Source organism: Hevea brasiliensis, unplaced genomic scaffold (assembly GCF_030052815.1).
Source record: "Hevea brasiliensis isolate MT/VB/25A 57/8 unplaced genomic scaffold, ASM3005281v1 Scaf395, whole genome shotgun sequence".
Taxonomy (NCBI): domain Eukaryota; kingdom Viridiplantae; phylum Streptophyta; class Magnoliopsida; order Malpighiales; family Euphorbiaceae; genus Hevea; species Hevea brasiliensis.
In genome coordinates this window covers 2,285-73,038 of record NW_026614912.1, presented here as the reverse complement: position 1 = coordinate 73,038, position 70,754 = coordinate 2,285, and the positions used below count along the sequence as shown (strand labels likewise).

The window sequence follows — 70,754 nt, the reverse complement described above, 5'->3', positions numbered from 1 at the left end:
CAGTGGTAGAATGAATTAGAAGATGATTCTCCAGTTAGAGGTACCAGGTCACTCTCAGACATCTATCAAAGATGCAATGTGGCAATATGTGAACCTGCTTGTCATAAAGAAGCTCTCAAAGACCCGAAGTGGAGGAAAGCAGTGGAGGAGGAGATGTCAATGATTTAGAAAAATAAAACTTGGGAATTTATTGAAAGGCCACAAGATAGAAAAATCATTGGTGTGAAATGGGTGTTCAGAACAAAGCTAAATGCAGATAGCTCCATCAACAAGTACAAGGCCAGGCTCGTAGTTAAAGGGAATGCACAAATTTATGGTGTTGATTATTCTGATACTTTTGCTCCTGTTGCCAGATTAGACACAATCAGATTATTGCTAGCAATAGCAGCACAAAAGGGCTAGAAAGTATTCCAATTAGATGTCAAATAAGCTTTTTTAAATGGGCGTACTACGGGAAGAAATATATGTGGAGCAGCCAAAGGGTTTTGTGAAGCAAGGTGAAGAAGATAAAGTCTACCTACTCAAAAACGCTCTTTATGGCCTAAAACAAGCCCAAAGAGCTTGGTATAGCAGGATAGATGAGCGTTTGTTAAGCCTTGACTTTGTTAAAAGCTTATCTGAGTCCACTCTTTATGTGAAACATAAGTGCAATGACTTTCTCATAGTATCCCTCTATGTTGATGATTTTTTGGTAACAGGAAATAATATGAGCCTAGTTGAGGAGTTCAAACAAGAAATGATGCAGGTTTTTGAAATGACAGATCTTGGTCTTGTGACCTATTTTCTTGGGATGGAAATTAAACAAGGCCAAAATGAAGTATTCATTTTCCAGAAGAAGTATGCAAAGGAAATACTAAAGAAATTTCACATGGAGGAGTGCAAAGCGATAAGCACATCGATGAATCAAAAGGAGAAGCTGAGTAAGGAAGATGGTACTGATAAAGTTGATGAAGGATACTTTAGAAGTCTGATTGGTTGCTTGATGTATCTTGCTGCAACAAGGCCAAACATTTTATTTGCTATAAGTCTCTTATCTCAATTTATGCATTGTGCCAGTGAAATGCATTTAAGAGCAGCAAAAAGAATTTTAAGATATATTAAGGGGATTGTTGATTATGGTGTCAAGTTTGAGAAGTGTCAAAACTTCAAGTTGTGTGGATTCTCTAATAGAATGGCTGGATCTATTGATAACTAGAATAGCACTTCAGGATATTGTTTCAGCCTAGGTTCTGGAATTTTCTCTTGGTGTTCAAAGAAGCAGGAGATTGTAGCACAATCCATTGCAAAAGCAGAATTTATAGCAGCAACAGCAACAGTAAATCAAGCTTTATGGCTGAAAAATTTTTTTTGTGATTTGCATATGAAGCAGAAGGATAACACTGAGATTTTTGTTGACAATCAGGCAACAATTACTATTTCAAACAATCCGGTGTTTCATCGGAAAACTAAACATTTCAATGTCAAGCTCTATTTCTTGAGGGAAGTGCAACAAAATGGAGAAGTGACTCTAATTTACTGCAAGTCTAAAGACCAATTGGAAGATTTATTTACAAAACCACTTCCAACCAGCAAGTTCGAGCTCCTAAAGCAGAAGATTGGAATTTGCAGGTCCTAAAGCAAGGAGGAGTGCTGGATATTTGCCTTAGGACCACAAATATCTTTGATAGATTTTTTTTATTAATTTAATGAAGTTGTTCCAGTCAGAGTAATCCTAGTTTTTAGGTAGCCATTAATTGATTTTTTAGTTGTATATCATGGACCAGTGGCTTTATTTTCGGCCCATGATTTTCTTCAGTTTATTAGTGGCATCATTCTCGGTCCATAATTTTCTTGAGCCAGTTTTTTTAAACTATTTAAATGTAAGGGTATTGAATGAATAAATTAACTTTTCCTTTTCCCGCATTTTTATACTCTGTGCAATTCCTATTACATCTATTTGCATCCCTCAAACCAACAAAGCGTGGGTCTAGCACACCAGTAATATTGTTTCGAGAAAAGTCAAGCTCATAAACCTGAGTGAGATTGGCAAGAGAAAGAGGCAGAGTGCCGTTAAGAGAGTTGGTGGAAAGGTCAAGGAATTGCAGTTTGGAAAGTAACCCAATGTTGGACTGAATTGTGCCTGTGAGTTGGTTTACTTAAAGATCAAGACGAAGAAGATTTGGGAAGGAAGAGAAATCTAAGAATTGGAGAGTACCTGTCAAGCCTGTGTATGCAAGATTTATTTCAGTAACACTTCCTGCATCATTGCACATTATTCCTAGCCATTCGCAATGATTTGTGTTACTGGAATCGGCATCTTCCGAGGAAAGTACCCATGACTGGAGAATTGACTGATTTCCCAGGCTTTCTTTCCACTTGAGGAGGGCCAGAGCCTCTGCTGTTAAAGCGAAGCTTGCTTTACAGGAAGATAATAACACTATCCAAGAAACCAAAAGCGCATATGAGATACAGTTCCCTTGGTTGGCCGTAGCTGAGAAGGTTCTCGTTTCCCGCTGGCTAGTTGCTGGACATTTGTCTTATATTCACACGCATGGCTTACTTTTTGTTACTAATTACCTCCAGCAAATACTAGCATCTGATCTTGGTGGGCAACATCAGCTTGAAATTTATTGCCTTCGAAACTATAGTTTCTATCAAATTTGTGGACCAAAACTATGTCCGCATTCACATAATGCTCAGGCATTCATTGAACCATTATCCTGTAGGCAAAAAGAATATGGAGATACTGTTCATTGCCAAATTACCGACTAACTCTGTCAAATTGGGTTGTGGCTGCTTTTTATTGATAAATAATTGTATTAAGGATGCCTCTTGGATTAAGCATTGTCTTAGCAAGATTTGATAGTAGCATCCATCAATATGGGCACGTGTTGACGCAATATAAGGTCCGAGTCCAATGAAATATTAATTAAATGTTTCAAGTCCCTTGATGGTGGATGTCAGATTCACCATTTAGAAGAAGGTATGAGGTTGGCGTTGAAGGATTGGTGGATAGTAATGTCCACATAAATGTATTTAGAGTAATCATTTGCTTTAATTTTCTCAATAAATATAATTACCTGTTTGAAATCTCACACAACTATATGTGTGTGTATTAGTGGAACCTGAAAGATTAAATGGTGCACAAGCTGTGATTGAAGTCAAGCTTTTAGGCTAAGGTATGTGCCCATTATTAGAAAAGTCAAGTTTTTAGGCTAGTGCCCATTATTAGAAAAGTCAAGTTTTTAGGCTAGTGCCCTTAGATACCCAAAATGAATATCATTGAAAGGCAATTAAACAGCCAAAAAGTGTCATTATGTCTTATTCAAGGATCTGGGCTGCATTTTGTGAAGGAAAAGAAAGGTCGCTATTACTTTTGGCAGATACATCTCCATCACTAACCTATGAGTAATAGCATGCTTCTAATTATTTTTTTCTATTTTCAAATCTATCCTCATTTCATTGTAGACTTTCTAGAGGTAATTAAACAATTCAAAATATCATATGTCTTATTCATGGCTGCCAGATAACATCTTCTATTTCTATTCAATATCTCATACATTTTTTTAACAGCAGATGACAAAATGCAGCCTATGTATCTATCTTCTTCAAATGAACAGGAAATTGATCCACAAGCCAAGAACCTGGCGGAACTATTATGGCAATTTTCTTGCTCTTATTTTTTGTATAAGATCTCCATCAAATGTGATGGTGCTTACAGATGATAATAATTTAGTCATTGACCACTAAATCTCTATCAAATATGATGGTGCTTACGGATGATAATAATATAGTCATTGACCACTAAGAGATCAGTAGTGTCCATCCCAAGGAATATCTGATCGCGGATGTTCCCTCCTAACTTTAAGCTCCATTGGCTGTATCCTGCTCTCTCCATCTGAAAGATCAGTGCATGCATTAGAAAAAGTTTTTATGTAATTTCAAATGGTCTGTGCCAGGAAAGTGCAATTTCAGATCATTTTAACCATTCCATTTTGCAACAAAGAAACATAGTTTAAGCGATCTGTAAAATGTTCTTGGATTACCAGGGTACTGTGCACGTATTTTAATCCAGCGAAAGCTCTTACAGACCACTATATCAATGGATTTTAAATCCATATAGTTGAGCACTATTTGAAGTTTTATGTGAATATATATAAGAATTTATGAAGAAGTATGACAAACTTACGATTCAAAAAATGCAGGAAGGAAAACTGTCCCAGTTCCCTTGTTGCTGCCTGTGAAATTAAAAGAATTAAGACAGAAAATAGAAGCATCCAGGCAACTAGGAACTTTTTCAAGGCCATATTTATCTTGTTATTTAGCATACAGTACCATGTCTAGAACTCCAAATATATATAGTTGTATGTGAGCACATAATGCAGCTTCCTTCATTTTTCCTGATAATTCAGTGTGGCCTTCAGTCTAAAGAATAGACAGGCAGCGATGCCGACAGCAATGTTTTACAAGCCATATATTATAGAAGGCAGCTAAAAAGAGACAGTTCTCGACTTTGAATTGAAATCAGGCAAACCTGTCAAAGATGTGTTCAATCAACCATTTTTGCCGTGGAATGATACAAAGAATGGTTTCATCTCATAGAAGATGTTTTATTCATTTTATTTATAAAAAAAAAAAAAAAAAAAAAAAAAAAAAAAAAAGAACTGAAGAGAAAAAGAAGAGTGTTACAACCGGTACCTATAATCTCGTTCCAAGTCTCCACTTTCACCTAATCAATTGAACCAGTCCTGGCAAGACTTTGGCTCCTTACATTTACCTTTACCAACATTAATAAGCACCAAATCTTGGAGGGTTAAGTTTGAACCAAATTCAGCATTGGATAATGACAGTTCTAAATTTTGTATGAAAACATGAACCCAAAATTATCAATGTGAGTGAATGGATATGTGCATGTTCGTCAAATTTTTTTAGGGACTTGGAAAGACGATTTCTGAATTAAATAATCTATTTACCTATAATCTCTACCAAGTCTCCACCTTCACCTAATCGATTGAGCCAGTCCAGACAAGACTTTGGCTCTTTGCCTTTACCTTTCAAAGCATTAATTAGCACCGTATCCTGGAGGGTTAAGTTGGAATCAAAATCAGCATTGGAGAATAGCACTTCGGCATTTTGCGTGAAGATATGAACTCAAATTATCAATCTGACTGAATGGAAAAGTAATTGAATATGGTTTCGCAAGAATGAATCTGTGGAATTGGATTAATATTTGCATTTTTCTTGTCTAAATCTATTAAATACGTAAACCCAATCTAAATAAGAATTTCATATTTCTTTCCTTTGAATAATTCCGTTCCAATCTTTGAATCTTCCTATCCTCGCACCAGCTATTAATGTAATTGTACCACACCAGCTATTAATTAAGAAATTGGACTTAATTAACTTAGATCTAGAAATAGAATAAGAATTAAGAGGATTTACAGATTAATTAAAGAACTTAATGGGTCTTAATTAACTCTAACTCCACGAAAGTAGGATTAGATTGATTAAGGCATTCTTTGTCCCACTCGAAATGGTATTCAAAGGATTTAAGAATTAATCTCCTTAAAACCCGTAAGTTCCACAAGATTGGATAACAAATTTAAAAATCCCAAAATAGCCTGAATATGAAATCCCGAACTCCGGAATCGCCTTTTTATCATTGTTAATTTCTAATTGAATTTAATTGCTTACCATTTTAAATCTTGCCATATTTCAATTTGTTTATTTTGATTTGGTGCAAATTTAGTTAAATCATTATATTGTTGAATAGATCATTAATTTTACACATATAGAATTCATACTTCAATATCCATCAATTTATTGCTTTAATTTCAAAAATAGTTTGAATTAATCAACTTTTTATATCAAAAATTCAATCATTAACACAACTCCTCGTGGGAACGATATCTTTTCTATATTACTTGTACGACCCGTGCACTTGCGGTAGGGACACATCAAACCTCAACAAAGAAGCAAATACCATATGCTGCAGACCCTTTTTGCTGAAAATTTTATTTCTCTACATAAGCCAAAAAGGGGTCCTGCACAGGTTATACAATGAAAATAAACCAATCTTGGGAGAGTTAATGGATAAAATATCATATTAAGAGTTACTCCCCAGCAGTGCAACAACCTTCATCCATTGAAATACATCTACAAAGGACAAGATTCAACAATGTCAAAAATTGAATTTGGGGAGATTTAAGATAAAAATAAAAGTAATGCAAATAAAAGTAAATCAACAAAAGCAAAATAAAAGAACTTGGGATGCCTCCCAAGAGTGCTAATTTATAGTCCTTAGCTGGACTCTTCATGCATCTCACTAAAAGGAGGTGAGGGATCAGAGAGCTTGTAACAGTTTTCTCCTTTTATTGGGTCTCCAATTATGTAATGTTTCAATCTATGCCCATTGACCTTAAAATTCCCAGATTTTTCACTCCAAATTTTAATTGCTCCATAAGGGAAAACCTTAGAAACTCTATATGGACCAGTCCACCTTGATTTGAGTTTTCCAGGGAACAATTTCAATCTTGAGTTGAACAACAAAACTGATTCACCTTCTTTAAATTCCTTTTTCCTAAAATGCTTATCATGCCAAACTTTAGTTCTTTCTTTATAAATACGGGCACTTTCATAGGCATCCATCCTCAATTCTTCAAGCTCATTAAGTTGCAATAGCCTCTTCTCACCAGCTTGCTTGAGATCAAAATTCAAGGTCTGAATGGCCCAATATGCTTTATGCTCTAGCTCCACAGGTAAATGACAAGACTTACCATACACCAACCTAAAGGGAGTAGTTCCTATAGGGGTTTTGTAAGCAGTCCTATATGCCCATAAAGCATCATCTAGTTTGACAGACCAGTCTTTTCGAGAATTGCTCACTGTTTTCTCCAAGATATGTTTGAGTTCTCTGTTAGAAATTTCAACTTATCCTGAAGTTTTAGGATGGTATGGGGTAGCTATCTTGTGCACTACACCATACTTCCTCATTAAGCTCTCAAATTGCTTATTACAAAAATGTGAACCCCCATCACTAATTACAGCCCTTGGAGCTCCAAATCTACTCAAGACAAATTTCTTTAAGAATTTCACTACCACCTTAGCATCATTAGTTGGAGTTGCAATAGCTTCTACCCACTTTGACACATAGTCAACTCCAACTAGAATGTATTTATTACCATATGAAGGAGGAAATGGGCCCATAAAATCTATTCCCCAGACATCGAATAATTCCACTTCAAGAATATCATTTAGGGGCATTTGATCTCTTTTTGACAGATTTCCACTCCTTTGACATTTATCGCATTCTAACAAAAATTTCCTCACATCTTTAAAAAGATTTGGCCAAAAGAAGCCAGCCTGCAGAATTTTACTAGCTGTTTTAGAGATTCCAAAATGTCCTCCATAATCAAAAGCATGATAATGATGCATAACACTCTGTGTCTCCTCATCAGGAATACATCTTCTTATTAAACCATCACAACATCTCCTAAAGAGTAAAGGATCATCCCATCTATAAAATTTTGCCTCATGCAAAAACTTTTTCTTTTGTTGCCATGTCATTCCTAGAGGTAAAACTCCACAAGATAGATAATTCACCAAGTCTGCATACCCAGGTAGTTTAGCAACAAGAGAGAAAAGTTGTTCATCCAAGAAAAACTCATCAATAGGGACTTCATCTATTTCTTCATCATCCAATTTCAACCTACTAAGATTATCCGCAATTACATTTTCAGCTCCCTTCTTATCTCTAATCTCCAAATCAAACTCTTGTAGCATCAGAATCCACCCAATGAGCCTAGGTTTAGCCTCCTTTTTACGGAGTAAATACCTGATAGCAGCATGATCTGAAAATATAACCACCTTTGAGTTAATAATATAAGGTCTGAACTTTTCCAATGCAAAGACAATTGCTAAGAATTCCTTTTCAGTTGTTGCATAATTTGTTTGAGCCTCATCCAGTGTTCTACTAGCATAAAAAATAGCATAAGCCCTTTTGTCTTTTCTTTGACCAAGAACAGCTCCAATTGCATAGTTGCTAGCATCACACATAATTTCAAAAGGTAGGCTCCAATCAGGCGGTTGCATGATTGGTGCAGTGATAAGAGCTTGCTTCAACCTACAAAAGGCATCCAAACACTCTTGGTCAAATACAAATGGTATGTCATGACTTAACAAATTAGACAAAGGTTTGGCTATTTTAGAAAAATCCTTGATAAAGTGTCTGTAAAACCCGGCATGCCCTAGAAAACTTCGAATTCCTTTGACATTGGTAGGAGGAGCCATCTTCTCTATCACTTCAATCTTGGCTTTATCAACCTCTATTCCTCTATTAGACACCAAATGTCTAAGCACTATCCCTTCCTGAACCATGAAATGACACTTTTCCCAGTTTAACACAAGGTCGATTCGCACATCGCAAAACTTTAGGAAGGTTAGCCAAGCATATGTCAAATGAAGATCCATAAACAGAAAAGTCATCCATAAAAACCTCCATTATATCTTAAATGAAATCTGAGAAGATTGCCATCATGCACCTTTGAAAAGTGGCTTGTGCATTACACAACCCAAATGGCATCCTTCTATAGGCAAAGGTTCCATATGGACAAGTAAAAGTGGTTTTCTCTTGATCATTTGGATGGATAGGGATTTAAAAAAATCCTGAATACCCATATAAATAGCAAAAATAAGAATGCCTAGCCAGTCTTTCTAACATTTGATCAATGAAGGGAAGTGGAAAATGATCTTTTCTAGTGGCAATATTTAATTTTCTGTAATCTATGCACATTCGCAAACTAGTCACTATTCTGGTGGGAATTAATTCGTTATTTTCATTTTTTACCACTGTCATTCCACCCTTTTTTGGGACAACATGTTCTGGACTCACCCAAGTACTGTCTGAGATAGGATATATGATCCCTGTATCAAGCAACTTTAAAATTTCCTTTTTAACAACTTCTTTCATATTTGGGTTCAACCTCCTCTGATGTTCAATAGATGGCTTACAATTTTCTTCCAAAATAATTCTGTGCATGCAAAAGTGTGGACTTATTCCCTTAATGTCATCTATGGTATATCCTAAAACTTTCCTAAATTGCCTCAACACTCTTAACAACTTATCAACCTCTAAAGTACTCAAGTTTGCATTTACAATTACTGGATAAGTGTTATTGGTGCCAAGAAATTCATACCTGAGCTGAGAAGGAAGTTGCTTAAGTTCTACGTTAGGTGCATTTTCTTCCTTGAATGATGGTTGCTTAGATTCGACTATTTCCTTTTGTGTGAGTTGAAAAACTGGAGCAGAAATGAATGGTGGACTACCCTCTAAATGTTGAGCATATGCAGCCACATGAGGGTTGTCATAGTCTATGCTTCCTCCATGAACCAAGCAATTTTCAAGTGGATCTTCCGGATATCTCTTTCTGAAGTGTTCTTCAACCAGCTCATCAATGATATCAATTCTCAAACAAGTATCAGCTTCAGAATGATGCTTCTTCATAGTGTTATTAATATTGAAAACCAATTGATCTTCACCAACTCTAAGAGTCAATTTTTCTCCCTTAACATCAATCAATGCTCCTGCTGTAGCTAGAAAGGGTCTTCCCAAGATAATTGGGATATTAGAATCCTCTTCCATGTCCAAGATGACAAAGTCAACAGGTATATAGAACTTCCCAACCTTCAGAGGCACATTCTCCAAAATCCCTTCAGGATACTTAATTGATCTGTCAGCTAACTGAAGAGAAATGTGGGTTGGCTTAAGATCTCCCATATTGAGCTTCTCATAAATGGAGAGGGGCATAAGGCTAACACTAGCCCCTAAATCACATAAAGCTTTTGTAGAACATGATTCCCCAATGTGGCATGGAATTGAAAAACTCCCTGGATCCTTGAGCTTTGGAGGAAGTTTCCTTTGGAGGATAGCACTGCATTCTTCTGTCAAAGCTACAGTTTCATGGTCTTCAAGTTTCCTCTTGTTTGAGAGAATTTCTTTTAAGAATTTTGCATAAGAGGGCATTTGTGAAAGAGCATCAATAAAAGGCACATTTATGTATAGCTTCTTCAAAACCTCTAAGAACTTTCCAAATTGCTTATCAAGCTTGGCTTTTTGAAATCTTTGTGGAAAGGGAAGTTGTGGTTTGTAAGGCTCTGGAGGTATATACTTCTTTTCCTTCTCTTCAATTTTCTCTTTACATTTTTCTGCACTTTCTTTCTCACTTTCTTGTTTTTCACTCTCATTAATTTCTTTCTCATTTTCTCTCTTCTCACTATTTTCACTTTTCTCATTTTTTTCACTCTTCTCATTATTTACAACCTTCCCACTTCTTAAAGTAATAGCTTGACACTGCTCTCTTGGGTTTTCCGGTTGACTTGGAAGTTTTCCAAAAGACTTGGTACCTGAGGAAGATGCTTGTTGTGCAATCTGATTTTTCAACATTCTGTTATGTGTTTGCATCTGTTCTAGCCTTGCTTTCATCTCTCTCATCTCTTCATCATGCTTAGTTTGGTTAGCAAGAATCTGTTGTAATAAAGCTTCTGTGGTGAAACTTTGTTCTTGCTGTTTTGGTGGAGGATTCATATTTCTCTGCTGAAAATTAGGCGATGGTTGCCTATTTTGCTGATATGGAATTCCTTGTTGCTGTTGTGGCTGAAGATTCTGATTTGGAACTTGACTTTGCTGATTTCCCATGAAAAGTTGGGATGATTCCTCCAAGTTGGATTATAAGTTTGAGAGTAAGGATTCCCCATTTGTTTGTTTCCATAATTACCAACATATGCAGCTTGCTCTCCATAGTCTACTCCACAGCTGGTAGTTCCTTCTGCATAAGCAACTTGTTGTGAACTTCCAGATGATGATGATGAACTAACCAACATAATTAAATCTTCCATCTTCTTAGCCAAAACATTTGTAAGTGCATCAAACTTTACATTAATCATGTTGAATGGATCAAGGTCATACATTCCAGCAGCTTGCCTCTTTTGAGTTGGAGCTGGTCCTCTTGGACTACTCCAAAGATGAGTATTCTTTGCAATTTTCTCCAATAGCTCATAAGCTTCATCTTCATGCTTCATAATAAATTCTCCTCCTGTTTGAGCATCAATTATCCCTCTAATTGTAGGAGTAACATTGGTGTAAAAATTCTGGTTTATCATCCATTTTGGAATGGCATGATGTGGGCATTGTCTCTCTAATTCCTTCCATCTCATCCATGATTCATAGAGAGTTTCATCTTCTCTTGGTCTGAAAGCTGTCATTTGATTCCTCAATACTTGAGTTTTTCCAGGTGGAAAATATTGTGCAAGAAATGCATCAGTGAGTTGCTCCCAATTTGTAATGGAGTTGAGAGGTAAAGAATCAAGCCAATCCAATGCTCTATCCTTCAAAGAGAATGGGAATAGCTTCAATCTTGCTGCATCATCAGATACTCCAGGTTGTTTTTGCATATCACAAATCATAGCAAATTTCTTTAGATGTGTGTGTGGATTTTCAGAAGGATGTCCCCCAAATTGTGAATTTTGAATCATTTGAAGGACTCCAAAATCCATCTTGTAACTATTTGCATTAATTCTTGGCCTTGCTATACTCTCTCTCAAGTCATCAAAACGAGGAAATGCATGATCCATCATACTTCCCCTAGGCACATTAGCATTTACAACCTCTTCACCTTGGGCTGCATTTTCATTGTTTCGATCATTTTCAGCATTACCACCACCAATTCTAATTCTTTCATCAACCATGTCTGCTTCAATTTCAGTTTCTCTCAAGGCTTCTTTCCTTTTTCTGGTTTCTTTCTTGTTGGCTCTACAAAATTTCTCAATTTCAAGATTAAACAATATGGATGTGTCACTTGTGCTTCTAGCTCTTCTCATAAAAGATTAAGAGTATCTAAAAAAAGAACAAACAAACACAAAATGAAAAGATAATAAAGATAAAACTATAAACAACTAAAATAATCAAGAATTCAATCTTAAACAAACAATTCCCCGGCAACGGCGCCAAAAACTTGATGTGGCCCAACCGCAAGTGCACGGGTCGTACAAGTAATATAGAAAAGATATCGTTCCCACGAGGAGTTGTGTTAATAATTGAATTTTTTATATAAAAATTCTGACTAATTTGAACTATTTTTGAAATTAAAGTAATAAATTGATAGATATTTAAGTGTGAATTCTATATGTGTAAAATTAATAATCTATTCAACAATGTAATGATTTAACTAAATTTGCATCAAATTAAAATAAACAAATTGAAATATGGCAAGATTTAAAATGACAAGTAATTAAATTCAATTAGAAATTAACAATGATAAAAAGGGCGATTCCGGAATTCGGGAGTTCATATTCAAGCTATTTTAGGATTTTTAAATTGGTTATCCAATCTTGTGGAACTTACGGGTTTTAAGGAGATTAATTCTTAAATCTTTTGAATACCCTTTCGAGTGGGACAAAGAGTGCCTTAATCAATCTAATCATACTTTAGTGGAGTTAAAATTAATCAAGACCCATTAAGTTCCTTAATTAATCTGTAAATCCTCTTAATCCTTAGTCTATTTCTAGATCTAAGTTAATTAAGTCTAATTTCTTGATTATCTATCACAAGGCTTTCTCCTTTCGGTGCTTCAACCATGGATTAAGAACAACACTTAATGAGATCCTACACTAAGCATGTCATTGAGCACACAAGAAATGAATAAAACTCATTAAAACCACAAAATATGGATTACCCATTCAAAATCCATAAAATATCTCAAATATTACATCCCAACTCCATAATCTAATGAAAACTACTCACTATCCATAATATTTACAAGAAATTCTGAGTTAATATGGAAATAAATCTTTAATCTAAGCTAAAAACTAGGAAACCCAATACAAGAAAGGTAGGAAATATGCAAGAAAGGAAAGAAAACTCTAAATCTGTCTAGAAAATGGAGAGGTGACGTTTTTGCTCCCCTTTTTTACTCTTCTGCTGCTGCTCCTTTTCTTTTCTTTTTCCTCTTTCTTTCTAAAATGAGATAAGGGCCTATTTATATCTTTTTCTTTGACAAGTAGCCCTAAAATGGTATGTTTGAGGTGTGTTTTTATGAGGGAATCTTCTGCCAGCTCATTATGAAGACTTTATGGAACTGCATAAGTGGACTACATAAGTTATGCAGTCCCTTATGCAGTTTTCGGCTAGTTCCTGGGCTCTCTGTGCGAAGCTGCTTGAGCAGGGTGCAAGACTGCATAAGTTATGCAGTTTTCTGTGAGGTTGCATAAGCAAGGCATGAATCTGCATAAGTTATGCAGTAACTTATGCAGATTTCGGCAGGTTTGGAAAATTGTTTCTTCTCCTTGTGCAGAACTGCACAACTTATGCGGCAAGTTATGCGCAATTTGGCCAATGCATACTTCAACTTTGAAACTTGTTTTTGACATCTTTAGCTGTAGAAATCACTCTTTAATGGCAAAATTTCTTTTTTAGTCCCTCAAAAATACCATTTTTCCTACAAAATAAAGTAAAATTACAAATTAATCCAAAAATTGGCAATCATGAAAAACTATCTAAATAACTAATAAAATTAGCTAAAAGTGACTAACAATCAAATAAAATGGCCACGAAATTAAACCTAAATGACTATGCAAAATGCATGTATCAAGAATAGACAGGCAGCGATGCCGACAGCAATGTTTTACAAGCCATATATTATAGAAGGCAACTAAAAAGAGACAGTTCTCGACTTTGAATTGAAATCAGGCAAACCTGTCAAAGATCTGTTCAATCAGCCATTGTTGCCGTGGAATGATACAAGGAATGGTTTCATCTCATAGAAGATGTTTTATTCATTTTATTTAAAAAAAAAATAAATAAAATAAAAAAAAAAAACTGAAGAGAAAAAGAAGAGCGTTACAACCGGTACCTATAATCTCGTTCCAAGTCTCCACTTTCACCTAATCAATTGAACCAGTCCTGGCAAGACTTTGGCTCCTTACATTTACCTTTACCAACATTAATTAGCACCAAATCTTGGAGGGTTAAGTTTGAACCAAATTCAGCATTGGATAATGACAGTTCTAAATTTTGTATGAAAACATGAACCCAAAATTATCAATGTGAGTGAATGGATATGTGCACGTTCGTCAAATTTTTTTGGGGACTTGGAAAGACGATTTCTGAATTAAATAATATATTTACCTATAATCTCTACCAAGTCTCCACCTTCACCTAATCGATTGAGACAGTCCAGGCAAGACTTTGGCTCTTTACGTTTACCTTTCAAAGCATTAATTAGCACCGTATCCTGGAGGTTAAGTTGGAATCAAAATCAGCATTGGAGAATAGCACTTTGGCATTTTGCGTGAAGATATGAACTCAAATTATCAATCTGACTGAATGGAAAAGTAATTGAATATGGTTTCGCAAGAATGAATCTGTGGAATTGTATTAATATTTGCATTTTTCTTGTCTAAATCTATTAAATATGTAAACCCAGTCTAAATAAGAATTTCATATTTCTTTCCTTTGAATAATTCCGTTCCAATCTTTGAATCTTCCTATCTTCGCACCAGCTATTAATGTAATTGTACCACACCTTTTATTACAATTTTTTTAAAAAGAAAGATCTAGTTTTCGTAGAGTACAACCATGGTGTTCAAGGAGTTGGCAACAGGGTTGATGTCTTCTGGTTGCCGACTGCACGAGAGGGCTTGTCAAATGCAGGTTAGGCTGCTGGCGTCCTTCAGGATGATGTTGGCTACCATGGAGACGTTGCTAAGTTATTGGGCAATTTCGCATTAATTTTTTTTATTAAAAATAGAGACACATAAACGTAGCACTTTAAGACAGGACTTGACATTTTGATAAAATCATAACAATTATTATCAAAACCTTTCATTTCATACAAGCGTTAAGTGCAAATCTAATTGCATTAGGGAGGATGACCGAGGCACTTTGCCAGCAGCGCTACAGCCCATGGTGGCCCGCAGTAATGGCGCTATGCTGATTCTTCCTTACTAGTAGTGTGCTTAATGACTTTTCGCATTTTTAGCTTGAACGTAACATATTCCTTAAACTCATGCCCTTTGATTTGATATTAATTATAAGGTTACCACTACCCTTTGCTTTTACAAATTTTATAGAAAAAATGCCATTAAACACTCATGCCCAAATAAATTTTATAAATATGTCATTAAATATTGCTATGTGTCATTTTTTTTATTAATATTAAATGATTTAGTTAATGGTAGACCCTGAATTTTTTTTTATTTTTTAGATAATGAAGTAACTTATTGTTAAGGATGTATGTTAGTGTTGTGCGGGGCTGCCCTTGGAGCTGAGTAGAGTAATGATGCAGGTGGTTGCTTTTCTTCCATGCTAGGAGAAAATAAACTGACTTATTTTTTAAAATAAAATAAATAAAATAAACATGACTACACTTCTCAAAAGGTTTTTATTGTAGTGTCCATTTTGGGATATTTATGTTTATTTTTAACAAATAAATATTATTGTATTAATAAACACTATAAAACAACATCTTATTGTTTAGAGTATAAAATAATAAAAAAAAATAACAAAAGCAGTTTTAATGATAACGAAAGCCCATTGGGCTCCAATAAGGCTCACATTACATTGAAAAGCCCAAGCAACTACTACCCTAGAATTATATTAAGACCAATAAGGCTCGGATCCTCAATGCATCCAAAACCAACTCAACCATCAATGCAAGTGGGGTAGGCATTAATTGGTTTAATTTGATTTAGTTTAAAAACATTAAAAATTAAATTAATAAATATTTTTAATAAATTAAATTAAATAGAGTAAAAAAATTGAATCTAAATTAAAATTTTTAATAAATTAAATTGAACTAAATTAATTTTATTCAATTTTAATTGATTTATCAATTTGGAGTATATATCTTTTTTTTTACGTAATTTGAACTCATTTTAAAATTCAATTTCAGTTATGTTTCATATTTTAACATTAATTCAAGACTTAACAAGAATTAATTAAAAAAATACATTATTTAATTTAGCTCTATCATTTTTTTTATAATTGAATAGAGCTAAATAGATTAAATTTCTTAAAATTATAAATTAAATTAAATCAAATTATATGAAAGTTTTAAATTAAATGAGTTTAGCCAAATTCTGCAGACTCGTAAAATGCAAGGTGGTGTTATTATCATCTGCCAAAATCATTGATCTTGGTTGCATTAGGACCCTTTCATGCATGATATAATTTGGCTTCATTTTATTTTCATATATAAAATGTGTATGAACATGCCATCAACAGAATATCCTGTATAATTACACTAATTAATAGCTGTTGTGATGCTACGCACTATTGTTAATGTCTACGAAAAAGAGGAATAACAACCAATAGAATACTCACAAAAATAATTTTATCTGAATTTAAATTTTATTAATAAATTCAATATTTGAAACCATATTCAATTTAATTAAAATTCATTTTAAATTATACATATTCATCATAAACCCAATTATCATTATTCAAATACCATTATATTTTTATTTAAAATTTTATATTTTATTAATAATTTACATTTTAAAAGTTTAACAATTCTAAAAAAATTATTTAATTTCTATTTAAAATATAATACCTCAAAATTTATAATATTATTATAAAAATATATTATATATCTAATTAATTATTATATAAATAAATTCAAGTAATAAGTATCTGATACATAAAATTTAAATTTAATCCAAATCCATCGTAAATAATATTAAATTCTAATTAATTCCATATCCAATTACACACCATTTGGATTTATCATATTATGTCAAAATTTGCTGTTATTTCTAAAGCTATTTATTTTTTACAAGAAAGAAATCAATCTAACAAGTAAATTCTAAAAAGAAATTACAGGGTTGTATATGTTCCTATTCCAAGGGCTGCTTCACTTTTTTATAATTGTAGGAGTACTTGTATCATACCATTGCATTTCATTCCAAATTTCCACTTTTTATTTAGTTGCTTGAAAGAAATAAAGGTACTTTTTAACCTATAATTCTATTTCTCTCTTAAAATTTTCCCTTTTTTTCTGGGGAACAGGGTCTGACTGTTGCCAATATGTCAGCGACAACATTCCCTCAAACACTTGATTGGCAGCATGGAAATCTTCTTCAGGTATACTTTTTCTAATAAATGTTGTCATATTATAAATTTTGCTGGCCACTGACTTCGGTGATACTTGATACCCCGCAACTTAGTTGCCTTGGAGTCCAATGGCTGGTTCGTAGTCATATTATTTCTTTTGCACTGACAAGCATCATAGATTGGAAGTGCTGCAGCAGGAATGAGACAAAGGCTTTCTTGCTTGTCTCTTCCAATAGTTCTTTTCCTTTCTCCCTTCTTTCTAATTTCTTTATTTCTCACCTTGCTAATTGATACTCTCTGTTCTCTCTTCTTTTCTCTCCTATGTCATGTTCTCAAGTTAAACTATTTTGCTAAAAATATGGGTAGATGGATTTGCCAACTCAGGAAATATTTGTCTCTGTTCATTGTATTCTTTATCTTTATTTTGCTTCATATACTCGAGTTAACCTTCTTTTAAGACTATTGTTTACTGAGTTTCTTCTGATGCAGTTAAGCCTCTATACCGGTTTCTTATCATATCAGCTGTAGATTTTCTTTTGGTTTCATCGTGAGCTTCTTATCCTGTTTTTCTAAATACCCTTCTTTCCTGTCACTATCCAGTGCATTGAGCAAGGCATTTCATCAGTGTCCAAAGAAATTGGTAGACAGCCAGCTGAAAATTAGATCAGATGCAAATGTTTGCTTCAGCAGTGGCAGGTAAGGACTGAACCTTTCAGCAATTCATGTAGGTATAAAAAGTTACTGTAAATTTAAATGCAACTGAGTTTTTAGTATGTTGGATGTGGAGTTCTACCACTGTTCATCAGACTAACCAATTTCAGCTTCTTGCAATTGCAGAACTTGCATTTTTCCGTAATTCAATTGTCCAATCTGATGGACCAAATTTTGGGCTTTGGAAATTTCCCAGCAGATCATTCGTGTTATCAATGAAATATATTAGTGATAGTGCTAACTCCTGGGCATAGGTGGAGGGTTCAGTAAGTGATATGCTGTTCTTTCATGGCTGATGTATACTTTATATTCACCATACATTTGTAACTTTATAAAAGCTGATTACAACAATAACATGTCAGCAATTTTGAAATGATTTTTGCCCGTCTATTTCCAGTCTTTACAGAGAAATTGTGCTTTCATGCTTTCCTGGCAAGCGTGTCTGATGCTGGCACGTTAACTTCTTCTAGCTTTGTTCTTTTCTTTTTCTCCTTTCCATTTTACTGAGAAATATGAAGCTTTCTTGTGGATTAAACTCCTGTATGGTATGTGGGAAATACAAAAGAAACCTTTTATAGACAGAATAAAATAATAAATGTTATTTGTACAATTATAGCAAAGGAAAAGGATGCTACATTCCAGTGATTTTAGAAATTTGAGAAAGACATGTTCTATAATGCAATCAGTCTAGCATACAGGGGAATGTTTTCTTTCAACAAAGGTGACACTGGGGTGCAAACATTTTCTTCTTTGTGGTATTATGCGACACTAGAACAGCAGTCTTGCATAATTTGCGATTCAGATACGATAAAAGATGAGAAGAAAGGAGTTATATGAAGGTGAAAGGTACAGACGAATCCTTGGTATTTGGTTGATTGACAATGGGAAATTGCCAAATAGGTAGTGGAACGTAATAAGTGCAAATTTCATCGTCCCAAAGATCTTCAATTGTCTTGTATAGACTTGTTGTCTCTTTAACATAAACCTCTCCTTTCATGATCTTCCTTACCTCCAATTTGTCAATGCCGACAAAATCTTGATCGTCCAATTAGAGATCTCAGGCCTCCATGTTTCTGATTGAAGCTCTTTACAATGCTGCTAGCCCCTTTGGATAGGCCCCACAACCTGAAAAAATACCTTAAAAGGTCGGGCTCTATCGTTACTTAAAGATGTTTTAAAGCTCAATTGGCTAAATTGAATTGGCTTGATCTTTGGACTTAGTAGATAGATGATACAGGTAGTAACGTGATTTTCATTGCCTGAGATGAAGCGGTGCTGTGTTTAAGAGCAATGGATTTTACGATTGGGCTTTCAGCCACACACTTGTTTCCATGAATTTCCAGGCCCACCAAGTGGTGAACGGGTGCTTACCCTTTAGTGCTTGACTTACTTCCATCGATTCGTGATATATCCATTTGTCATATGCCACGTAGTTTGAGTTTCACTAAAAGTTAAATTAAAGAAAAAAAAAATCGTATATTAAACTTTAAAGTGTATTCGGTTAAAAGTTAAAAAATTAAAAATTAAATGTTACCTTTATAAATTTTACTCTTAATAAGGATAATTATTAATCTAAACTTTCAAATATTAACATTTAACCTGATGGGAAGGCAAAAAAAGTTAATTTAGTACTCAAATAATATTAACAAACAGTTAAAAGTTATAAAGATAACAATTACCCCTTATTAATCTCGTATCAAAATATTAAACACTTTCTAAAAAAGAAGTTTGTCACTACTTTAATCTAACAAATATTTTTTTTTTAATTAGTGATGTAAATTCATATTAACACTGGCTTTATTAATTAGCATTTTTTTGTATCGAATTTCTATTTTGTTAAAAATAAAATTATATAATTTTCTTAATAAAAACTATTGTGTAAAAACAAAATATCATATATAATATAACAGCGTTTAACTTTATCTCAAAAATTAATTTAATAAAAAATTTATTTAAACCTTATAAAAAGCACAAATATTTTATCTGAAACCAATTTCTGCAGCACAACAGTACCGAAGCAAAATCCAATAACTTTACGATCTCATTGCTAGAGAAGTCGCTGACACTTATGCAACTACACGTTCCCAAAAGGATCTCCCCGTTCCAGCCCGTGTGGATTCAACCTCAAAGTCATCTTCGTTGGGCACATGCACAGGATCACAAACCCCGGGCTTCAGCTTCACTGGCCAGTGCACCAGATACTCTATCACCAAGTTTCCATAATCCACAAAGTAACAACACACATCTAAAATATATGTTTCTACAACTACAACCAAAGAAGATTGTATCGAATTTTTTCTAGATTCTCCTCTCTTCCCTAGGCCAATACTTGGAAACTATATATGTGCATGATAACAATTTTTATTATGTATAGATATTGATTCTGTTAAGTAGATCATACATATAAGATATACATTAATTGCTGTTTATATTATTTATCCTATAGGGTCAAGACACATATATATGTTAGGGTATTACATGAAAATGCTAGCTAGCTATCGAACTATCAATATTTTGGTTCAAGGAAAGGCAAGAAATGTCTCTTCACCAGCTACCAGTTTAGATGCAGTGTCACCACATTTTTTTTTTTTTTTACCTGGATAGAAAAGACAAAAATAATTCAGCGATGAGAATGAACTGCTGTTAAAACTTTGATAATTTTAATATTTCTATATAAGCCACTCACACATTTCATCCATAATTGATATGCGATCCTAAAGCACTATAACCTTTTCATTGTGCATTGCCATTTTTCAGATTTCTAATTAATAATTAAATATGCCTAAATATTTGTTGACTTTGAACTTAAAATAAAATTTGTCTCGACATGCAAAGAATCAAGCCATTTTTATATTTCTTTTCTAAAGAAATCAAGTCAAATTAAAAAAATGAAAAGGTTATCAGAAACCCCTTGAGCGAGGCCTGTTAACTAAGGCATTCATAGAGTTTAACTGTTGCATTGATAGAACATTAATTCACAAAAAGCTACCCATTCCCACAAAATATGACAGTAATCCATTGATTAAAAAGGTTGTCAAAGCCGGCTAAAGACCCGATTATGTAGCAGTGTAACTTGATCCCCTTTCCACCTTCCCTTGGAAATAATTAAAAAGATGCAAACAGATTAAAAAATAATAATAAAAAATAAAATGTTTAATTTTATCTGTATATTTATATACCTATTAGATTTATTGAAAAAATTCGATTTAATCTATTTTTAATTTTTTATTCAAATTGATCAAAAATTTTTCATTTAAACTCAATTTATCTCAAAAATTAAAATTCATGTACTAATTTTCTTGATTTAAATAAAAAAAAAAGAGTTCAATTTCTTAATTTCTTGATTTAAATCTAAAAATTAAGAAATTAATTTTTTTATTTTCTTATTTTTAGGGCTAAATTGAACATAAAAGTTATCAATTCCACATTTCAAATTGGAATAGTTTGGAACCATCTTGAAATCTACTCCTCTTAATGCCAAAAAAAAAAAAAAAAAAAAAAAGGAGACGCTGTTTCCGTACATACATTATTGCCTGCATTCTTATATACAGCACAAGAGAGTTGATACATTACGTTGTACCAGGCACCAAGCTCCACTGCTTCATTCCGTTACTGGATGAATACCGAAAAGAACGAAATTCCCCGGTGCCTTGTGCCCTTGTCTGCAGAATTAAAAGAAAATATCAGTTATACCATGAAGAAAACAAACGAACAATGAAGAAATAACACAAGGACGAAGTAAGAGTCAACAAATCTAACCAGTAGCTCGCACACGAAAAAAAATAAAATAAAATATAAATAATAAAAAAAAAAACAGTGAAAGGGGAACAAAATAGAAGAAAATTTAAGTGTAATTGAGACAAACTACTCAGACTTAGCTAGCAAACATATTCACCGAGTGGAGTTCAAACACGAGTAGCAAGTTAAGCCAAATTTAAGTATGATAATGCTCGACCAAAGTAGTTCGGGAGCCTAATCTAGCATTTCAAATATATTTTATACTATACTATTTAAATAATAATTTATGATATTAAGTTTCAACTCAAGCCTTAATTCAAGATCAATAACTTTAATAGCAATTGAGTTTAGTTTGTGTGTCCAACCGAGTTGTGAATGAACATGAAAAGATAGGAATACAGGATTAGATCAAGCTTGAGTTGAGTTTTCTAATCAAATCAAGTTAGAGGAGTAGTAGTACATTGTATTGATTTGACTTGGCTGGACAGCACCCCTATGAATATTGAACCAATGGTAATCCAGATTTCAGAAAGGCCCTCTTGATATCCATATTCAGTTCATCTACAAACCAGGATTAACTTCAGATACTCATCATCTATGTTCAACTTCAACTACTCAGCTTTTAGAGCAGCACCAACCTTTCGTAAACACATGGTGATACACTCATCTCCTGTAGTAGACCAATCTGCAAAAGGTAAATGAAAGTTAGCAAATCAACATTAATGTAAAATCCAAAAAAAAGAAATGCAAATCACCAACTACTGACCATTAAGTAGCAAGGAGTAGAAGGATCAGGCAGCTCATATTGTGTGAAATTGCAACGAACAATATTTTCCATTTGGATGCAGCTGGAAGGGATCAATTAACGATGCCTAAGCAAATTCGTCTTCCAAGATCAGAAGCTCCCTTCCAGTGAATTAAAACTGAGAATAGGATGAAGTTTTACTCTCATTGCCACTTTTTTTAAAAAAATTGCTGACCAAAATATACCATGTTACATCATTAGGTACAAAGTCATTCTTGACACTTTGATGGAGGAGTAAACATGCATCGTCAAACATTCCATCTCTGCAATGCCAACAAATCAAAGTGTTATAAGTAATAGCATCAGGTTGTATTCCTTCAACCTGCAATTTGTCAAAGAGATTGACAGCCTCCCGAATGTTCCCCATCTTGCATAAACCATTAATCAGGCTGTTGTAGCTGACAATGTCAGGTGCCAAACCTCGATGAATCATATCCCTTAGAAGCTCAAGTGCATTACGTACTTTGCCAACTCTACAAAGGCCATTGATCAATATATTGCATGAGATATTACTGGGAATTAGATCCTTCCTGATCATTTCTTCAAACAATCCCAATCCTTTCTTAATGGCCCCAGCTTTGCAGAATGCTTTTATTAGGCCATTGTAAGTGATTTTATCAAGAGGGCATCCTCTGAATAACATATCATTTACAAGCTTAAGTGCTTCTTGAATTGCACCTCTCCTCAAAAAGGCATGAATCAATGTGTTGAAAGTTACAGTATTGGCAATAACACCCTCCAATAACATATCACGATAGAGTCCTAAGGCTTCCTCCATCTCATCAACCTTGCATAAACCAAATATTAGAGTATTAAATGTAAATATGTCAGGCTTACATCCTTTGCTTGACATTTCACCAAGCATCTCCAAAGCTTCATGAACCTTCCCACCCTTGCATAAAGCACATATTAGGGTGTTGTATCCCTCTAAACTCAAACCAAGTCCCTTAGCTGACATCTCATTTAAAACATGACCAACTTCATCTAATTGACCTTTCTTACAGAACCCATCAAGCAAAATAGTGTATGTCATTACATTGGGCTTGCAACCACTGACAGCCATCTCATCAACCAATTCAAGAGCTGAACCCATAAGCCCCTTCTTGCAAAACCCATGTATCAGTATGTTAAATGTGAAAAGATCAGGCCTACATCCATCCTTTAACATCTTATCATACAAAAAACCCTTAGCTTCATCCAAGCGGCCACTCTTTACATATCCATTAATCACGATATTGAAGTGCACTGCATTTGGAACAGGGATTTTGTTCAACAACACCTGGGCTTCATCTACTTGTGCCGCTCTACACAACCCATGCATTAGAACTCCATAAGTCATATCATTCGGGGTGAAACCTCGGACAAGCATGCGGTCAACCAATTTTGCCCCCTCATGAATTCGATTAAGCCTGCACAATCCATAAATAACATCATTGAAGGTATCAACATCAGGAATGCATCCCATCAGGAACATTTCCTCCAGAAATTTCAATGCTTCATTCACTCTATCTCTTTTCGAAAGTGCATGTATGAGAGTCTGGTAGACCACAGAATTTGGCACACACCCATATTTTGTCATGTCTCTAAGCAGTGAGCAAGCATTATCAACTTCATTAACCATACAGAGCGCTTTCATCACCACCCCAAATGTGTAAACAGTGGGTAATACACCCTTACTCAGCATGTCGTAAAAAATATTTGATGCAACACTAGGGCAGTTACCAGCTACCAGTATCTCCAACACAACATTATAAGACTTAAATGTTGGCTCACAAGAATAAACACATTTCATATCCAACAACAGCCTAGTAGCTTGACCAGGCAAACTAGCTCTCCCATAAGATTTCATAATACATATGAAGAGGGGCTCTCTAAAAACAATCCCTTCCTCTTTCATCTGCAACAACAACCTATCTATAACTTTAAACTCTTTGGCTTCACCAAGCTTTTTGATTAACACATAGTACACCTTAAATGTGTGACAATAGCCCTTCTGGGCACCTGCCCATTGGAATATTGCCATTGATGTGGATACATCAAGTGGCAATTCAAGCAGTTTACAGAGTTGAAAAGGGGTGATTTGATTAAAAGATTTTCGAAGCTCTTTGAGGTCAAACGGTCTGAGTAATCTTTCCCATTCAGTTTCATGAATTGCCCCATCATGTTTCGAGTTAACATTACCATAATATCTAAAAAATCCAGATGGAAAAAGAACGAAATAAGGGTTCTTAGGCAAAGACTGCAGGGCTTTGCCCACATGAGCTGTGAGCTTCGCTCCTTTTAGCATTAGTGTCCAGAAAGAACTCGGGCATCTCCCGAAAAAGAGTTCACTTTACCTCAATTCTTAATTTGCATGCTAGAAAACTATTATCCACCTGTAAAAGAAAGCACATGAGTTTGAGACTATATATACAGTTTAAAAAACTGAAAGATATTAAATGGGAAATGTATAGTTCTAAAGGAAACATAAAACAGCACCCTATAGGATGGGCATGAAGAAATGTGTGCCTAAATGAGAAATACGTAACATATCGCAAGTAAGAGCCAAGCTACTTTGTAGCTCCAACTTTTGCTCCCCAAACACTAGTCAAGCATCAAGCAATTCATCAAATGGTGGGAAAAGCCCATCAATTCTTCTTCTTCTTCTTCTTCTTCTTTTTTCTCTCAAACAGCAAGCAACTGATCAAGTCGAAGAACACAGCCACATTAATCCTATATAATCAACAAATCAAAATCATTGTAATAGCATTTCAAGAGGGAAGGAGGAGGAAGTGGTGCCTGAAACACGGAGCTTCAATTGTCCGACTGGCGGCGTCGTTCGAGTTGAGAAAGCTTCAGGGAAACGAATCAAGACAAAATAGAAAGTGGGTTGTCAATGTTGTGAGGCTGTCTGTGCCATAGAAGATTAAGGGAGCCGTTCAAAACAGAAAGCGGAAGCTTGCAGGTAAAGCAAGGAAGGAAAGGAAATTCGGGACATTCAATATCTGATCGTCGCCGGCCGTCGCTGTCGCCTAGGAAATTTGATGGAGCCAAATCGAAAGCTCAAAACAAAAAATGGAAGCTTGAATAGGAAAGCTGGTAAAGGAAAGAGAATTAGGGATGGGAACCAAAATCGCGGGTGTGTTTTATGGATTGCAAGTAGTTCTTGAGAAAGTAAGTTTTAGGTAAAAAGTTAAATTAATCCCTTAATTTTAGTCCGATAATTTTTTTTTTACAGAAGTCCAATAATTTAATAATCATAATTTTTTTATTAGATTAATTAAATCTTTTATATTTTATATTTTAACTTTCAATTTAATCTTTTATATAAAATTAAGAAAATTACTCAAAATCAAAACTTTATTTCTTTCACAATTTCACTTCGTCATCGTTAATATTTTCTTATTTTTTTATTCTTTAAATTTCATAATTAACCTATTTAAAAATATTACGACCCTATTTAAATATTATAATTTTATAAAAATTTAATTTAATTAATTTTTTTATTAATTTTCATATTTAAAATAAAATAATTTAAATTCTTTTTTATGTAATCAATCTTTAATAAAATAGATTTAATTAGTATATAAATAAGATTAGAGCTTAGTAATAATACCCATGATTAGCATTATAATTATTCCCAACTTTCTTCTATTTATTGTTTAACCAATTAAATCTTAAGTTGAACTTCAATTTGATATTAAGAAGAAAAATAAATAAATAAATAAAAATATAATAATAAAAAGTGATTCATTTAAGTGGCAACGGGACATTTAATAGTTAAATAATTGCCTAAAAATTTTATTTTATTAATGGTCCTTTAGGTTGTCAGTTATTTTTATGAATCATGAGACTGTAATTATCATCCTATTAGCTATTAAATATTTTCTTTTTTTAAATTATTGATATAACGAAAAAGAAATTATAATAATTAAATGGGATTTTGCTAATCCATGTGTCGTAAAGTTTTAGATAAACCATCCATTTTCGTTTTTATTCTAAATAAGCAACAATTTACAAGTCCATACAAGGCAAGGTTCACATCAGAACTTCAGCGAGCAGATAGAAGATATCGCCAATAGCAATTGAGGGAGCTAGCTTGGCAGAATCCAGGAAAGAACTCCAGCCGACAGATCCACTTGCAGATATTAAATTATTGTAGCAAATGATCTTCATTATTCCTTTCTTATAATTATTTAATTAATTAAGCATTGCAAATTAAAATTAGGGGATTTTCCACCGGAAGATTGCATTAAAAGAAGTTAATGAACGGCAGGAGGCGTCGTAGTCCTATAGTGGCCATCCCAAGGATCATCCATCGCCTTGACTGCAACAAGAAGAAGAAGAAAAATATCATATACTTCATTTCGTCCTGTAACTTCATATGTGTGCACTTAAAATTCCATGTAAAAAGAGAAACTGCAAAAGCTGAAAGCTACCATTATGAGTTAATTCAGGAACCAATAGACTTGGGTACTTACCAGTCACATGAGGCTTGGAAGACTCTAGCAGATCCCTTACTCCCATTGCAGAGGCCAAGAGGAGAATGAAAATCAAGAAAACCTGCCCGAGAAACAAAGTTATCTTGGTACCCATTTTCTTAATATACCAATTGAGTTCATCTTTTCTACATTTATAGCCGCTAATAGGCTCCTTATGAAGACCTGCTTTCAATTTAAACTGTTTATTGTGCAAGGAAGACTTTTCATGAGCTAAGAACTTAAGACATTCAAATTTCAAATTAAGAATGAATCCAAATTCTTTAGAAATAAAAATAAATTAAATAAAATTAATGAAACATATAAATTTGATTTGACATTTCAATCTTCAACAATTGACAGAATAATTCCCTAACGGTAAGAAAGAAAACTAGCATACATACAGATAGCCGTAGGTTGGGGTTTATTTTTTTTTTTCTTAAATTCAAGTCTACTACTTCAACAACTCCACAGAAAATGGAATAGTCTTGAGAGAAATTATGAAGTTGGTGAAACAGGAAAATGAAATCCTTCTTAATGTGACCAATTCATCAGTTTACACGTTATTTTTATTAACATTAAAAATAAATATTCCTTAATATATATATATATATATATAATATTTAATTTATATTCTTAAAAAATTAGCACATCATAATTTTAAGTAAAATATATAATAATTTTTATTAAACTCATTATAATTTTAAATAATATATTAATTATAAATTAAATGAGTAATAAATATGTAATTTACTTTAACAAAAAAAAAAAACATTAAGAAATTCTTTCCCTTATCTACTATTGTTCAGTTCCGATTGCAGCGCCTGACTTGCCTACATTGCTCCCACCAGGGCAATTTGACTCTAAAAAAATTAAAAAAAAAAAAAGGAGGGGGTAATTGTGAATTCAGTACTACACAATCCAAAGTATTCATTACTTTTTCAGTTTTAAAATGCGTATTTCAGGTTTCTCCTTATTTTAAGTTTTATGATTTTTTTTCTACTTTTTAAAGTAAAAAAAATTATTATAATATTAAATTCGAGTAAAATATTAATTAAATTATTATTTAATTTAATTAATATAAATAATTAAATTATTTTATATATTAAAATAATTAATTAAATTAATATTATAATTTAACTATTTCTATTTATTTTTTATTTTTATATTTTCTTTGTGAAATTTATAACCTTAAAATATAAATAAACTTTTTTATGAATTAATATATATATATATATATATATCTGCGATTCTTGGCATCGAGGGCGGAGCTACACTTGGGTCAAAGGAGCGCTGGCCTCCCCGAAGTTTTTAAAATTTTTTAAGGGTATAATAGTAATTTTTTAAAATATTAATATTTTTTTAATTATTATTATATAAGTTTTATGAGATATTAAGTCTCATAAAATTTTAATAAATATTTTAAAATTTTTTAAAAGTATAATATAGTATTGTTTCTCAAAAATTAGTTATTGTCTCAATATTTTAAAAAGTTTTAAGAGTATTACTAATTTTACAAAAAATAAAAATTTTAAATTTTAATTAAATGATACTAATAGTGGAATATAAATTTTTTTATAAAAAAATTTAAGATATTATTATTTCTTAGTTTATTTTTTATCATTAATTTTATTTTACTGTAATTGCTAATTTTCTTTTTAAAATTTAAATTACTGGATATATTATCAAATGAAATGCTAGTATATTTATTTTGTCTATTTTTTTTATTAATTTAAAATTTTAGTGACTTTCTTTTCATAATCGTATTGCTATTATTGAAATTTATTCCTCATTATAATTTTCTTATACTTAAATTAAAAAAAAAACTTATAAATTAATTTTATATCATTTATTTTATTTAATTTATAATTTTAATTAAATTTATTTTTCATGGTAACTATAAAAAAAAATAAATTCGAGATAAATTAGATAATTTTTTTAATTTTAAGTCATTAATATATTGTAAATATAATAATTTGTAATGTTAAATATTTATTAATTTTTTTAATTAATAATAATTTTTATTTAATTTTTAACTAATAAATTTTATTTTTAAAAATTTTTTCGTAAATTCATATTAATTTTATAAATTATATATTTTTTTAATTGGGTCCCTAATCAGGGACAAAATTTTCGGCTGAGCGCGTTGATTAACAGTATTCAATGACGGTCTATGTACGTTATCGTAGGAATATTTGCCGTATAGCTTTTTTTTTTATGCAATTCTTTTTACTGTGGATCAGCGAAATCATTACAACTGTGGACTTGATTCATAAACGTGGAAGTCCACAACTCCAATGTGGCGTGGAACCCTAATTTACCTGTGTAAGTATTTTTATTAAATTTAAATTTTCTTTTCCTCCCTTATTAAAAAATAATTTATGATTTATTAGTAAGAGTACATTATTAAAAAAAAAAGACAGCAAAATGTGATTGGTGAGTCATCAAGTATTGTCTTGTAGTTGGAGGTTTAAATTCCAATAATCCCATTCCTTTAGCAATTTCTTACGTACCAACAAAAATTAGCAAATTGGTGGAAGCCAAGCCATGATAAATGACATGGGTTTATTTATCTTTCAAAAAATAAACATGGGTTCATTTACTGCCTGCTTGGGCTGTTGCATTCTTGGCTTCTCCATGCATTATGAGTTTTTTTTGTAAATAAAAATTAATTTTGATTAGAATTTAAATTTAAATTCTCATAATATTAAAAATAATTTCAGTATTACCATATTAAAACTTTATTGAGAATATGTAAATGTAAAATTTTTATATCAAAACGAGATAAAATGAGTTAAGGATGTGTAAATGAGTATTACATACTCATATATCTATGGCTTTAAAATTTTGGATTAAATTTAATGTCAAATTTATGAATATCTTTAAGGCCATAAAAAAAATAAAAGATTCTTCTCAGCTTTGGGCTAACAGACTTTAGATGAGTTCACTGGAAATTTGAAGATGGGCTAACAGACAATCATACATAAAGAAGCTTAATGCTTTTCAATAATAATAATAATAATAATAATAATGATAAAAAGTTTAAGAACTGCATATTTTTGTAATATAGTGCGAGGGGCGATTTAAAGATGGACATTTACGTGATATATACAAATTAACAAGTTTAATTTCTAAGCCTGCCAGAAATTCTGGTGGCAGTCCAATTGCAAGTTTCTTCAACCAATTGGACCAGCCTAGCAGATTTCCTTATCGGAACTAGCCTTCATTTCAAGAAGCTGAGATACAGTTCTCATCGATGGTCGAGATTGAGGATCGGCTCGCAAACATGAGAGTGCGATAGTTAACATACAGGACAATTTATCAGCAAGTTGTTGGCCTGGGGGAGGCGATACACGTGCATCTAACACATCTTCTAAGTGGATGCATCGGTTAGTCAATGATTGTAGACAGGATATGAGTTCCCCTGGATGCTTTCCGATCATAACTTCTAATGTTAGAACGCCAAAGCTATAAACATCACATTTCTCGCTCACCACGCCTGTGTAAGCAAGCTCTGCAAATAAGTAATGAACGGTATATGTTAACAGGACTTGGAATTTTGCTGGAAGCACAAAAAGTAAGCAACCTAATAGAGTAAAATTCAGAAGAGCAACCATTAATATAGATTTGGAGCTTACCTGGAGCAACATAGCCATATGTGCCTGCAATGGTTGTCCAATTAGATGAATCAGGCTTCAAAAACATGGCAGTGCCAAAATCTGAAACATGCGCTTCAAGTTCAGAGTTCAATAGGACATTTTTACTCGATATGTCTCGATGAACTACAGGAGGATCACAATCATGATGCATGTAAGTTAAAGCATGAGCTACACCTTTAATAACCTTAATCCTCTTTTCCCAATCCAACTCCTTGGCTCCTTTGTCGCTGCTTAGCATATTAGCCAAACTACCCATTTTTATGAACTCATAAACCAAAAATGTATGCCTTCCTCGAGAACAGAATCCATGGAGTTTCACAATGTTACGATGGCGCAGCTCTGATAAAGCTGCGACCTCATTGGTAAAACTTTTTAACCTCTCAACCTCTCCATCTCTGCCCAGATAATTCAGTTTTTTCACAGCTAACATTTGAGAACCTGGCATTTCCACTTTGTAAACCTTTCCAGTTCCCCCCTCTCCAATGCAGTACAAGTCATTGAAGTTTTTTGTGGCTTTAATGATGTCTTCATACACAATCCTCCCATTGAAATAGCACATCGAGAATGGATCTTCCCGACTGCTTGATTTGCTTCTATCTTTTGACATATTTCTTGATCTCCATCTCCGGAGAAATCCAAGAACACCAACTAATGCAAGTGAAAGGAAAAGTCCACCTGCTATCGGAGCAACAACAATTACAACTCTGTTTTTCTTATTCCCATCACTTTTTCTCTCAGGTATGGCGTTGCACGGTCTCAGACCTTGGACCAGACCACTGCATAAGTCTTTATTGTTGCTATAAGCACTTGGTTGGAATGAACGGAAGATGTTGCTATCAGGAAGTGGACCCTCTAAATTGTTGTATGAGAAGTTGGCATCAATCAAACTCCACATGCTGCTGAGAGAAGCAGGAATTGAACCACTGAGATTATTGGAAGATATATTCAGTCGTTCTAAACTCGTAAGCTTCCCAAGCTGAGAAGGTATCCTCCAGTGAGAAAATTATGGCTCAAATCTAGCAAATCTTGTAAAGCTACAAGATTACCAATTTGATATGGGATTGTCCCGTTCAAGTTATTCTTGCCCAAGCCTAACAGTTGAAGTCTAGTGCAGTCGCCTATTTGATATGGAATTGGTCCACTCAGCATGTTCATAGAGAGGTCTAGAGACTGCAGCCTTGAAAGTTCTCCAATTTCCACTGGCACCTCACCTGAAATCCTGTTATCTTTCAGGCTTAGAAGCAACAGTTTGGATAATTTTCCGAATTGCACCGGTATCTCTCCGGAAATTTGATTGGAAGAAAGGTCAAGCACTGCTAGTCGGTTCAGTTGACTAATCTCAACAGCGATTTTGCCACTCAGCATATTCCCAGCAATTCTCATAACTGTGAGGTTCTGGCATTCTCCCCATTTTGCGGAGAGCTCACCTCTAAAATTGTTGAAACTTAGGTCAATATAAGTGAGATTTGGATACACTCCAAAATCTTGGTCTAGAGCTCCCGTGAGATGGTTATGTTCAAGCCTGACTCTATACAAGGTATGGCAGTTTTTTAGGCTTAATGGGATTGGACCAGAGAAATTGTTGAAGGCAGCTGTAAAGTTAATTAGCTTTCCACCTTGGCACACTTGTTGTGGCAATTGGCCAGCGAAGTTATTCTCAGAAAGGTGAAGAACGGTTAACGATGAAAGATTGCCCAATTGTGGAGGCACAAAACCGGACAATTTGTTTGTGAACAAGCGCAAATCAGTTAACTTGCTTAATCTGCCTAAATTTGGTGGGATGTTCCCAGAAAGGAGATTGCCGGAAAGGCGCATAACGGATAACTCACTCAAATTTCCTAAAGAACGAGGGATAGGACCATAAAAATGATTCTCATCTAGCGCTAGAAGAGACAGATATTTCAGGTTTCCTATTTCTTGGGGAATCCTGCCACCAAGCCCTGTAGTTTGAAAGAGTAAATTTTTTAGGCTAACAAGGCCAGTTTTGGCAGCACCTGTTCCATCAGGGAACAAGCGCGGGTCTAGCACACCAGTAATATTGTTTCGAGAAACGTCAAGCTCATAAACCTGAGTGAGATTGGCAAGAGAAAGAGGCAGAGTGCCGTTAAGAGAGTTGGTGGAAAGGTCAAGGAATTGGAGTTTAGAAAGTAACCCAATGTTGGACGGAATGGTGCCTGTGAGTCGGTTTACTTTAAGATCAAGACGAAGAAGATTTGGGAAGGAAGAGAAATCTAAGAATTGGAGAGTACCTGTCAAGCCTGTGTATGCAAGATTTATTTCAGTAACACTTCCTGCATCATTGCACATTATTCCTCGCCATTCGCAATGATTTGTGTTACTGGAATTGGCATCTTCCGGGGAAGGTACCCATGACTGGAGAATTGACTGATTTCCAAGGCTTTCTTTCCACTTGAGGAGGGCCAGAGCCTCTGCTGTTAAAGCGAAGCTTGCTTTACAGGAAGATAGTAATACTATCCAAGAAACCAAAAGGGCATATGAGATACAGTTCCCTTGGTTGGCCATAGCTGAGAAGGTTCTCGTTTCCCGCTAGCTAGTAGCTGGACATTTATCTTATGTGCACACGCATGGCTTACGTTTTGTTACTAATTGCCTCCAGCAAATACTAGTTTCTATCAAATTTGTGGAACAAAACTATGTCCGCGTTCACATAATGCTCAGGTATTCATTGAACCATTATCCCGAAGGCAAAAAGAATATGGAGATACTGTTCATTGCCAAATTACCGACTAACTCTGTCAAATCGTGTTATGGCTGCTTTTTATTGATAAATAATTGTATTAAGGATGCCTTTTTGGATTAAACATCATCTTAGCAACATTTGATAGTAGCATCCACCAATATGGGCACGTGTTGACGCAATATGAGGTCCAAGTCCAATGAGATATTAATTAAATGTTTCAAGTCCCTCGATGGTGGATGTCAGATTCACCATTTAGAAGTATTGGTGAATAGTAATGTCCACATAAATGTATTTAGACTAATCATTTGCTTTAATTTTCTCAATAAAAATAATTACCTGTTTGAAATCTCGCATAGCTATATGTGTGTGTATTAGTGGAACCTGAAAACTTAAATGTGCACAAGCTGTGATTGAAGTCAAGCTTTTAGGCTAAGGTATGTGCCCATTATTAGAAAAGTCAAGTTTTTAGGCTACTGCCTTTAGATACCCAAAATGAATAACATTGAAGGGTAATTAAACAGCCAAAAAGTCTCATTATGTCTTATTCAAGGATCTGGGCTGCATTTTGTGAAGGAAAAGAAGGTCGCTATTACTTGTGGCAGATACATCACCATCACTAACCTATGAGTAATCGCATGCTTCTAATTATTTTTTTTCCATTTTCAAATCTATCCTCATTTCATTGTAGACTTTCTAGAGGTAATTAAACAATTCAAAATATCATATGTCTTATTCATGGCTGCCAGATAACATCTTCTATTTCTATTCAATATCTCACACTTTTTTTTAACAGCAGATGACATAATGCAGCCTACGTATCTATATTCTTCAAATGAACAGGAAATTGATCCTGGCAAGCCAAGAACCTGGCAGAACTATTATGGCAATTTCCTTGCTCTTATTATTTGTATAAGATTTCCATCAAACGTGATGGTGCTTACAGAGGATAATAATATAGTCATTAACCACTAAGAGGTCAGTAGCGTCCAACCCAAGGAGTATCTGATGATTTTATAGGTACCCCTCCAACTTTAAGCTCCACCAGCTGCATCCTGGCCTCTCCATCTGAAAGATCAGTGCATGCATTAGCCAAAGTTTTTATGTAATTTCAAATAGTCTGTGCCAGTAAAGTGCAATTTCAGATCATTTTAACCATTCCATTTTGCAACAAAGAAACATCGTTTAAGCGATCTGTTAAATGTTCTTGGATTTCCAGGGTATTGTGCACGTACTTTAATCCAGCGAAAGCTCTTACAGACCACTATATCAATGGATTTTAACTCCATATACTTAAGCATTATTTGAAGTTTTATATCAATATATATAAGAATTTGTGAGGAAGTATGACAAACTTACGATTCAAAAAATGCAGGGAGGAAAACCGTCCCAGTTCCCTTGTTGCTGCCTGTGAAATTAACAGAATTAAGACAGCAAATAGAAGCATCCATGCAACTAGGAACTTTTTCAAGGCCATATTTATCTTGTTATTTAGCATACATAACCATGTGTAGAACTCCAAATATACACAGTTGTATGTGAGCACATAATGCAGCTTCCTTCATTTTTCCTGATAAATCAGTGTGCCCTTCAGTCTAAAGAATTGACAGGCAGCGATGCCTGACAGCAATGTTTTACAAGCCATACATTATAGAAGGCAACTGAAAAGAGGCAGTTGTCGACTTTGAATTGATATCAGGCAAACCTGTCAAAGATTCACATTTCACATCTGCATCTGTTTAATCAACCATTTTTAACTTGGAATGATATAAAGAATTGTTTCATCTCATAGAAGCTGTTTTATTCATTTTATTATTATTATTATTATTATTATTATTATTATTTTTAAATAAAATAAAACGGAAGAGAAGATGAAGAGTTTTACAACCGGTACCAATAATCTTGTTCCTTCACCTAATCAATTGAACAAGTCCCGGCAAGACTTTGGCTCCTTACGTTTACCTTTACCAACATTAATTAGCACCATATCTTGGAGGGTTAAGTTGGAATCAAAATCAGCATTGGATAATAACACTTTGAAATTTTGTATGAAAATATGAAGCCCAATTATCAATGTGAGTGAATGGATATGTGCATGTTCTGTGGGGACTTGGAAAGACAATTTCTTAATTAAATAATTTATTTACCTATAATCTCTACCAAAGTCTTCACCTTCACCTAATCGACTGAACCAGTCCAGGCAAGACTTTGGCTCTTCGTTTACCTTTTCCAAGCATTAATTAGCACCATATCCTGGAGGGTTAAGTTGGAATCAAAATCAGCATTGGAGAATAGCACTTTGAAATGTTGCATGAAGATATGAACCCAAATTATCAATCTGACTGAATGGATTATATTATTTATCTGACAAATTTCAATTTCATTTGCTAAAGTGTAGCTATTAATGAAGTTTAAAGAAACGTGTGTTTGGTACATAAGTGTGTGTATAACTGCCTTTCAATTGTCTCAAGGTGTAAGTGTGCACAGTAAGTCTTTCCTGTAACTTGTGTGTGTGCTTGTGCATTGTTTGAAATTAATTTAAAAAAAAATGAAGTTTAAAGAAAGTTTTTGGCAGATGCATTGAGTTCTACTCTCAGCTGCGGGAATTGTAAGTAATTTAATATGGCTTCGCAAGAATCAGAGGAATTGACTTAGTAAAATCCAATATCTTCCGAATGGCAACGAGTAGAGTATCGCGAAAATCATTTTACCCTAACTCAAATTCGATTAATATTATCAAAATTCGAAACCGTTTCAAATCCGATTAAAATTTATTCTTTAGATATTCAAACTTGTACAAAACTTAATTATTATTACTAGAAAAAAATCAAAATCCATTTAATTTTATATATTTAATTAATATTTTACATAAAAAATTATTTTGATTAATAATTTTTTTTTAAAAAATTAATAATTTCATAAAATATTTAAATTTTATTTTATATAAAATAAAATATAAAAAAATTTATAAATATTATTATAAAAAATATATATTTTTTATATTTAATTAAGTATTTATATAAACGGATTTAGATAACAGATAGGCAACTTGGAAAATCTGAATCTGATATGAACTCATCCCAAGTATTATTTTTCAAATTTGAACCCGTACCAAACTCGATTATATAATACACAAATCCGTCTTGTTAGAGTTCAATAAAATTAGATATCTACAAATATCATTATATTTTTAATTAAAATTTTATATACAAATTTATTTTTATCAGTAATTCACAATTCTAAAAAAATTATTTAAATTCTATTTAAAATATAATACCTCAAAATTTATAAATATTATTATAAAAATATATTTTATGCCTAATTAATTATTATATAAATAAATTTGAGCAATAAATATCCAATACATAAAATTTAAATCTAAATCCAAAATCATAATAAATAATATTAAATTCAAATTAATTCTAAATCCAATTACAAACCATTTGAATTTATCTTATTAGGAATGAATCAAACTTATCATAATTCCAAATTTTATATTAGTAATTCCAAATCCAATACTCAAAAATAACCTACTCAATCCCTAACTTTAAGCAGTCTTTTACATTTATCATTGAATAATATTATACTCTTCTCCATAAGAAAACTGCTCATCATGCATTTTATTTGAACATATAATAGACCAAGAAGCATATTTTACTTACTAGACATTAAGGGGTTAGAAGAGCCTAGTCCCAGCTCCCTTGCTGCCGATTGTGAAGTAAGCAAAAGCATAACAACAAAGAGAACCACCCAAGTAATGAAAGGCTCCTCCAATGCCATGTTTTTCTTATTCTTTAGCTTATAGAACTATGTCAACTACGGCACAAAATATATGGTAACATATCCACTTAGGTTCTCTTAGAGCCCCCTCGATTGACCAATAAGAGGCTAGTGGAGATTTAACTACTGAGGGCACTCAGTTAGGCACCATTCTGACTTGTTCAATGTATCACTGTACATGAACAGGAAAACATCATAACCGTTGACCTGATGATGCAATGAAGATCAAACAATATAATTATTACTGGGAATGCCACCATGTAGCTCGAGTTCAGCTTTTTCATAGTGCAAACATGCCAACTCTTTTTGCGTCTATCAGGTCACGTGGCGAAAGAAGACCCACGCGTACTTACTGATTAATCAAATTTATGCAAATTAAACCACAAGCCAATTCCTGATTGTATAAGCCGACTCTATGAATTCTGCAAGCATTCAATTTCAAGTGAATCAATCTCTTGGACGCAAACAAATGCAGCTGACTCACACGACTCCAATAAATCCCAATGGGAACTGAACATCATGGTGGTATGTTGAATTACAAACCACAAAAATTGGAAAACATGAATTTTAGAAAATTAGAACTTTGTGTTACACTTACAACAGTGTAATATTAATTACATATTAAATAAGCATTAGTGGACAACTTCAGAACATTAGTTACAACAATAACTCCATCAAACATATGAATGAAAATAATAAAACTCCAACAAAGTAGACCGATACAACCTGGTAATATAATAGCAATCATTTGTTCTGCTTAGCAGCAACAGTCCTCTGGACAGTTGAAACACCATCCACAAATTTAGTTCGAAAAAGAACATTCGCATTGTTGAACATGCCTTCTTTCAGTGAAACCACAATAAACTACAACACAAAATCCAAAGGAAAAAACTGCATAAGAAAAAATGTCAACATATATTATGCTTAAAAGTAAATTAAAAATCATAAAATAATGCGTTATTCCACATTATCACCTAAATTTTGATTCACTTCAAATCTTTATATTTTGTTGCTAAACTATTTCCTTTGACATTAAATGCACAAATGGTAAAAAAAAAAATAATAAATTTGGACCTGGGAATGTGGGAAGTGAGCTTTGATCATTCTGCCTATGTTCTGCGTGTGGCTTAAATCAAGAGCTGCATCAACCTGTCAAACAGTATCAAGAAATGAATCATTTGCAAGTCCATCAGAGTTTCACTCCAAATATGTAAACTATGAGGTCAAACAAATATGAAATCAAAGGTAGTAGCATTCGATGAAGTAGCTATAGTGTAGAAAAAAAAATATTCGAGTGTAGTGCATATTTCAGTTGCCTTTAAAATCCCCTCAATAATGCTCCTACAATGCGATTAAGAATTTTACAAAAATTTTCAAATGCATACACAGGTGTCTCTTTCCTGTCAAGTACCTAATGTATGAACTTGGATTAGACTTGAATTTTGCAAATACAATGTAATCATAGATTTAACAATAAATCCAAAATGTAAAAAGCATTGGAACTTTGGAAGGTGTTTTTGTAAGAGCCAATAATAAAGGAAAATTCAAGCAAAGCACACCTCATCCAGGATATAAAGTGGAGCTGGCTTGAAGAGAAGCAGCGCCAATATTAGAGAAAGGGCAAGCAGAGATCGTTGACCTCCACTCAGTTCTGACAAGGACTGTTTCCAAACACCTCCAAATGCAACACGAACCTCCAAACCATCCAGGAAACTGCAACCTTCAGGAGGTTCTAGTTTTGCCATGGTTCCAGGCAATAGGGTAGAAAAAATGGATCCAAAATCACTGAAGAAATAAAAATTTGGAAAAGCAATTGGAAAAGCACCTATGGTCAAGTTTTACGAAATCAAGATTATGGCATGCATCACAAGCACAAATAACATGAATGATTTTTCAAAAATTAAAAAAGGAATGAAGGAAGAAAATACTCACTTGTTGACTTTAACCCAAGTAACTTTTAGAGTTTCCTTCTTTTTCTCATCGAGCTCTTCAATCACCTTCTTGATTTTAGACTTGTCATTCTAGTTAAACATAAAATTAGCATTGCCAAAGTGTAGAGAAGCTATTCTACAAATATGTTCATGCATATTTGGGATAAACTACCTCGATGATGTTTTTTTTGGACATTAAATCATTGTACTCGTCTTCTGCTTTCTCAAACATCGCCATAACTTTCTTGTTCACCCTTTTCTCAAGGCTTCATAAACATGAAAAAAGAAAAAGAAAGTCAGCCCTTTGGTCTCAAGTCAGCAAAAGATAAAGGTTAACAATACAATATCTAGAACACATGCATAGACAACAATCAATCTAAGAACCAAAATTGCTTTAGGAAAATGTAAACTACTGTAATACTAACAGCAATTAAAATATTAAGGCTTTCTGAGTCACCTACCCTGATTGTTCAGCCTGCAACTTCTCAAGTTCTTCCCTTGCTTTACAGGGATCACAGGACATAAAATCATAATCTGTCCCACTTCTTCCAAATAGCTGTTTCTCAGAAGCAATCCAGGCGTGCTTCTCAACTAATTTGTCCACCTTCATAGAGCAATCTTTCTGTTCCATTTCCATTCTTTTCACCTATTCCAACAATTGAAAATGTATTTTTTAGTATCTCAAGTTGGCAGTAGACATACAAGACTATAACCAAATTACCTCATTTTCTAGCTTCTTCCTCTCAAGCTTTCTCTCACCAACTTTATGTTCAAGTTTTTGCTGCTCCTTCAGAATGCTACTAATCTGAGAATCACATTCCTTCATCTTTTTACGAATCAAATCAAGCTCAGATTGAGCTTGATCATGATTTTTACGAATGGAAACAACCTGCAAGATGGACATGCATGGTAATAACTTCAAACCAATAAACTTCCAAAAGATTATATCAAAGTTTACCTTCATTTTTTGTTCTTCCACTTCCAAATTGAGATGATTAATTTGCATTCTCAAAGAATTTAATTGACTCTCCAAAGATGTCTGCTCTTTAATGACAGCTTCTTGTTCCATAATAAGTCTTTCTCTTTCGTTTCCATGACCCTAATTGCAACCAAAACCGTGCCCAGGATTTTAAAGTGCTATTGAAGATAAGCAATCAATCAAACCAACAAAGAGGATTAAGGTTCTAGAAAAAAATTTTCAGTTCCCTCCATCTAACAGTGTCCTTTTCTCCTTGACTACCCCAAAACGAAGATTGATTTACCTAAAAAATTTTCTTACAATTTAGATGAGGGGAGGTGGAAAGTGATATATTATGCCATCTGATAATGATATGCTAATGGACTGTTGATGACAGATGCAGTGCGCTTGCAGAAAATCTTGCAAAGTTTGTTTATAAAGCATTTCATGTCCCAAAACCTCATCCCCACATTAAATGAGAAATAGTATAAAAGAACAATACTCAATTATGGGGTAGCAATACTCTAATTGCTTGCCCTTTATCTTTGAATTGCAATTTTTGACATTGTGTGAGATTGAGGGACTAGAAAACAAGATGGTGAGACAAACTTAAATTTCAAAATATGTATTCATGCCAAGAGCGTGAAAAATCTTCAGGCTTTCCACATTCGTAGGATTTTTCCAGAATGAATTATTGACCATATCAGAAATACAAAAGCTGTAACAGTTTAGAATCTAAACATTGTGTGATATCTGGTAAGCCCTCAATATCAAAAACTACCTTGAGATCCTTTGAAGCTAACTGCACTTCAGATTTTAAAGCCTTAATTTTTTTCTCTAAGTCTTTCAGCCTGCCTTCTCGATTATTATCATGCTCTTTGATCGATTTCTCAAGCATCAAAACCATACTAACACATTCATTGTACAAAACTTGCTTTTCTTTGACTGTGGAATTTGCTTCCGTAAGCTCCTGCTCTATCTTCTTCACTAACTCACCAAGCTTAAAAGCAGCAAAAGAAGAAATATAGCATAAGGCCTAAGGGTAATATTGCATGAAAAGTTATAAAATAAAAAAACTGCATCATGACAAGTTAAAATAAACAGGTTAAACAAGCTATGTAAAAAAAGGAAAAGTACAAAAACCTTATGATGCTCATTTTGCTCAGCCCTGCCCTGAAATAATGACAGGTCATACTGTTTAAGCTCTAGCTGTTTTTTAAGATCCACAAACTTTTTATGGACAGGCAAGAGGTCTGTAATCTGCAATTTCAAAATTCCCAACAGCAATTGAATTGAAATGGTTTCAAAATTACTATTATTGCATCTAAAAGCTCAAGAAATAAAAACCAACATTAAAAGAACAACAAAGCTCTTAAAAGTTGCAAATCTAAGATTATGTGCTTGAAAAACTAAAAAAGCAAAGCATCCAATCAAGAGGGTGTTTGTTATAGCTAATAAGCTATAATTTTAAATTAGCCTGTTTGTTTACAATATTTTTAGAGCTTATAAGCCAAAAAAAAATAGACTAGGGATAAGAGCATTTCATTTTAGTACTTATAAACTAAATGCTTATAAGTTAAATTGACCAAATGATTACAGCATTACCGTCATTTAATTTTATAATTCCACTATATATTTTTTTTATATATATTCTCATATTCATGTTAAAAAATTTATTTTCTTGCAATACTTTAAACAAATTATTTACATTAATTTTAATAAATTTAAAAAATATTTCTTATTAAATTTAATTAAATATTTGTCTACAAAATATTTGTTCACTGAATTTAAGATTAATTACAATATGATTGAAATATATTTTGACAATATTATAATAAAATATTAAGTTAATATAATTTATTATTTGAAAAAATCATTTAGTATTTTTTTAATCATTTTAATAATAAATATATTTATAAGTTGTTTTTTTATCAAATGTGTCTACTACTTATCAGCCATTTAAAAGAATTTTAACAAGACATATAACTGCTTAAAATTTTAAGTGCTAAGAAGCTCAAATTTTCTTATAAGCAACAAGTGCTTATAAACTAACTTTTACAAGCTAAACTAAACATCCTTTAAAGGAAATAGGGAGAGAAAGACACAAATAAATGAAAAAAAACTACGAGCATATTTATCTTAACTTATAAAGCTGGTCAAACCAACTTATAAGTTCTAAAAATAAAAGTACATATTTGTTTATAACATTTTTCGAGCTTGTAAGCTAAAAAAGTAAGTCAGGAAAGACTAACTTTTTATTTTAGTGCTTATAAACAATGTACTTATAAGCTAATGTAACTAAGTATTTTATCATATTATTCTCATTTAATTTATTAACCCAAAATCGTTTAGAATGAAAAAAGAGAATCCATATAAACGACTCTAAATTTTTGAGATAAAGGCTTAGTTGAGTTGAGTTGTATCCTCATTTAATTTTTAAAATTTCACCATAAATCTCATTTAATATTTTTTTAGTCATTTTAATAATAAATGTGATTATAAGTTAATTTTTACCAAATATATCAACTGTTTATCATTCACTTATAACTGCTTATCAGTCAATTCTAAGTACTTTAACCAAACACGTAAGCAATTAAAATTTTAAATACTTATAAGCTCAAATTAGCTTCTAAGCATTAGGTGCTTATAAGTTAATTTTCATAAATTAAACCAAACATCCTCACAATAATCTAATTATTGTTGTTTGTTAGACCACAAAGCTACCAAAATACATTAAGGTAACATATAAGAACAAAGGAAAAATATAATAACCAGTGACTTCACTTTTGTTGTATAGACTTTAAGAAACCAAAATAGTGCAAACATTTTAATCAACATGAAAATTCAAACATAAATTGCACAAATAAAAAGCAACAAAGTTCAACAAACAAGAAGATGCAAAACATGGATTGAAATGCATTGTCCACATATTCAACACACAAAAATTCTCGATGACCACAAGAACTTTCTCTCTTTTTCTCTCTCCTTATGCATGAAATACAATGGCATTCAAGTCTACCTTTGTTTCAATTTCAGATAATTTTCTTTGATGCAGTAGAAGGTTTGATTCAGCCTCTGCCAATTCATGAAGTTGCCTTAACAGATTGCCACCACCCCTAGGGGAAAAATCTTATTTAAAATTTTGCTAAAAAGAAATGTGTATAAAAATTTGAAAGCATTACTTGATGCCAACTGGAACAGTAATAGCTGCATTTGAGTTGATAGAGCAAACAAATACACCAAAAGAAACAATGAAAATTTTCCATAGCATTTAAGCATCTTACTTTCGGCTGCCACCAGTTAAAAGACCACTTGGTTGAAATATATCACCTTCAAGAGTGACACTGGGAGTGCAAATCTCTCGATTAAAAGCAATCTATGAAACGTCCAATAGAGAATAGTTCAAAACACTCATTAAAGACTTGACTAGAACAAACTAGTTCACCAAGGAAAAAAATCCAAGAATGTTCTTTTGGAAACTGTTAATATAAATGATTGTAACTGAAAATGTTTATTGTTTGACAAATGCACTACTTAAGAATGTTTGGCCAAAGATTGACATACCTCCTTTGCTGCATCAGTGGTTTTGCATACAAAGGTCGAACCAAAAACATATTCCATAGCATTCTGCAGTACAAATCAACTTTAGAGAAAAATAATATTAAAGGAATCGAAACTTAAAAGTACTTAAATTCTGACAAAAAACAAATAAAAATGTGTGAAAGTGATGCAAAGAATTGTTCATCATTCCTAAGATAAAAAAAATTTTGTAGATCTTATTGCATCGGATCCAGGTTACACAGTCATGGACTATGAAAGAACTTAACCATAATTATTAGAAAAAGGAAGTGCCAAAATAGATATTGGACCAAGCCTCTACAGATTTTTTGTAATTTCCCTGAAAATAAAACAACAGGCCTAGGGATAGCATACTCGTAAATCCTCATCATAACCAACTAAAGAAAGTGCCACTTCTGCATTCCCCTTGCCAACCTGTAACCGCAAACAGAAAATCAACAGAAAAAGAGGAAAAATGCCACCTGACATTAAATCTAGGAAACAGTATCAAAATAATAACTAACCAATCTAACAGCTGCCTGCTGAACTCGTTGGGGTACAGTATGGGATTGAATTTTGTTCAAAGGAATAATTGTTACTCTTCTCCGAAGATCACCATTTTGAAGTAGCTGCTTTCCTGTATTTTCGGTGTCTACAACAACATTAAATAACTTGCCACCAGCAGTTACCTGCATAATAACTCATTATAAGAGTCTCCACCCCCAATACAAATTCACTGTTGTAAAACCAAGTGTATGATGTATGCATTGCTAACCTCTAAGGCAGTCATAGTAGAGCTATCCTTTACTTTGATAAGCTTTGCTACCACACCTTTTACTTTTGATCTATTAAAGTTTTTCACAGGATCACAGTATGTGAACTGAACATTTGATAATTGTGCTAAAAGATCCCGTATTTTGTCTTTCAACTTCTGCACCAAATCTATTTCAGATGCACGATCCTGAAGAAGAGGTTTGGTTTACAAAATCAATAACAAAAAGACTTTATAGACGATCCTGGTGGTGAAGGGATACCCCAAAGGACAGAGCAAACAAACCTTTTGCAAAACTTCCATCTCGCCCTCTATGTATGGAAGAGATTCCAATGCCAATTTAACATTTTCCACATCTTTTTTTCTAGCATTAAGCTCATTCTCTGCAGCAACTTCTTCCTCACGCTTTGACATCAACTGATGCCTTTTCTCTTTTAGCTCTTTTTCGCAATGGCTGATTTTTGTTTTCAACTGTTTCAATTCTGTTTCTGTATTCCCAACAGCCACCTTTGCTTCAGCTAGTTGATCTTCTAGGCATTTCTCCTCATTTCCACTGCTCTTCCCAGCTAGGACGCCCTATCCATAGCAATTAAAACTTTCTCAAAAAACAGTTTATTTTGCAATCAATGCAAAAACATGCCCAACGCCTACAGAGTAAAATTAACGAGACTGACAACTATAAGTACTTCTTACTTGGTAATCCTTCTCATGTCCTTCCAAACTCTTAGAGAGTTCCTCAACTCTCTTTTTGAGATCAGCTGCTCCTTCTTCAGACTTTCTCACAGCAGTGGCCCTCTCTTTCACAGATTGCTTTAAGTCTTCAATACTACAGACAATCTGGTAACATGAAAAAATGAAATCTGAATGTGATATCGCAACTGTCAAGGAATTTAGAAAAAAATAAGGGTGGCAGAAAAGAAGAAACTCTTATTTAAAACGCTAGCGTGGGCACACAAAGTTATAAAGCACATAAAAAGAAATAAACGAGTTACAATAGCCAGTCACCTTCTCAGCATTCTCATTTTCACTCCTTAAAGTGTCCTCCCTATTGTTCAATACAGATACTTCTCGCACAAGATCTTGAGAGAGAGCATGTACTTTCTCTGACAAAGCTTTTACTTCCCCACCCATACTAGCTTCTTTGTCAGCAGTCAATTGAGATATTTTTGTCTCCATTTCCTTTATTTCCACCTGTGTCCTTTCTTTGTCATCGTCAATCTCAAAAATCTTGGCTTTTATTTGTTCCACCTCACCAACTGCAAAGTCCCTAATCTTCTCTGCTTGAACATATTCATAAGCAATGCAAAATCTTTTGAGTCGATCTAATTCAGCATTTCCATTGGCCCACTGCATATATTGCATCCTTTCCTTCCTCAACTTCTCCAAAGCAGGAAGTATTTCCTGATCAAGAAGCTTATTAATCTCATCAACCTTACTCTGCTTCTTCTCAAGTGTTTTCAGTGCAGCATCTTTCTTTGTCTCATACATTCTAGTCCCAGCAGCCTCTTCCAGCATGGATAAAATCTCAGGAGGCTTCATATTTAGGACCTTTGTGATGCGTCCTTGCATAATGAGAAAATGTGGATTGTTAACATTCAGCTGCACTGAATGGAAAAGGTTTTGAACTTGACTAGGCTGTGCAAGTTTTCCATTAATCAGATACTTGTTCCTTCCACCAACCACAATCTGCAGGATAAGTAATAAATATTGGAAAATCCTTAACAAACATTCAGTTTCAATTGAAGTAAACTAGCTAAGCCCCATTGGAGCAAATAAGCCAAGTTCAAGTGAGCATGAAATTATTAGGCAAACTTTAAGCTTTTAGTTTGACAACCAAATGAAAGTCACAGGCCTCGAACTTCACTTCAGAAAAACAAATTCACATGGCATGATCATGTCCATATTACATCATATGCTTTTCCACCCTTCACTTGTACCATGGAGTAATCAGAAAATCCAGCAAAAAGAGAAGTAGAGGTAAATTTTCCTTAAAAATAAAAATTTTAAGCAACTCATATTTAAGTATAGCAAGACAAAATTAGAATCATTCGAGAAGTTAATTTGATCTCCTACAAGCATTACAAAAAGGGGAAGCGGGAACACTGCTTTTACCAAGTTATATGAATAAACTTTAAATAGAAAATAAACTTCTCCACTTTATCTTGAAACTAACCTGCGTACACTCAATTGAAAAAATTGAGTCAACTCTAGAAACAATAAAACGAAACGAAATTAGCTCAAAAGCTGAGTGTTACACATGAAATTACCTTTGACTCACAAATTCACACAAAGCCCACGTACACTCGATGGTTTAAGCCTTACCTGCCTGCCTTTCTAAAGTTTTCCTTCTTTTAACAAATGCAATTCACCAACTGAAAGAAATTTAGCAAATTCACCAAGCATTTAACTAACCTGTCTTGTTACTGTGATCTCTGAATGATCCTCATATCCTAGAGGACTCCTGCTCCTATCAGAGTTATCAAACACAATAGACACTGTAGCCTTAGTGATGCCAGCCTGCCCTTGCTTGTAAACCAGCTCCTGGAGGTTCGCTGCACGAACCTGCTGCAAATTTGTTATACCCAACACAAAGCAGATCGAATCAAGGATATTCGACTTGCCTGACCCATTCAATCCCGTTATTGCATTAAAGAAAGGATCGAAACCCTGGACCACTGTCCGCGTCGCATATGATTTGAACCCTTCTAAACATATCTCCTTGATATACATTCTTCCCCTAAATTCAAAGATCTGTGAAGGATAATCGCAAAATCAACAGCGAAAGTTTCCAACTACATTACCGTAGAAGTCCCCGAGGCCAAGGATACCTAACCAATCGAGCTTGCTTGAAAATTCAAACTGCGAAATTGAAAATCTTTTAGAGAGGGGGAAAGAAACTAGGATGTGCACAGTGTAGAGAGTGATACAGCAAGAGATGTTTTATAAATTGATGGTTTCTGAGAGAAGAAACCCAAAAGTCAGTGAGTTGAATGAGGAATCGGAGAAGGGACCTGGGGATTTCTAGAAGCGGAAGGGGTTTAATTATTTTTGAATTTCAGGGAGCCAAGCCAGCCACTCCCTCTAAATTAAGAAGCGGGAAGATGCCAGATTTGCTTTTCTTTTCCAGATGGGCCAGGCTTTTTCTAATTGCAGTTAACCTATCTGACCCATTATTTTAAAGAATCGGCCATCACAATCCAAAATGAGGTGAAAGCCTCTCGACTGTGAGGAATGGGTATGGGCGAAACCACCAGCCTGCGAGGCTTCTTTTTAGCCCATTGTTAACTTTTTTTTTCTTCGAAATTGGAATTATTTGCATATTAACGTTGTTGCTTCACAAGGAATCAGCCCGTGCGTGCTTAATCCAACATATTTTTCCCACAAATTTGGGATCATTCGGTCCATTTTCTACCGTTGAAATTAAATTTTCAATGAATTTATATGCACATGTAAGGTAAGGTAATGAATTGACCATTAAAATGGCATTGTGGTCACTCAATCATACCAATGTTGGCTACTACAATTGCAATATGTCGCAAAAATAAAGGAAAAAAGAACTACGTACCAAAAAAGTAACAAAATAACATTTCATTTTACGAAATTGCAATTACACCCCAATAGAATCAGGAACTTGACTAGGGAAGACAACATTATCATAGAGAAGCCCCGCAACTGTGCCTCCAATTAAGGGTCCAACCCAGTAAACAGCTTGATTCTTGAACCTTCCAGCAATGATTGCAGACCCAAATGCACAGGCAGGGTTCATTGAGCCACCTGAGAATGGTCCTGCGGCCAAGACATTGGCTCCTGCCATGAGCCCTATTGCCAAGGGTCCAGTGGCTCCCAGCAAACTGCATCTAGGGTCGCCGGCAGCGTAAACTGTGTAGACTAAACCAAATGTTAGCACACCTTCAAACACTGACGCCCCAAATCCTGTCATCTCTGCTGCAATAGTGTAGGTAGGAAGAGACTGCAAAATTTAAATACAGGAGTCATACAACAGATTGCAAGAAAATTAGTCCATAATCACAATTGGGAGAAAGGATAAAAATTATAAATATTTTTTGCAGAAACGCAGGGAGATTTCATTACCTGTCCAACAATGGCTACTCTCAAGAGAAGGCAAGCCATGACAGAAGCCAACATCTGAGAAATCCACTAGAATATAGCAGTGGGGACATTAATGTGGCCTCCAACGGCCAGACTAAATGTGACAGCAGGATTCACATGCCCACTGGAGACGTTGGCATCAATGTACACAGCCGATGAAAGCGCAATGGCGACTATTACCAGACTGGATGGATCTGCTCCTGGCATCAATTTCTCTGTATCATGGAAGAATCAAGCATAGTGTTTGGAAATGTTAGCAAGAAGAGAAATGCATTCTTAGAAAATAGAATTAGCATATCAAATCCTCGAACAAGGAAACCACTACCAAATTCCCACTCTACTTGCTAGTTTTATATTTAGTGAAGTTGTAAATCAACAACGAGAATCACTAAGACTCGTGTTATGCTACAAGAAAGATGACAAATCAATAATCCCATTTGCATAAAATAGAAGAAAATATTACTGGAGACATACGTGAAGCCATGGCAGATCCAACGACTACAAACACATAAAAAAAAGAGATGAACTCTGCAAGATATGATCTTAAAGCGTCGGGAGTAACAGATTGCTTGAAACGATCATTTAGTGATGCCGGGGCCATTTTTGCCAAGAAAAACAGAAGAATGATAAATGGATTTTATGGCTAATGAGAACTTGTAAATTAAAGAGGGATTAGAACAGAATCTCTCTGCCATAAATATATATGTGCTAAGAAAAGCAACCATTCGTGAAAAAGCTTGGAAGTAATTTGAAAAATAAACCGCTAAATTTCACGTGGCATCACTGCATTGTAAGTTTTGGGTGGTGGTAGTTTTTAGCTTTTTATATCTCACCACCTTTCTGAATTCGCGGAACGTCTTCGAAATCTTGCAATTCTAAAGAAGATGAGCAAGATTTCCAAAAAACAGCTACTGTATATAGTTTATCATCGCAAAAATGCAACAAAGGGGTGGACCAAGTTGCATGATGGACGTAAAGAATAATCGGTAGAAGTTTCAATTAAATCAGAGGAAGCACAGTTACTTCTTCGCTGGCACCTTCTTTAGTCAAGAAAGTAATAAACAATTTGATTGTCAATCCAATGCTACATCATGATTTGATTAGGCTTTTTTGGAAGTACAAATATGTAGAGGAGAGTGGATAAAATTCTAATGGCAAAGGAATAAAACTAGCTAGTTAGGGGATTTTGGCGGATTTCTCTATGCCTGCTTTTGGAAATCCAAGTGAACAGAGGACTGAGGACACCGCAACAGAGACAAGAAAGTCCCATGCAGGATTAAACTTCGCTGTCCGTTTTGCAAGATGTGTTCCTCAGAATATTTTCAAGAAATAATTAATTCATCTGTTTTGAATAGTCAGTCAACTAGTCAAGCATATCTGTAAAAATCTTTTGCTTAATATCAGATTACAACAGTTTGTCCTCTCACCTTGCCCTATGAAGCATAGCTATGTATCTCTCTTCTTCAGCCAAAATAGAGGAACATTTCTTTTCCAATTTCCTTTTCTTGTCAAAGAGGCGCAAAAAAAAAAAAGTTTATGTTTTCTTTCGGATGGTTTTGGTAATTCCCTATTGGGACCATGTGAAAGTAATTTGCAGTGAAATCACATGCAGGTTTCAGTTTCATGTGTGAGTACCTTCGTACTAAGGCAATTATTAGTCAAATAAAATACTTGATTGGCCAAATGACTAGGCTAGTCTCTTCGAAAACCTGGCAGCAAATCTGAAGAGAAACAGATTAATTCCTACATCTTCAAAACCCTCTAATACGAGTACTATTTTCCATGCCAATGCAAATTAGTTCCCATATCAGATGTAAATCAAATACACATTACATTTGTATAAACTTCAAGCTAAGCATTAATATTAAGCTTCAACAGAAGAGGAGGAGGAGGAGGAGGAAGAGAACTCCTAACTGGTCGGACCTCTGTCTTGAAGAGAAGAAAAGAGAGCTTGTCCACGGAGAAATACACAAATCCACCACTCGAGTGAGTAACGAATGATCCAAAACTCTGACCCACAACGCAGTGCCATGCCGGCCCATACACCGCATCAAACTCCTGAAACGAAGGGCAAACAACTGAGTTTCCGGAAAAACAAGAAGGTTAGTCGCTTAAGGTCAATTAGATTTTTGACAAATGATTTTTCTGTTCAGCCAGCAAACATTTCATTATTTCAAGGATGTTTGATAATAAATTAAACCTAAATGGAAAATTCACGGTTGTTCATCAATTCAAACAAAAGCTATTGAAATCTTGAAAAAAAAGAGCTATTGAAAATGCCCCAAAACCATCATCAATTGTGAGCCCCATTTTAGCAATCAGAAACCGTAACAAACATTATTAAGCCTTGCAAAGCAGCATAGACTTAAGAAACCCTTCGAAGTTGAAGACTTGCTTGAAGCAAAAATTCATACTAGTATTTGTATGTGCATTGCTTACCTTCTTGAGACACATGGCAACATGAGTAGGATTGGGCTCCTTCTCGAGATTTGCGTCAAGGACTGCTCTGGTGCACCGAAACGCCCGCTCCTGCATGGCACCTGGCATATCGGCCGATCTCAGCCGTATGTTTAATTCAACGGCAATTGCAGCTAGCTTCGCCTGATTGGGTGTTGGCCTCATCATGGGTGGTACCGGTAACATGGGCCTGGGGGAACACTGAATCTGCACTATTTCTCTGCTTCTTGTCAGTCTCCTCCTCCTTCCTCCATGCTCTGACTGTGGTCTCTCCATGAACTGAAACAAGTTCAAGTCTTTGAGAAACAGATAGAAAGATGGGGGCTCGTTAGAGGGAAGAAATTAAGAGACGTATTAGTGGGTGGCAGATATGTTTGAACTTTGACTAGGCAAGCTTTGTATGCGTTTGCTGATTCTGATCGTGAAAGAGACAAATGGGAAACAAATATATATATATATATATATATATATATATATATATATATATTTTTTTTTTTTTTTTTTTTTTTTTCAAGGTTCTGATAAAAAAAATAAGAGAGTGAGATGCAGAGGTAAAAGATACAAGCAGGTACGGCCTCAGACTGCTTGCCACAGCTGCTACTACTCTAGCCATGATAATTAATAAATAATGGAACTTATGAGGAATCGGGAGCCATGATAATCAATAAATAATGGAACTTATGAGGAATCGGGAGCTTCGAGGCATTCCTCTGGCTCGGCCTTTTAGCTCGGGAACAGAAACTACCATAATTTAATTGATCTATCATCATTTGCGGGCCTACTTCAACATTATTAGCCACTGCTCACTCGCTACCCCCGGTCATTATCTTCTCCTTCTTCTTCTTCTTTTCAATCCGTTTTGCAAATTGATAAATTCAAAGATTTGAACAGTCCTTAGAAAGAAAAAAAAAAAAAGATTTGAACAGTCCATAAAGCATCCTGTACGAATCTGAGTTGCTGTAGACCAAAACGAGAAGCAAAGTCCACAATAATACAAGTAGCGATTATCTGCTTTAAATTTAACAACATAAACAGAGCAACCCAAGGCTGATGTTACATACAAAATGCAATCATGCGTATACAAATGAAAACTAGATAGCAGCTACGACATATGGTTAATATAACATCACGGTAGTGAAGGACCAAAAATGGGAACACATCGATACTCGTTAAAAGTAAACTTCTCTCTATACAAAAAGTATCGTCAACGTTAAAAGATTCATCATTCATCATTCTTGTATAAAGATATTGTCCTACAGCTAAAAGGAAAACATTTTCCAAATGAAAATTGCTTATTTGTCGACTACTGTGTGTAACCATGGATTCACAAAGCCTGCATCTCTAGGCTGGTGCCCTTTTCAGTGGAGGGTTCAGTATCCCGGTTCTCGGTAGCAGAGCTCATCTCTTGAACAGGGGGAGGATTGACAATGGCCATTGGCATGACAAAGTTATCTGAAAGGCGGCCCTTCATCTCCCTGTGTTCCTGGCACAAAGCACACCAGTGCATGCAACAGTGCACCAAGCATGGATCACACGGTGAGTTCTGCAGTCCACAATAGAACAGGTTAGTAAATTGCAAGCCCAACAATTTATACTCAGATTTCCTTCAAAGGACTAGACTTTTATTGGGTCTCCTTTAATGAACAAATACAACATCATGCCAAACTAGTAGCAGCCAAATAGGCATAGGCTAGCTTTATAAGTCAGTTGAACCTATGATCAAACCTTGTTAGGGACAGAATCCCATTATGTAATCCAACCATTTGGAAAACATTCCACCCCCTGATGTAGAACAAGGATCCAATACTGCATCAGCATCACCCCTCCCCCAATATATATATATATATATATATATATATAGAGAGAGAGAGAGAGAGAGAGAGAGAGAGAGAGAGAGAGAGAGAAAGGAAAAAAAGAAAGGTCTTGATTCACTAATTATCCGATATCCTGTGAGCACATAATGCATTGCCAGTCTAGTTAAATATTAACGGAAGCAAGTAAGCCATAATAACCACCAGGTTATAAAAATGCAATTAATACAAAATTTATCAAATGCAATATGAGGAATGGCAAATGAGTATTACCAGATTTGTGTCTTTTTATTGAACAGGCTGTTTATGCAGCCAATATGGCTGTGAAAGTAACATCAACTCAACTAAGTCTTTATTCCAAAAATTTGGCGTTGGCTATATGGATTCTCTTTTTCCACTCCATCACAACAATTTAAATCACATCATGCTAATTAATGGCAAACTATAAATTGCAGCAGGATCTCAACCACATTAGCATATTTGCAAGACTTTTGCTTTGCTATGGCATAACTAATATGACACCAATCTATTATTAAAGAAAAAAACCATAACATTTTGCACTGTCTTCCTCTCATTTGGTCTCTCCCACATCCTTGGGTGGTATCAGCAGGCAGATAGACTGGTATGCATGGAAGTTCTTTAAAGTGCTTACCTCTAGCACAAAACTCTATCCTTCTCCTTACCTCCAAAACTCCCATATTTAACAACTCTCAAACAACCTCGTGCTTCTATAAAATATGCAACGAAGCATTAAGCACTAATCTTCTGTGCATCTATGGATCTACAAATGTAGAACTAATATTCTTTTACACCTGCAGGAGCATTTTGCCAACATAAAAATGAACTATTTAGAGAAAAGTCAGGCTTACCTTCAGGTGATATTTCCTCTGTAGTGATTGCCGAACAAGACCAGTGTATATGCCACACATCCACCAAGCAAAAAGCAAACCCTCGCAAATTAGAAATGATGTCCTTGGGTCAACACCATGGAAGATTGCTGTTGCTGCTGCCAGTGCCATTCCACCTTCAACACAAATGGCATGACAAATGCATGGTCTAGTCCAAGGGGTATCATCTCTCAAGCTTTCAACATTTCTTCCAAATAGAACACAAGGACAAAATAGTCCTGCCCAGCCTGTGGAGTAGTGAAATCAGGAAATTGTAAAATTGATCACAGTTTGTGTGGATGACCAATTACAGCTTAGAAAATTGGACCTGGACAAACTTGTCAAAAGAACAAAGAAACAAAAGAGAGCCAACCACATAGAAGAGGACAATAGAATGTCATCCATTCTGAGGAAGAGTTAAAAATTTGACCACCTTTCTGCATCTCATCAAGAAAAGAAATAAAGTGCGAATTCTAAAATTGTGTGCTCTATCGTAATCAGGCAGCACTACCACAAGGAACAACAATAATAATTAGAACAAGAAAATGTTAAAACCGGCATACAAAAATAAGGTACACACACGATCACACAATCACACAATATATAAAGAAGAGAAGAATAATAGACACAAGATTTACGTTATCCGACCATAAGGTCTATATCTATGGGGCAAGACAAGAGAAAAACTTCCAATATAGTGAAAAAAAGCACAATACAATCACTCAGAATTCTCAAATTCTAATCCCAATGTGTTTTCCAAATTTATCAAAATATTATCACACTATTTCTTGCAAGCCTATCAGACTGTGTCCTCTACATCCTCTACTACCACTACATACCTCAAAAAATATTCTAATCGGGTTGCAACTAGGAATGGCAATGGGGCGGGTCAAGAGCAGGGATCGATCCTCCCATCCCCGCCCCACAAGAGTTCGGGGTCTGGGAGGGGCAGGTTTCCCCACGGGGAATTTTCTTGTTATTTTTTTCATTTTAATTTATTAATATATAATATAAATTTATTTATTAAAAAATAAAATATAATTAGAAATGCTAGTTGTATATATTATTTTAATAATATATTTATATATTTTTTTAAAATTATAATATTTAAATGTATAAATATATATAAAAATAAATGATTTTTAATAAAAAAATTAATATATTAATGTAACAGCTGAGTTACAGGAATTCAAGGTGGGGAGAAGGTCTTTTCATCTCCACCCCGTAAAATCGGGGTTGGGGCGTAGTCAGGTAAAATTGATCGGGTTTGGAGACTTTTGCCATCAATAGTTGCAACACAAACTTTCGGGTCAGATATAACAAATAGGGAACACCATGTACTTACGGCTAACGAAGCAATACCTACAAAAGTTAGCATTAACCAAACACCCCAGACGGTTATAAGATGGTTATAAAATACCGTATTGCATAGTCTTTCAATGTATAAAAGATATAATAAATAATCCAATTACTTTAATCATTCTGGACTACAACACGTGTACTTTACAAAGGAAAAAAGATCATGAAGAGTAACAAAATCATTCATATGGTTTTTTCATATTTTCCACATGTCTGTCTATATTTTGTAATTTCCTTCCTTGATTCTCTATTTAATAATACAGATCTTTCTCAACATAGTTTAAATTTCGCATTGTGTGTGGTCTAATTTTATCATCTTACAACATTTATAATCAGTAGATCAACTTACAACTTTCAGTATCTTCAGTACAGCCAAAAATCCCAGTCGTCCAAGGTTCATCTGCAGGAGGCTCAAAGTTTTCGGGCAAAGGCTGCCCACATTCATTGCACTTGCGAACAGCCAACTGCCAAAGGGATATTTCATACATTACAAAAGTCAATTTTACACGGTTTGGGCCACAAAACTGAAATCCTACACAGAATATATAAATCGAATTTGATTCAAGTCAACTGGACTCCCAGAAAATCAGGCATGGTATCGCAAGTGCAAATCAGAAACATTGAAGTCTTATCACAGTGAAAACGTTAAAAATTAAATCTCAAAGTCTTGAAACAAAAAGGGTACAACAGAGAGGGAGAGAGATTGAAACCTGAGGAACTTCGATGGGCTGATTGAGTTCGCCAGGCTTAATGTCCTCTACAGCCGTTTGCTCTTTTGTCAACTTCACATATCGTGAGTTCGCGCTTGCCTCTGCCATCTGATCTCACCAACCCAAGATAAAAACCCCAGAACAATAAGGCAAATGCGAGAAAATTCTAACCTTGGGCTTCAATCCGGTGAGATATGACTGTGTAAATCAGGCAAATCTGCGGAAGCTGTCTCCAAATTAAGAGAGACAGAAGCGAAATATCTGGACCTTCAGATCCTCGAACATCGAAAGGCTTGCAAGGAAATTACAAGGTCAACTTCAACTCTTATGATCTGTAGTCCATGCGGTTTCCTCAAACACGCGAACCAAGCAAGTCGCAACGCAACTCGCAAGGCGTTTGAGGCTTCAAGCCTAGTGATTGGATCATCCGTTATGGGCCTTGGCTCATGGGATGGGTCCATTGTAATGTAATTCCACGTCATTGGACGAATAAATGTTCGCCACCTCAATGGTGTGACGAAAGTTGAAATTTCTGCTCGTTATTATTTCTTTCCTTATGCTATTATTCAACATTTTTTCCCCACAATTGTTGTTGAATTTCCACTTAAATACCTAATCATCAATTAAAATAATCGATGCCGCCCTAAAGGAAAAATTTAAATAACTTGGGTTGGGCTTTATAGACAATTTCCTTCAAGAGGTTGCTGAACTTTGTTATTTATGTGAATTTTGAATTATTCAAACTATAATATATATCAAGGAAACAAAAAGAATATTATTGGGGAAAAACTAGACATATAATATACTAAAAATAAAATAGCTCAACCTTTGGAGTTGATTCATTGTACAATCATTATGAATTTATGATCATGTATCATTTCAAGACAGGCTATATTGCTCAGTTTCCGTTGCAACGAAGTCAATGAAATACTTCCATTTTCATTTTCATGGGCTCAACGTTTGATTGCTGCTTTTGTTAGGATTTTATCTACGAGGGCCAATTTCTATACCAACCAGCCCATGCAGAAATGAACCCACTAATACCAAGGGCAACTGCATGGTTGCAAAATGGGTTGGGCGCAATATCCACCAGTGCAATAATCAAGTCTGCAATATTAGCGGCAATGGCCATTAGCCTCGTTACCCTGTCTGCTCGAATCCTTCGTCTATTGTCTTTCACTTCATTGGAATCTTCTTTGGAAGAAACAAGCAGCTTTCTCTCTGATCTTATTCCCTCTCTGATAATAATAAAATCAGCTATTATGAAAAATATATAGCCAAAAGATTCACCAAATGCTGAGACGAAGCTCATCTTTCTTGCTAATTTTGCATCCAAAGTTCCAATTCTTGATAACCAAAGAAAGCGACCATTCCTCCTGCATTAGAACAGCTAGGAATTTAAAAGTTGGGGTTGAGCCAGGGTTCCTTCTCAGGGCATTGAAGCCAGTGAGAAACCTGCCAGTTCTAAAGGCTTTCCTACTAAGGCCCGAGGCAACTTCCCATTGCTTGAATCTCTGTGGAATATCTGGGTGAGTAGCTTCTACATGCCAGTGAACGAGCTTGGACACATACTGGAAAGTCTTGACAAGCTTGTCTATGACATCTCTCTTTGCCAAAAAGACAACCAACTTGTCCACTGTGCCGGTCATGGCGTAGAAGCGAGAGGTTAATGGCTGATGTTACTTGGTATCGATGATGATGTTGAGGAACAGTTCATTTGGCTTTGTGCAGAGTTTGAGTACTTCCTAAACTAAAGAGGAGAGCCACATGTGGGTGCTCGTTCTCTTTGGATAATTCTGTAAGCTGAACGTGTGGTTGGACCATGTTTTGCTCCTTGTTACCCCTAGTTGAGAGTTGATTGATATTTAATTCTATATTTAACTTTAAAATAAAAATAGAAATATTATAATATAATATAATAATAATTTTTATTATAATATTTAATTTATTTATAATGATAATAGTAAATGAGTGGTAATCATGTGGTTGATTAATGAAGTAGACTTACCTACATGAGTTTAGGCTCAAATAGATATAGTCAAAGTGTCACGATCCGATTTCACGGATCAGACCGGCACTAAGACTTGAGTTAGTATAAAGTCTTTAAAATTTGTAGTAAGTTTTATTATCCCTAAACTCATAATCAGTATCAAAATCAAGGCTTGACATATAAATAAAATAAAATATTATAAATTTATTTGAGTCAACTCAATTCAATAACTATCAGAAAACTAAAACTATGAGAGTCCAACTTATAAACCACTTAATCTCCATTAATTAATATAATATATAAATATAATACTGTCAAAGTGGAGTTCTAATAGTTAAATAAATAAATAAATAAATAAATAAATACTATAAAAAAAAAACTATTAACTAAGAAATATCACAACTTGCGGAGAAAAAAAATACAAATTAGACCTGAAAATAAATTTGTTATCCCTGCAACCTGAGAAGAAAAATATTTGAATAGTAATGAGTATTCGACTCAAAAAGTTTAGATATTGATTACATATGTAATTTCTATAACTAACTACAATTAGTGTAATATTATCATGAAATGCACATCCAACACATGTAATAAATAATTCACTCAATATTCGCACTATAAGATAATTTAGAGCTACTCATGCACCCAATTTGTCACATCAATACATAAATATGGGAGTTGATCCCTTATATAGCTCTTTCAATCCAAATCCTGCCAGCTAGCTCAACTCAAGCCAGATTTTCACTTAAATCCAATTACAGGGCCAGCGATATCAACTTAAAGCCGTGCCTCATCCTGACTTTCCATATCCACAAGGACTATGTTCTAGCAATACCAACTCAAGCTAAGACTACCCGTTCAATCCATATCCATATATACTATATATAAATAATAAACCCAGCTCCAAATTATCCTTAGGGCGACCATCACAAATAAATAATAATAATTAAATATGCAACAACAAAAAAAATCTCTAATATATTAATTATTTATGTGCATAATTAAATATTTATAAAATGCATGGGCATGCAAGATATATAAATAAATATTAAAATTACAAAAATAATCAATATCTAACTCATGAACTAGTCGACCTGATTATAGCTAGTCCGGTTAGAGAGAAAAAATGTTAGCCAGCACCAATCACCTATACAAATATAATGATCTTTATCGATTTATTGACAAAATTAATCAATTAATTTAATTAAATAAGCATAAATAATTTATAAGGTCTTGCCGAAATTTCAGTAGAATCTTTCTTATAATCGAACCTAACCCCCTGCAACAAAAAATGCAACAATAACAACACACAGGGCTATAGGCCCACAACAATAATTATAATACCCATATAGGGCATACAAGAAACCTAATATAGGTCCAAACGTCTAGTCTCAAATTTGAGTGCCTAAATACTCTATAGTCTAAATAATTATTTTAAACACTTCAAAAATCATAAAAATATTCCCGGGAGTCCTGTATATCGTCCTCATATTATTTAAATTCATTTTACTTTATTACACTCAATCAGGAATATTTTACAAATTTTATCAACTAGCTCAACCAAGGCAAAAACTACACAACTTTAAGTTTGGGATTACCTTTACAAATTCTACTATGTGGAACGTATCCGAAACATTTGAAAATGTTGAAAATGACTATAATATTGATTATGTTCTGGGATGAACAGCCAGACATCCAGATCAGGTTGGAAACTCAGTTTCGAGGGTCGAAGAGCTATCACCAATCCAATCGCACCTAAATAAAATTTATAAATTATTTATAATTATCATATAATTATATTTAATGTATGAACATAAAAAAAAAAAACTCAAAAATCTCATCGAGCAATCTAAATAGTTTGATGATCCTTTTTTCAAATGGTGTTTGATTGGAGTAAGGTCGGTCCCATCTCAAATGTTTCATCGCTTTGAGTTCAATAGTGATCTCATATCGCCAATCCGACAATCGAATCTCTCTCCTTGCCTGCATCGAAAACAACCACCAAATCCAGTGTAGTTGGTCCCATCTGAAAAATCTCCTCCCCAGAGTCTATATGACTTTCCAAATATAATACTTAATTAATTTATAGATAATAAATGTTTTATATTACCATTAAAACCGTTATTAATAAGGCATATATTTAAATATATTAATTAAAAATATTAAAAATTAGTTTAAATTATATTTTATATATTTTAATTACAAATACGTGTCTTTGGCACGTGCCACAGATTTGATTGTTCTGAGCCGATAGAAATCATCAAGCCAAGCTCCTCCTACTAGCCTTACCGTCTCTCTCCCTGCTATTGGGATAACCAAACCCTACCCCCCACCAAAATCTCCCAGTCCTCAAACCCTAGCTTATACTCTATCAATTTCTATCATAGCCACTGCTTCTTCTCTTCATAACCTCATTTATCTCAAAGCTTCCATTGTCAGACATGGACCTCCAGCGAGCTATGCTAGACGAACTCATGGGTTCTGGTATTTTCCGCAATCTCTCTCTCTCTCTCTCTCTCTCTCTCTCTCTCTCTCGACACACTGAGATTGTTGGCTGCTCAAAGTTTCTTGATTTAGAATTCCTAATTATCAGGGTCTGCAGTTTAATCTATTTACTTTTTATAGGTTGTTCTTGCTGGTGATATATAATCGTATTTCCTTTTTAATTGAATCTTAACAATTTTTGAATTCTGATTTTATCAGATCGTAATTTGACGGAGGAAGAGAAGAAAGAGTACAAGGAAATTACGTGGGATTCTAAGGAGGTCTGTCCATACTATATGGCTCGATTTTGTCCACATGACCTCTTTGTTAACACCAAAAGTGATCTAGGTGCGTTCTATTGTTGTTTCCTTCAGATTTACTTATTTATATCCCATGTTTAGAGATTTGAAGGTTTCATTAGTTACTTTTTGTTGTCTCGTTTCTGTGACAGGGCCATGTGATAGGATTCATGATCCAAAGTTGAAAGAAAGGTATGAGCTCCTTGTTTTGTCATGAAATTGTTAGTGTTTGTTGTCTTGTTACAGAGTCCATGCTTGATGTGGTCACTTTGCCTTCAATCAATACTGGGATAGTGTTTGCATTATTGTTGTGAGCTTGGGAAACGCTATATGTTCTATCTGCAAATGTTGAGTTTCCTTTGCCATCTCTTTAGGAAAACTTTGTTCTCTCTTGATATACATCGGATGGTTATTGACACAACTGTTTATTGCATTAAATATTTCTATTAAATTAGCTTCCTCTTGATATTGGTAATTTTTGGGTCTACTTGAAATGTTGAATTTGTTTATTCTTATCAAATTAGTTGTTTAGCATGTGTAACGAAGGATGGAACTCTAATTTGTGTTGCATCATCCTATGTGTGCTAAGATGTTGATGTTTGTTCTGGGCAAGTGATCTAAAGATGCTGACAATATTATTTCAAGAAGGGGTGAATCATTTTTTGAGTCACAAATTTTTTAAATGTCTTGTCATTTTCTTACTTCATATTCTTTTTTATTGTATTGCATGGTGCTGTTTGTTTTTGTGGCAATGATAATATGAAAAGACATGTTTGAACATAGATCATGTCTTCTAAGCATCGGATCCATCATGTGACATCTATATTATAGGAATGATTTTCTGCTTGTGCTATGTTTCGCTGTGTCTCTGAGTCTGGACATATGATATTCTCCTACTATATAATTCAATCCTGTTTAATGGGTGTTTGATTAATTTCTGACTCTAGCTTTGAGAGTTCCCCAAGACACGACAGATATCTGCCCAAATTTGAAGCTGAACTTGCTCAGCGTTGTGAGAAATTGGTAGCTTCTATACTTCATTGTTTTTTGATTGTTTGTTATGGTTGACCTTCAGTAAATTCTTTTTCTGTTATAATTCCTTTTTCTTTCTTTTTAGGTCATGGATTTGGATAGAAGAGTTAGGCGTGGAAGAGAACGCCTTGCTCAAGGGGAGGAACCAATACCACCTCCTCCACTGTCAGCTGGAAAGTCTGAACAGTTATCTGTGGTGGAGGAGAAAATAAAGAACCTGCTGGTGCAAGTGGAATCCCTTGGTGAAGCTGGGAAGGTGGATGAAGCTCAAGCACTTATGAAAAAGGTGTTGCTATTTTAACTTTATCTAGCAACATCCAACACCTTCTCCCTGATCTGGAAAAACAAAATATTATGAAATAATTTAAAAGAAAAGCCAACTTAATTAGTTTATGGGAACTCACTCATTAGAAGTACTTTGAACTTTAAGTGACATTTCGCAGTTAAGATTATCTGGGTTCCTCCTTATTTGTTCTTTAATGTGTTTGAATAGATTATTTTCCAAAGTAAAAAAGTTTCCAGAAATTTAGTGTTGTCATTTTGTCAAGCATGATTGGTTAAATTGTAACTTTTGGAGTTTCTTTACAGGTGGATGAACTCAATTCTGAGAAGGCCTTGATTCAATCCCAGAGCGATAAATTATTGATGGTTCCGCAGGAGAAAAAGATGGCCTTGTGTGAGATTTGTGGTTCTTTTCTAGTAGCAAATGATGCTGCTGAGAGGACTCAGTCTCATGTCTTAGGGAAGCAGCACATAGGTTATGGCATGGTCCGAGATTTCATCACAGAGTACAAGGTGAGTTACATTTCCAAGAGTGAATTGCAGTTTGGGATTTGATTGTTCTTGCACTTCACAGAGAATGAAGAATACATTTTACAGGCAGCTAAGGAGAAGGCAAGGGAAGAGGAGAGACTAGCTAGGGAGAAGGAAGCTGAAGAACGAAGGAAGCAGAGGGAGAAGGAATATGAGAAGAGGAGGAGGAGTGATTCTAATGATAGGGACCGTTATCATGATAGAGATCGAGACAGGGAGAGGGACCGCAATCGCGAACGTGAACGGGATCATGAAAGGTCACGAGAGTGGAATGGTAGAGGTAGTGGGGATGGAGGAAAGGGGACAGAGTGGAGGTCCAGGAATGGAAGAGAGAGCGGCAGGGATAGGTACCGTGACCGGAGTAGGTCACGGTCCCCTGTTAGACATGGTCACAGGAGATCACCTAAAAGTCCAGCTCACCAATATTAAATGGATTGGTAGATAGATATCAGAGCTTTTAAATTACATGAGGTAGACTTTCAATCTTGAAGTTTTATGAGCTTGTGTTTTTGGAATCTTAAGTTTAATCAGCATCATGGGTAAAATTTTTCTTGCTATCTCACAGCTTTGTTGAGACTATACCTCCCTTTCATCAATATTAATAGAGGAGAAAAGGGTTGAGGTAGGTATGACTTGTTATTGTTATAAGTCCTTTATATTCATCTTAGGCTTTGGCTGAATTGAATTTCTTTTAAGCGATTGCCTTTAGAACATTGTTTTCAGAGTCTAGTGTCCCTCTCCTTGTATTGGGGTTATTGATGGATATCCTGTTCTCTTGTATTTAAGAGGACAGAACCAAATTATATGCTTGAATGACACTGCTGCTGATAGGGACGATGGTTTTGTGTCACAATTTTGAGGTAACACATAATTCTTATTTCTATCATGGCCACAATGGTAGACTTACCCTCCTTATTATGGATTTAATTTTTCTCAATTCAGTCGATGTAATATTGTTTGCAACTGCTGCTTTCTCCGCTGAACAGTAAAGAAAGTCTAGAATTCCAAAATCTATCGGGATTAACCATGTACAGCTTAAAATTATTTGACAGGGTGGCAATGCTTGATAAAATTATTTTACCAGGTGACCATCTGCTTGATCTTCATGATATGATTTCAATGTAACTTGTTATCATGTTGGCAATCTACAAGGTAGGGATGCTCATTGTTCCTTCTTCTAGTGCCTTTACCATTATTTGGTGGGAACTTGAACCATTGGGATGGTGCATGGGTTATGCACATGAGCTGCAGTTGAGGCCAATGGTCATTGCGTTTTTTAGGGTAATAAATGTAAAAGCTCCACACTCATCTTCATGCAGAAATGGGTTTCCTTTTTTACAGAGTAGGTTATTTTTGGAGTCAAACTTTCAAAACCAGTGTCAGACAATTGTAGGTAACTACACTCTTCTTTGTAGAGTAATTTTCATAGCATCTTAGCCTCTTAAAAGCATCATTGCTTTAATAATGTTTTGACACTTGTTTGAAAATCTACTTCAGCGGACTGGGATGCAAGGTTAAACTGCATTGCAAAACCTGTTAACTTGCGATTTTGTGGGTGCCTGGAGGTAATTTGAACATGTTTATGATATGTCGAATGGTATGTTTCTATTCTAGTTTGCAGGAAAGACATGAAATCTGGTGAACCCTGGTGGCAATATTTGCCGCAGTTAAGTGCATCCCTAGGGAATGATTTGTTCAGGGGAAAATATTTTCTAATTGAAAGATAGAGAACTGAGATGTAATGCCTCAAAGAAACCATTTGTAAGAGCAACTTGCGACTGGCATTAATTTTCCACTAGCGCCAGGACTATACGTTTTTTGGCAGTTCTTTTAATGGTGCAATTTTCTCAATTGAAGGTAAAACTACCAAAAATGTCTTCGATTGGTTTATGGTTGTTACTAATTTAACCATGCTTGGCATTTGTCATTTTATGTAATGTGATCATGAGGGAAATTTATGATCGTATGCATGTGGGCCTGTGATTTCTGTAGTGAAGTGACTTAGGCTTTGAGCTGGTTTGTGTGCCTGAGGATGCTTGGATTACGGAGATCCAATGGACATAGGGTAGTGGTATGACAAAGCTGAAAAAAAAAGTGTGCGCGTCAACTGTCAATCAGGATATTATTGTGAAGGTCATCGAAATGGTATCCTCAATGGGGACGGAAAGTGGTTGGTCATCTTCGTTTGTCTTAAAACTATTTGTCATTATTAAAGTAAATGTATGTTATCCTTGAGTTGATATTAATTTTTCTGTGTCTCCTTCACACTCTCGCACTAATCAAGTGAAGGAGCTATCTTATTACGCCCTGTTTTCTCCTATACGCGGAAAAGCATAACCATCCAGCTAACATCTTCTTCACCCCCGTGCTCCCAACCTCTTCCTATCTTCATTTGTTCCCTTTCCCCTTCCTGTTCCTTCGTAATTCCAACCAAATACTGCATGGATAGTTTATATATATATATATTCTGCCGGAATGCCAATTTAATTCAAATCAAGCAGAGTGGAGAGTACATGACTAGAACTAAGGCATATTCAGAACTCCGAACAAATTGATTTCTAGTTTATTTTATACGCTCAGTGTCTACAAAGCTTGAGGAAGAATGTAAACCATAGTAAGCAACTTGAAATAGGTGGGAGTGAAGCAACTGGGGTTGAAAGCAGACTAGATGAGACCGTTGTTGGAACCTAACGGGTGGTGGGAAACAAAGAAGCCTTGTTCATTTCTAGGTAGATTTGATTAAACTTTTATTATCATTTGCGGATTAGTGCTCTAAGTCACTTTGATGTTAAAGAATAGTGGGTGGTAATGAGGCTATTTTGAATGTTGAGTAGCTGGGTCTAAAACACTTGAAGATCTGGTCTTCCTTTACCAAGCGCAAACACCTCAATAGAGAGGATAAAAGGGAACCAGCAAAAGATAGGAAAAGTTCCTCATTGAAATTGACAAAAACATAGAAAGAATTTAAAGAAACTAGAGGATGAAGGAAAAGGAAGAAAGATGAAGAGGGAGCAAAGAACCAAGGAAGCTACGCTAAAAAAGAACAAGGAGATGAGCAGGGAGGAGGAAGCGACAACGCCTCCCTGGATCCAGATCTGTTTTGAAAGTGTTTTTCCAGAGAGTGTGTAGAAAGAGAGAAAGAGTTTTATAGCAAAACAATAAATTGAAATGAGAGCATAACTTCTAATGATTTGGAAAAATAAATTGAAAAGTGCAAGTTAATAAGGACCTTTTTACGCTCATTTTCCAACCCAAGGCAAAGCGAGAAGATGTGAAGTACAGTACCTGTGGGAAGCAAACCTGGAGCCAACAAGCACAATACCATCACACTTTCCCTACGATTTTGCTAAGCATTAATTACTGAATTTCTTAGCAGATTGTTATTGTGAACTTAGTCCATTTTAAGGTTTAGAGATAAAATGCATAAATAAAAAAGAAAGTGCAGGACTATTAAAGTAAAATATACTTTTAATATAAAAAAAAAAAACAAAAAGAGCACATTTTTTTTATAAGTAACGTTCTTGTGTAATTCTAATCTAAACTAATACGCGGAATTTTACACACAAGATTTGCTGTGGGAAGATCAAGCTGGTTCCCTGCATCCGATTTCACAAGATGTTTCAGCTGCTCTCTCGGGTTTGAGAGGCATGTGTGGAATGTTGCAAGGATAGGAGGAATCGGCATTGATAGAGCAGAAAGTACATTACTCAAGTACTCGATATCAACAGACAGCTGCTGTGCTCCACGATCAGTTATGTGCTGAATACCCCGCAACTGCTACATGTAAAGAGCAGTAGCACCCTCTGCAACCTAAAACACAAAGAAACAATTTCCCAAGTCAAATAGGCTGTGTTTACTCATTTTCAATAATAGAAATTAAGATACTTAATCGTCATGATGTTTTTCAAGTGACATGAATCCATAGCTTTAAAGGGAGAATATCAACAATGTAAAGGTTTATAATCTGACGCTGGGCACATGTTTATGAACCAAAAGGCATTTATATCAAAATTATAAAGGCATTTATATCAAAATTATGTTATCATAAAAAATTTTAGAGAGGCTGTCTGCTGATATGATATCTGAAAGATTACCAAGCTACATTAATAACGTTTTTTCCTACTTAATTCATGCACATTTTGCAAGCTTGTTCCTGCTCTTAAGGAAAGCCAACCCTACTACATATTTTAGCCATTTTTCTCATCATCTTTGTATTACAAAACTCAGAAAATTATAGACTTGGTTAGTCTTTCACTAAGCAGCCTGATCTTCTAGACTTTACTGTACATACATTCTCTAGTCAGGATCAATGTGACGTTGGATCCCTGCTAGTCATTCGCAAGCCAACCACTAAAAAAGAAAAATAAAAATAATGCTCAAGTGTGCGTAGTTTGGTTACCTTGAACATCCATTCAGTTGCGAAAAATTGGGCTTCATCATTGTTAACATCACTGTTAGATATGCCCTCCGCAAGAGGCTCCAACTGCTGGGGCAAAGTAAAAAGATATTCACCCACACTTGTTACATAAGATTGTGGGTACGCACTAAAGGTTGGAAGAGGGAATGCACTCTGTTCCTCTATTGAGGACCAAATTGGCAAACGAGACACATCACTGAGGCGTTGCCGTACTTTGGATATGAGCGCATCATATACAAGTTCATTCACAGTGTCAGAAAATGCGGCAACTCTCTGTGATGCTAGTGGAGGTGCATGAAACCGAGGATCTTTGGACTGCAAGACAACATAAAAATATCATTTATCTGAGCATCATTGAAACAGCATAGAAAAAATAAAGGGTCTTTGAAGCCAAAGAAAAAGCATCACGGGCTTGCAAATTTAAATTCAAAGGAGAAACAGAAAATCACTGCAAGGCAGTCACACTTTAAAGGCCACAACCACAGCCCCCCCTGAACTTTCCCAAGAGAGAGAGAGAGGAATACAGGGATACTAAAGTCATGTGCCTGTTCTAAAAGGTTAAATAGTTTCCGAGCCTTCTCAGGAGCATCAACAAGCCTGACAGCTGCCACATCCAAAGCAGCCCTTCCACCCAAGTATGGCTCCTTATTTCCATCATGAGCAGCAATGTGTGACTGGTTTTGGTCCAAACTGGATCCAAACACTGAAAGAGACAAACTTGTGCTCAGTCTAGCCAGAGTGGCTCTTAAGGAAGCTTCAAAGACAGAGGATCTGCTCGTTAGACAATCTGCAACTGTTAATATCTGCAAAGCCCCCTGGACAATAGACCATTCCTCTTCATTTGACATTAAGTCTACTTTGCGTATGTTTTGGCTTCCTTCCTTTTTCTCCAAGATCATGTCCTTCCTTGGATCACTGACATTATCCACCCCACAGACAGCTCTTAGTGATTTAAGGGTTTCTTGCAGGAAAGAAATGTGCTGTAACATGATGTCGTCGAGGGCAAGAATTAGTTCATCTGCCTCAGAGCCACCAGTAATGTTAATGCACCTCTCCACAGCTGCTTCAAGAAGTACAGTAACTTGGGGAATAGATTCTTCCATTCTCCGAACTGTTTCACTTAGTTCAATTCCTTGGGCTCCCACACCATGAGTGACAGGGTCAACCTCAGGAATCTCAGAAGACAGTATGGCCCGTTCCATCCGTCCATACCTACAAAACATTTAATCCCTTTGTCAGCTAGTGGAAAACCAGTATGACTTCTTGGTTTATTGATCAAGAAAGAGAAAAAATAGGTAGATGAGAAATTATATGGGTGATGGAAAGTACGTGACAGGGCTGCATTCTTCGTTATTAAGCTAAATTTTAAGAATTAGAGGCTAAGACAGATTATTACAATTTTACAGTGTTGGGATTCTAAATCCCACATGGGAATATTATAAGTAAATAAAGTGGTTAGATTACAATACTGACTTAGCTAGTCATTTTAAAGTGTAAAGTAATTTAATTATTTATATAAATCCTAATTAAAATGAATTAAATCATAATTTGATCAACACTTTTTTTAAATTTAACATACAAAAAGAAATATGGGGCTTTACGGACCAATGAGAACTAGATAATAGTTTATGCAAGCAAAAGCAGGTGCACAATTGAGCATTTACCAATTTCTTGGTGGAATGAGACAGAACAACCACATTCACATTTCTGTTTCCCATATTTGATGTCACACCAAGCCTGTAAACTATGCAAACAAAGAAAATTGTCGGCCATCACTAAAGAAGGTGCATCACTAATTCTTCTTCAAATTAAACAGATATTTGACTGAGTCTTAACCCCAAATTAAACTCATATTGACTACTGAACAAAAGTTTTAATGACATGCACTCTCTGAGGAATCAATTAATCAAAAGGAAGATCTAATTTTCGTTTACAGTTGGTCACCTCTGTTTAAATGATTCATAAGGAAGGTAAACTGCCTTCATTGTATCCAATAAAACTCGAAGATCAGATTCTGAAAATAGGTGCTGAATATTCCTTGCAAAGCTCCCTGTCTTGTTATGCAATTCAATAAGGGCCTCAAGATGCTTAGTCTGAATCTTGATACCCTTTGGCATATCTCCAGATAAAATATCTAATATGCCTAAGAGAAAGAAGCACAAGGATACAATCATCAAGATTCAATAGATGAAACAACTGTCATTTCCTCAAATTATCTAGAATGTTAAAGGAAAACAGATAACATGAAATTGCAATCATGCAAATGTAAAAGTGAAAGTACAAAAATTACAGCAAATGTTATGTGCTCAATGACACTAGAATTACAACACAAATTAAAAATAACTCATGACCCACCCCCACTAACAGATACTTTTTCACTCTGTTGTGACAGCATTGACAACCATAAGAAACAAAATTAACCAGTCATATGAATGCGCAAAAAAATTTCATGGAAAGCAGATAAATGGAATGGAGAATTTTGCCTAAATCAGCTTTACAAATCATGAAGAGTAACAACCCTAATTTTTAAATTAATTATTTTATGAATAGATATTAATATTTTATTTTATTTAAATTTTAGGAAATTATTTGAAATTTTTCGAATTTTAGAAATCGGGTTCGATTTTTTGAAAATATAAAACTTTGATAATTTTTAAAAATTAATTTAAAGATCACGTGGCAAAGCTAAAAATATATTTGGACTGTACGAATTTTTCTGAGTTTTCTAGAATTTTTTTGAAATTTTTGGGCTCGTTTTCGGTCCCAAGGTAGAGTAAAAATTCAAAATGTTGTATCCTGAATCGGACCAGAGGAATTGAACTGGACAGATCGGACCATTCGAATCGGACCGGTCCATTTCCTTTTCTTCTTCCCTTCGTGTGCGCCCGACACTCTCTCTCTCTCTCTCTCTCTCTCTCTCTCGTTTTCTCTCTCCTCTCTCCTTCTCTCGCTGCCCCACTGCCGCCCCAGCCTTCTCAGCTTATTAGCGCGCCACCCCAGCCTATCCCCCTCGTCGGCCGTCACCTGAGGCGCCCGGAAAACGATCCCGAAGACTCCCCAACGAGCAGGGCGCCGATTCAGTTTCTTGAGCCGATTGCGGCCAATCCGACCACCAATTGGATAGGGTCTTGTACCAAACTTCTTCTACACCTCGAGAGCTTTCCATAGACACTAAGAACACCAAAATCCATCAAGCGGTTTGCCCAATTTTTGTCCGGGAAGTTTTAGCCTATTTCAACTTTTGGGCTAAATTTCTAGCAAACCATGAACCCCCATGAGAAAACCGAGAGTATCAGAGTGCTCTACTCATCGAGAGCTTCGCGGCAATACCAATTTCAAAATTTTCCAACACTGTTTTTCGGTGGGTCCCGCGAAACTTCGTAGTATTTTTCCGAGCACTAAATGAGCTTAGAAAATTTCGTAAAAATTATATACTAACTCCCGTGTTGTGGGCTTCGTGTAGGTACCTTCAATTCACGAAAATTCAATGGTTGCCTAGGTCTATAAATTTCGGGCCAGGCAAACAAGTTGCCGAAAAAGTCTTGGAATTGGGTCAAGATTTTGGCTACCCCACCATTGTTAGACGTCTTGAGTGCATTCCCGGGGTCGAAATCGGCATAGGTAAACCCGAACCTTACTTTTTCTTAATTATCTAGTGCTTGAATTCGATTAAAATCTATAAAATATTCATGGTAGCTTAGAAATTTATAATTCCTTTTACATTAGCTTAGTAATAATGCTAAGGACCGTGGGGCAAAGTTTTAGAATTTTTAGAGTTTATTTGTGTAGTTTTTGCAAAAATGGTTAATTATAAGGACTAAACTGTAATTTTTCACATTGTGATTGTTGACTGTTTGGATGGTCTCAGGAGGGGCTATGTGATGTGATTGAGTTGTGAATGTGTGATTTATAGATATAGAAGTGCATTTTGAGCCATTTTACAGGTTGGTTAGGTCCTAGGTATAGGGGAGACTCTGCCAGATTTTCGGCACAACTTAGAACATCTTTGGTCTTTTCTTAGTTTGTATTGAGTTAAATGTATTAAATAATTGTAATAAAATTGTCAGTAGCGGAATGACCTTCCTCCTCCGCTCAGCCGCCACAGTGACTTCGGTTAAGTCTGTAAGTAAAATATTAATTTTAATTGTAATTTCGATATTATTATATGTTCAAGCATGCCCATGCATCACTTATAAATATGTATCTATGTAATTAAACACTAGGCACGTTTTATA

General features: G+C 34.7%; 6 protein-coding genes, 1 long non-coding RNA gene, 1 other non-coding gene and 4 pseudogenes across 17 annotated transcripts; 2 read left to right on the top strand and 10 right to left on the bottom strand.

The window, feature by feature from the left end:
- The window catches only part of LOC131177291 (MDIS1-interacting receptor like kinase 2-like), a 13,821-nt pseudogene extending 11,138 nt beyond the window's left edge, over positions 1-2,683 (bottom strand).
- Positions 2,684-11,146: 8,463 nt separating this feature from the next.
- On the top strand, positions 11,147-11,253 carry LOC131177296 (small nucleolar RNA R71). The gene has a single exon (XR_009146872.1). It is a non-coding gene; the product is annotated as a small nucleolar RNA R71 (small nucleolar RNA).
- Positions 11,254-21,509: 10,256 nt separating this feature from the next.
- Positions 21,510-25,375, bottom strand: LOC131168917 (pentatricopeptide repeat-containing protein At5g64320, mitochondrial-like). Of its 2 annotated transcripts, none has more exons than XM_058142258.1 (2): positions 25,116-25,375; positions 21,510-24,712 (listed from the first exon to the last, which is right to left on the bottom strand). In XM_058142258.1, the coding sequence occupies exon 2, from the start codon at positions 24,622-24,624 to the stop codon at positions 22,450-22,452; it is 2,175 nt and encodes a 724-aa protein (XP_057998241.1). In that variant the 5' UTR covers positions 24,625-24,712; positions 25,116-25,375; the 3' UTR covers positions 21,510-22,449. The 2 variants fall into 2 exon arrangements, with proteins under 2 accessions (XP_057998241.1, XP_057998242.1); XM_058142259.1 differs by lacking the exon at positions 25,116-25,375 and adding an exon at positions 24,816-24,968.
- An 899-nt stretch (positions 25,376-26,274) lies between these two features.
- Positions 26,275-27,036, bottom strand: LOC110636038 (uncharacterized). Its single transcript, XR_002491284.2, has 2 exons — positions 26,798-27,036; positions 26,275-26,643 (listed from the first exon to the last, which is right to left on the bottom strand). It is a non-coding gene; the product is annotated as an uncharacterized LOC110636038 (long non-coding RNA).
- A 2,791-nt stretch (positions 27,037-29,827) lies between these two features.
- Positions 29,828-32,976, bottom strand: LOC110636035 (MDIS1-interacting receptor like kinase 2-like; annotated as a pseudogene).
- A 4,506-nt stretch (positions 32,977-37,482) lies between these two features.
- On the bottom strand, positions 37,483-47,207 carry LOC110658324 (structural maintenance of chromosomes protein 2-1). 2 transcript variants are annotated; one of them, XM_058142261.1, is made up of 20 exons: positions 46,563-47,206; positions 45,156-45,836; positions 44,844-44,987; positions 44,436-44,726; positions 44,154-44,339; positions 43,903-44,067; positions 43,754-43,813; positions 43,385-43,447; positions 43,105-43,196; positions 42,840-42,936; positions 40,964-41,080; positions 40,602-40,820; positions 39,821-39,961; positions 39,584-39,751; positions 39,324-39,508; positions 39,035-39,128; positions 38,864-38,952; positions 38,491-38,716; positions 38,006-38,080; positions 37,483-37,795 (listed from the first exon to the last, which is right to left on the bottom strand). In XM_058142261.1, the coding sequence occupies exons 1-20, from the start codon at positions 46,878-46,880 to the stop codon at positions 37,676-37,678; spliced, it is 3,531 nt and encodes a 1,176-aa protein (XP_057998244.1). In that variant the 5' UTR covers positions 46,881-47,206; the 3' UTR covers positions 37,483-37,675. The 2 variants fall into 2 exon arrangements, with proteins under 2 accessions (XP_057998244.1, XP_057998245.1); XM_058142262.1 differs by lacking the exon at positions 40,602-40,820 and having other exon boundaries at positions 46,563-47,207.
- A 398-nt stretch (positions 47,208-47,605) lies between these two features.
- Positions 47,606-48,861, bottom strand: LOC110658328 (probable aquaporin TIP5-1). The gene is given in 3 exon segments (XM_021815885.2): positions 47,606-48,120; positions 48,243-48,475; positions 48,735-48,861. Coding segments are annotated over 3 exon segments (723 nt in total). The 3' UTR covers positions 47,606-47,757.
- A 1,175-nt stretch (positions 48,862-50,036) lies between these two features.
- LOC131177293 (uncharacterized) lies at positions 50,037-51,166 on the bottom strand. Its single transcript, XM_058142260.1, has 2 exons — positions 50,700-51,166; positions 50,037-50,318 (listed from the first exon to the last, which is right to left on the bottom strand). Exons 1-2 carry the CDS (start codon positions 50,991-50,993, stop codon positions 50,112-50,114), a joined length of 501 nt encoding a protein of 166 aa, XP_057998243.1. The 5' UTR covers positions 50,994-51,166; the 3' UTR covers positions 50,037-50,111.
- Positions 51,167-51,866: 700 nt separating this feature from the next.
- On the bottom strand, positions 51,867-55,881 carry LOC110658326 (cell number regulator 6). The gene is made up of 4 exons (XM_021815883.2): positions 55,485-55,881; positions 55,124-55,238; positions 53,398-53,663; positions 51,867-52,260 (listed from the first exon to the last, which is right to left on the bottom strand). The coding sequence occupies exons 1-4, from the start codon at positions 55,590-55,592 to the stop codon at positions 52,042-52,044; spliced, it is 708 nt and encodes a 235-aa protein (XP_021671575.1). The 5' UTR covers positions 55,593-55,881; the 3' UTR covers positions 51,867-52,041.
- Positions 55,882-56,282: 401 nt separating this feature from the next.
- On the bottom strand, positions 56,283-57,315 carry LOC131177294 (peroxisomal membrane protein 11B-like; annotated as a pseudogene).
- Positions 57,316-59,787: 2,472 nt separating this feature from the next.
- On the top strand, positions 59,788-64,098 carry LOC131177292 (uncharacterized). 8 transcript variants are annotated; one of them, XR_009146871.1, is made up of 9 exons: positions 59,788-59,958; positions 60,178-60,306; positions 60,410-60,449; positions 61,205-61,280; positions 61,375-61,575; positions 61,878-62,084; positions 62,169-62,573; positions 62,668-62,724; positions 63,717-64,098. XR_009146871.1 is itself a non-coding variant. In XM_058142257.1 (8 exons), exons 1-7 carry the CDS (start codon positions 59,916-59,918, stop codon positions 62,529-62,531), a joined length of 1,059 nt encoding a protein of 352 aa, XP_057998240.1. In that variant the 5' UTR covers positions 59,788-59,915; the 3' UTR covers positions 62,532-62,573; positions 62,668-62,955. The 8 variants fall into 8 exon arrangements, 2 of the variants coding, with proteins under 2 accessions (XP_057998240.1, XP_057998239.1); XR_009146870.1 differs by lacking the exon at positions 63,717-64,098 and adding an exon at positions 63,444-63,621; XR_009146869.1 differs by lacking the exon at positions 63,717-64,098 and adding an exon at positions 62,896-62,955.
- A 1,454-nt stretch (positions 64,099-65,552) lies between these two features.
- On the bottom strand, positions 65,553-69,685 carry LOC131177295 (conserved oligomeric Golgi complex subunit 7-like; annotated as a pseudogene).
- Positions 69,686-70,754: the final 1,069 nt, after the last annotated feature.

Excerpts from the sequence above, each read along its gene's own strand:
- LOC110658324 (XM_058142261.1), bottom strand. The coding sequence starts at position 46,880 with ATGTATATCAAGGAGATATGTTTAGAAGGGTTCAAATCATATGCGACG. Across the intron at positions 44,727-44,843 it reads GACATGAGAAGGATTACCAA|GGCGTCCTAGCTGGGAAGAG; the intron begins GTAAGAAGTACT and ends TGCTATGGATAG. Across the intron at positions 38,953-39,034 it reads CCAAAAAAAACATCATCGAG|AATGACAAGTCTAAAATCAA; the intron begins GTAGTTTATCCC and ends ATGTTTAACTAG.
- LOC131177292 (XM_058142257.1), top strand. The coding sequence starts at position 59,916 with ATGGACCTCCAGCGAGCTATGCTAGACGAACTCATGGGTTCTG. Across the intron at positions 61,576-61,877 it reads CTCAAGCACTTATGAAAAAG|GTGGATGAACTCAATTCTGA; the intron begins GTGTTGCTATTT and ends GTTTCTTTACAG. Across the intron at positions 62,085-62,168 it reads ATTTCATCACAGAGTACAAG|GCAGCTAAGGAGAAGGCAAG; the intron begins GTGAGTTACATT and ends TACATTTTACAG.
- LOC110658326 (XM_021815883.2), bottom strand. The coding sequence starts at position 55,592 with ATGGCAGAGGCAAGCGCGAACTCACGATATGTGAAGTTGACAAAAGAG. Across the intron at positions 55,239-55,484 it reads AGCCCATCGAAGTTCCTCAG|TTGGCTGTTCGCAAGTGCAA; the intron begins GTTTCAATCTCT and ends TCCCTTTGGCAG. Across the intron at positions 52,261-53,397 it reads AGAGGAAATATCACCTGAAG|AACTCACCGTGTGATCCATG; the intron begins GTAAGCCTGACT and ends TGTGGACTGCAG.
- LOC131177293 (XM_058142260.1), bottom strand. The coding sequence starts at position 50,993 with ATGGAGAGACCACAGTCAGAGCATGGAGGAAGGAGGAGGAGACTGACA. Across the intron at positions 50,319-50,699 it reads TTGCCATGTGTCTCAAGAAG|GAGTTTGATGCGGTGTATGG; the intron begins GTAAGCAATGCA and ends CCTTCGTTTCAG.
- LOC131168917 (XM_058142258.1), bottom strand. The coding sequence starts at position 24,624 with ATGCTAAAAGGAGCGAAGCTCACAGCTCATGTGGGCAAAGCCCTGCAG.